The sequence below is a fragment of the Phasianus colchicus genome, chromosome 1 (genome assembly GCF_987193195.1).
Source record: "Phasianus colchicus chromosome 1, bPhaCol1.hap1.1, whole genome shotgun sequence".
Classification (NCBI taxonomy): Eukaryota; Metazoa; Chordata; class Aves; order Galliformes; family Phasianidae; genus Phasianus; species Phasianus colchicus.
Window position 1 is genome coordinate 162,894,087 of NC_143436.1, and position 72,089 is coordinate 162,966,175.

General features: G+C 38.3%; 1 protein-coding gene across 1 annotated transcript; it reads right to left on the bottom strand.

Moving 5' to 3' along the window:
• Window positions 1-10,173: 10,173 nt before the first annotated feature.
• Window positions 10,174-19,607, bottom strand: LOC149920212 (uncharacterized). The gene is made up of 4 exons (XM_090145864.1): window positions 19,233-19,607; window positions 17,880-18,857; window positions 17,528-17,763; window positions 10,174-10,497 (listed from the first exon to the last, which is right to left on the bottom strand). The coding sequence occupies exons 1-4, from the start codon at window positions 19,270-19,272 to the stop codon at window positions 10,174-10,176; spliced, it is 1,578 nt and encodes a 525-aa protein (XP_090001990.1). The 5' UTR covers window positions 19,273-19,607.
• Between the last annotated feature and the right edge of the window lie 52,482 nt (window positions 19,608-72,089).

Below are 72,089 nucleotides of genomic sequence, written 5' to 3' on the forward strand. Positions count from 1 at the left end.
GCGTAGATGAAACACGCTTGCTTATCTGTACAGACAACTCCTGGTCATTTCTGTATGTGTTAGTCCTGTTGGCCCTCCTGTTAGGCCTTCACCAAATTGGCTTAGTATGAGCCAGGAGAACTGGCAAATCCTGGTTGTTTCAATATGGTGCCAGAAAAAGGCAGAAAATCCATTTGTAGACACCAGCTGGTCTATCCACATGGCCCATAACTTCTCTGCATGGATTTTGCAGCTCAATGAAGATTAGCTCAGGGATCTGTGTGCTCCACAGGCATATCAGTGTTAGTGACTCCTCCGTTTTACCTTTTCTACACTTCATTACAGAAATAAAATTCAACTGCTCTGTATTTTATTCAAGTACTCATATTTGCTGTTGCCTTACCTAATTGACATTGTATTTAATGTGGTCACATTGCACATCAGTGTAACCTACTACTGTTTCAAACCTGTCAAAACAGTCCTAAGAGTACATGCTGGATTTATGTGGCAAAGTTTTGGTTCTGGAGAGGGCTGCAGGACTCCTCTGTGAGGAGAGGCAGTGCTGCCCCACGGCACACAAAGCCAATTCCAGCTGGCTATAATGACCCCACTGCAAGGCATTGCAGCCTAGATGGTGATGCTTTTGGGAAACATATTTGCAAAAAAGCTAAAAAAAAAAATGCTGTGCAGCAGCTGTGGTAGACAGGAATGAGTAAAAATTTATGAAAAGCAATCCTGTAGAAATCAAGGTCAGTGAACGACAGGGAGAAGGTACTCCAGGCACCCAAGTGAGGGCAGCCCATAAAGAAGACCATAGTGAAACAGGCTGTCTCAGTACAGCTCACTAAGGACAGTGCTGGAACAGATATCCTTGCTGCAGGTCATGAAGGACCCCCCACTCCAGGAGGTGGACATAACATCTAGGAGGCTGCAGCCCCTGCAGATCTCATGCAGAAGCAAGCTGCTGACAGGAACTGTGGCCTTTGTTGATGACCCCACAGTAAGTGGTGTGTAGTGACAGAGCAAGGGGCAATGGGCACAAACTGTAAGACAGAAAGTTTCAGACATACATGAGGAAGAACTTCTTTACAGGAACAGGAGATATATTTTCTCTGGAGATATTCAAAACCCACCTGCTTTCCTGTGTGACCTGCTACAGGGAACCTGCTTTGGCAGGGCACTGTATTCAATCATCTCTAGAAGTCCCTTCAATCCCCTACATTTCTGTGATTTTGTGATCAGTCTGCTCCTGAATGACTGTAACACCATGGAAAGGGTCCATGGTTCATGAAAAAGTTTGTTAATTTTGGGATTGTATCCCATGGGAGGGATCCCACATTGAATTAAGGGAGAAGTGAAAGGAAAAAAGAGTGTCAAAGTGTTTCAGACTGACTGCAGTTCCCAATTACATAAGTCCCCTGAATCTCTTGGGGTGGGAAGCAGAGATGGTAGAGGGGTTGGGAATGAAGGAGTGAAGTTGAGCATGGGAATAGAGGAAATGGAGGGAGATGGAGTGGGGGAGGTGTGTGTTTTATCTATTAGTTCCCCACTTTCCTTCTTTATTTGTATTTGACAATAAATTAAATTATCTTTTCCCAAGTCATATCTGATTTACTCATGGTGGTAATTGGTGTGTGATCTCTCTGTTCTTATCTCAAGCCATAGTATCTTTCATCTTTAATGTTCTCCTTTTCTTACTGAGGAGAGTATGTGAGAGTAGCTTGCTGTTTAACCTGACAGTCACTCAAGGTTAATCCACCAAAGGACAACATGAATGCAATTCACGTTATGTCTAATTTATATTAAACACACCATATTCTGCAATATTACTAAATAAGCTGTCATACTCTTTAGTAGAGAACTCTGAATTACTGACAAATTCAAAGTTATGATAAGCAATTCTGAGTCACACAAGTAAGTTCACAAATCTTCAGAGAAAATACATAATAACAAGTTGCCATGTGTATAAAATTACTTGTTTGTTTTACTAACTGATCATGCTTAGGAAAACAAGCAGCCAAAAAATAAGAGCAACAATACTGTTCTTAGCTCATAGTATTATTAACATGTTAACTTTTTTTTTTATTATTATTATTCAGCTGAGTAACTAAACTTCTTTTGTATAAATTTGTTTAAACTTATTGTTTTTATTTCTATTAATACCATTAGACTCTAGTACAAATAATTGCAGTCATAAAACAGAATTGCCAAAGTGATAAGACTCACTGACTGCTGTGAAACAAGCAGGCTCTGGCTATTATGAACAATCATTGCAGTATGATTAGTGTGTAGTGCTCCAGCACCAGTATTGCTTGCTGCGAGATAATATTTTACTATAATGATGAATCATATTTGCAAATACAGTGATAATATGCACAGGACTGTGTCTACTGGTACTCGCTTAGAAACATTCATTTGCTGATATTTATATCTTTGCCAGTTTATCCATCGCAGAACATTATAAAAATCTTGGAAGCTTTTCCAAGACTGTAAAAAAATATTGTTCATAAACAATAAATGTGACCTGAAAAATGCCTCATTTGCAAAGCAACAATGGTGTTTTATTCAGTTTAGCACAGTGCAGTACTACACTGACAATTTGCCAGTGGTTTTGTGCTGAATTCTAATTGATTGCTTCAGCTTACAAAATTGCATCCTTCATTAATCTAGAATTATGGAAGAATGCAGTCACCTAACTTAACTGGCAATCCTCACAATTGCAGGCATTTCTGAATTTGTTCTGAGACTACTATAAATTGTCTCTACATTACTGCTTTGGTCATTTCCAGTATCCATGAAAATTTCCAGTGGAAGTAAATAGTTATGTCATCTATAAGTCAGCAGGTACATAATTAGAAAAATGAAAGTTGAGTTTCATCCAGCTCTGAACATTGCAATTTAGAATCATCTATTCTGGTCATACTATACTTTCCTGCAGTTTAGTAAATACTTTAAAATTTTCATTCTGTTTCTAGAGATAAGATTCTCTAGATTCTAGAGATATAAGCTACTGCTTATCTCTCTGTACTTCTGACTCAGATTTCACTTTACTACTTAATTGCTCATATTCCTCAAATCTCAAAAAGTTAGGGAAAGAAGGTGAGAATTAGAGAAAATAAAGAAAGAAAAAAAAAAAAAAAGGAAAATATAACAATTCTGAACTAAACCAAAATTCATTTAGGACTTTACAAGCTAACTTCATATGAGCAATTGAAAATTGTTCTTTGGTCTTTGAGAGCTGTGAATGAAGTTTTCTTCTGGTCTTGCTATCCCAGGAAAGAACAAGTATGCCTGTACTTGATCATAAAATATAGATATTTAAAAAACTTTCTATTTACAGTAGCAAGAATTCCAATTCAGGGGCACACAGTGTAAGTGTTGCACAGGAAGAAATGATATATGATTTGCAAGCAAACAAAAAAAGTCTCCACTAAACACAGAACAGAAATTTTCACAATAAAGGTAATCAAATGTTGAGACAGATTGCCCAGGATGTCTGAGAATATCTCTCCTTGGAGCTACTTAAATTTGACAATGCAGTGCTTTGAGAAACCTACTGGAACAATGTAAGTGACATCCCTCAAGGGTGCATGCAGGTACCAATATTAACAATTATCTTCATCAATGCCCACATAGATAGTGGGATTAATTGCATTGTCAACAACTTTGCAGATGACACCAAGGTAATTGGTGTAGTTGATGTATTGCAAATAAGAGATACAATCCAGAAGGACTTTGGTAGTCTTGAGAGGTGGACCTACATAAACCACATAAAGTTCAACAAGGCCATATGCAAGGTCCTGAACATGCTTCCAGGAAAAAGTGCTGGACTACTATGTATTACCCATAGAAGAAAGGGATGGGTAAGAAAAGCACACTTTCAAGGCCTTTAGATTCTGTCTGCTCAATTGAAACAAGCATTGCACAGACAAGCTTGCTCTTCTGCCTGCATTTGCTGTGCACTGGGCTTTGATTTATCCAGAGAATTTAAGATCCTTAAAGGAACTTCTAAAGTCTGTGCAAATTAAGTGTTTAATGTACTGTGGTTGTGATTCCCCGTAGTAGCAAGTACTGATTTCATAATGCCATGTACTTAATTTCAATTTGGTTCATGGATAAGGAAATATCTTGCACTGATAGATTTGGATTTTATCCACACCAATTACTTCAGTGCAGTTATTAATAAGGTATATTTTAAAAATGTTGATAACATCCAACAGAACCAATATTTTAAGTTGGCTGTTTGCTTGTTGGAAAACTTTTTTTTTTTTTTTCCCCAAGCTAGACTTTTGGAGTTTAAACTGGTAGGCTTTGCATCCTGTTTTAGAAGACAGTAAATTAACAATGTAAAATAATAATGTAAAATAGCCTTCCATACATATGTCTAACACATAATTTTGTAATTGAAAGGATTATAATCTTAAAAGATCAGAATATTTTCTAGTATCATACTACCAACATTTACAGTTATTTCCAGAATTGACAAGTTTCATTGTATATGAGTAATTAAATTTCTCTATGCAATCTTTGTTTTTAAATATTATTGGAAGAGAGTTCTGAGGAATACAATAGCACAATGCATAGCTGATGATAACTTTATATGCATTTGCTCCTGTTTAAATAAGGTTACAGTTATACAATGTCATAACACACTGTATACGTTTGTGAAATGTCATAATGACTGTCTTATACTCTCACATTAATCTGCCAAGATTTGCTTTCCCACTAAGGCAAGAAGCATTCTACAGTAACTGCACCGGTAAGCTCAAAAAAAAAAAAAAAAAAAAAAAAAAAAAAAGTTCAGCAATGAGAGAAAAGAAGATTAAAACTAAAGAATAGACAAAACATAGAGTTCAGCAGATTCAACAACCTCTCTGTTGACTCTATTTGCACTGTATCAATGACCCAAATTCTAAGGTTTATAGAAATATATAAAAGAAGTGACTTCATTGAGGAATATTAGAAACTGATCATATCTTTCTGTATTACTATTCTGTAGTTTTCTGTAGTTTTTTTTTTCTCCCTTTGCCGTTGACTTCTAGCTCTTCTGTGTTTTTTCATAAACTCTACTTCAGCCCATTAACAAATCATACCATGCTTATTTCATTCCTTACTTCCTCTCCTTTTTCACCTCTCAAAATACTACTATCACACAGTACTTTCTAAAAGTTTGTGGCTTTGTTGTTTTTTTTCCTTTTTTTTTTTCCTTTTTTTTTTTTTTTTTTTTTTGGTAGTACCATGACTCAAAGTGTTAGTATTGTGTAATGCAATGACTCTAGCAGCAGTGCCTTAGGGCATGGAATAAGTACTGGTATAATCACAGTCTATACAAAACTGAAAAGAGAAAGGGCATAAAAATAAAGCAGATTTTTTAATCATTATATTTCACAAGGTGTATGTTCAAAATGTGAACATGATTGTTATAAAAAAGGAAGTGAGAAAATGCTTCAAAGGTTATTTTCCTCTTACACTGTCACGGAATTAACTAGATCAATCTATGTCTATGATAGGGGGGCAGTAGGCCCCTGGCCTCCCCCCCGCCAACCCCACAAAATGGGAAGGATAAAGGAAAAGGGATAGGTAGATGGGAGCTGGGCTAATGGAAAGAAAACAAACAAACAAATATTAAAAAAAAAAAAAAAAGAGGCAACAATCTATGGAGGAAAACTTATTTTACTAACTACAATATCGGAATGCAATATAACACAATATAATACAATGTAGTTGAAATTGAGACTAATAAATCAAATAAAATAGGAGAGAGAGAGAAAGTTCCTGAGACCAAGTCAAACCTGAAAAGCTTGGTATGCCTAGGAAAGCACCCTCCAACGCCCACTGCAAAGCAGTAAGTCTGCCCAGCCAGGAAGGGCCAGATCCCATGACTTCCATAAATGTATAGGGGAATAGGTACTCAGAATTGGAGCATTAACACTTTAACTCCCAGTGTGCTACATGATGTTATGATGTGGAATACTGAAAACCAAAAATCACTAAACCATGACATACACTCAAATGCTGAAAAAGAGTAGCAGAAGTCATCAGATAAGTTAGGAGGTTAAGAAAATAAGGAACAAGGAAAATGTAAATGCAGGTTTGTTGTCAGATGGTTTGGTTGGTCAGTTTGTGTAGCTTTTTTGTTTGTTTGCTTTTTTCTGTTGTTGCTTCTGATTTTATTTTTATTTTTATTTTATTTTTAGTATAGAATTTTAATGGTGGAAAATTAATAAAGAAAACAAAAACCCTTACTTTAAAAACTATCTTAAGAGCTGAGATATTTTTATAAAATGACATTGATACTCATCTCTAAAAATACCAGTAATACTAACATCATCATAAAATCACTGATGCCTCAGTGTAAGTTAAATTCTCCTTAGCAATAAATTTCTCCTTCTTACCTTTTCTCAAAGATGCACATAAAGGAAATACACAGCAATAAATTAAGTATGGATAATAACTAGAACAAAACTGAGAAGCGATTAAAATTCCAATTGATGATTTCATCAGTCTAATTAGTGAAAGACTGTACAAATCTTTATAGCCAGCGTTCCAAGTGGAATGAGATGCATTACAATTTCACTTACCCATGTTTTCTGAAATTATCAGAACACTAGACAAATGTCTAAAACACTGAATGTTTACAAGAGTTCTGTAAGATTCAACATCTTCTATAAATACAGGTTATTGGTTAAAAGTAATAGCTATCAGAGAATCAATGAACGGATGGTAGAAGGGACGTGTGGACAATGCCCAGTCCAACTCTACTGCTCAAAGCAAGGTTTGGTAGAGAAGGTTGCTCACAACCATGTCCAGTCATATCTTGAATATCTCCATGGATGAAAACATCACAGCTTCTCTGGGCAATCTCTCAGTATTCAACCACCCTCACAGTAAAAAATATATTTTCTTAGATTTTACCATGTTTCAGTTTGTGGCACTTGTTTCTTGCATTGTCACTGTGTGCAATTGAGAAGGTTGTCTTCATACACTGGGCAACAGTATCACTTGGGAGCAACTGACTTTTACAGAACAATGCACTTTCTGTCAGGGGCTATTCTCCATTAGTACTCACTAAATATGAAGCTCTTTAGAAGACAACAGATCTTAATTCTCAGTTTCCCTAGAATGAATTTGCCGCTTCACAGTTGGAGTTGACTTTTCCCAGACAGAAAAACACCCATAGAGGGACTAAGCCGGCATCTTGCTTTTGCTCAACAGAGACCGCCTTCAAAACCATAACTTGTCTCATAAATACACACATATTTCTTTCTCTTCTTGTAACATGAAGGTAAGTCTACCTTTTATACTATAAAACTAATGGAAAATATTATATACTGTGAGACTTAATAGTAGGGAATGTGTAGGTTCTTTTCTTCAATGGGTGAAGGCCCATCAGGACATAGAGATTCAGAGCTGGACCATTTCATCCCTTCTACATACGAAAAATGTGTGAGGATAGAGTTACTCAAAACCTGCAAGAAGCACCTAAGTATTTTACTGGGAGAGAAAAAAAAAAAGAAAAAAGAAAAAAGTTTTTATAACAGATAAAAAGAATCTATACATGTTCACAGTTGACATGAATGAAGCTATATAGATAGATTTTTGAACTAATATAGATAAATTCACAGAAAAAATATTTACACAATCTAAATATTTGTATTTTGCCACAAACACTGTCCATGTTTAAGATGTTTATTTCCAAAAATATCACTTGGTAACAGTGAAAATTATCAGATGTATCAGCACAGAAGAGCTCTTAAGCATGTAGTTGAGCCTTCAAAATATCTACAGTTAAGGAATCAGTATATTTTCATGGTCTAATTCTACATTTCTATTACCAGAAAGCATCGCTGTGAATCCACTGTATTATCAAGACAAGAAAGTGGTGAAAAAGAATCATGATAAAAACTTCTGACAAAAACACATTACAAAACACCTTCCTTAAAAGCATTCTCTGCATTTATATCCATAAAACAAAATGAGAAGTGGGTTGGTCAAGCTCTCCTTGTTTTCCTCTATGAAATATTTATTATCCTGTTCTACTTGCTGAATATGACAATATTTAGTTACTCTTTGTAAGTACCAGCTTCTATAAATGAAATAAAAATTTCTTCTGGTTTGGAAAGCAAATGTATATAGCGTTATTCTGGATCTTCAAAATGATGAGAGAAATTTAATATCTTTAACTTGCAGAAAGCAGAATTGTTACAAGAACCACCTTTAGTCAGTTTCAAGAAAAAAAGCACCGAAGGAGTTGGCATAGTAATCCTGAAATAGTGAACAAGCCACTGTTAAATCTATCTAATTTTAGTCACTATACTTCCAATAGCTTTATATTTTTATATTTTTATAGCAAGGGATGCCACCCAGAAGGACCTGTGCAGGCCCAAAAAGTGAGCCCCTAATGAGGTTCAATAAGGGTAGGTGCGAGGTGTTGATCTCAGGTCAGAGCAATCCCAGATATATGTACTGATAGGGAGAACAACTCATTAAGGACTTGTGAGTCCTGTCAGATGAAAAGCTGGACATGAGCCAGCAGTGTGTGTTGGCAGCCTTGTAGACTAACAGTATCCTAGGCTGCATCAGAACAGGAGTGACAGGGAGAGGAGGTGATTGTCCTTGTCTACTCTGCCTTTGTGAGGCTCCATCTGGAGTGCTGCATACAGACCAGAGACCCCCAGCACAAGGATGTGTAGCTTTTGAACTGGGTCCAGAGGAGCACCACTAAGATGATCAAAGGGCTGGAGCACCACTCCTAAGACACTGGAACTGGACAGTCTTTAACATCTCTTCCAACGTAAGCCAATTTATTATTCTTTTAAATGACTGTAGTTTGCAGAGTATTGATAAAAGACAGACATCCTGAAATTTTACTGGGATGAGATCTGTATATGCACTATCCTTCATATTATAGTACTCAGTCCAGAGCACACTGAGCATACTCAAGTGCTACTAGTGATACTAAACTTCATCCAATATGTATGGATTTCATGTTTCCTTAAACACAAGCACTGCTGTTACGTTGTGGGTTTTTTTGTGGTTTTTTTTTCCTTCTTTTCTCAACAAAACACCCATTAGGTTAAAACAAAGTAAAAGAAATACGACTCATATAAACATTCCATTGTGCAGCTAAGAACAACAGAAAACAAAGCAGTGTGAAAAGGTCTCTAACCCACAGTGAGATGTTTTTTCTGAAAATAACTGCTGTTCATAGAATAGAGATAAGTATTTCAAACCCTATAAGGAAATCAAGGCACGGAAACAAGTATTTGCTGCAGAGACTACTTTCAGAGCAGGTAAGACTGCACTAGGTAAGAGATCTAGAGTAAAAAAAAAAAAAAAAAAAAGCTCTTTTTAAGGCTTTTTTTTTGAAGCTAGCAACAGTGCTACACTGTGCTGGGGAGTTGGCAGCTTATGGGCAGGCTTCTGAGTCAACATGGGTGAAGCTGGCACATTAGGGGCACAACTTAAACACCTACCCTTAATGTTCACACCTGACAGTAAGCTTTAATAGCTTCTGGAAGCTACTCACAGAGTGTACCAGATGAGTGATCATTATCACTGCCCACTGGGAAGGGGGAATGGGAGGCTTAATGAGTGAACACAGCCTGCTCTGCCCATACAGTGCTGCAGCTGTGGGTGTGGGAAGTGAGTCAAGTGATGAAGACAGTAAGTTTTGTTCCTCCTTGCTCAGGAGACCAGCTTTCCTCTTGGCAGTATCTGAGTCTTCAGACCTAAACATGGTATCTACTAGACAGTGGGCTTATTCAAGACCCAGTGACCCAGATGGAGGGCCTGCCCAGAAATGTAGCTGTTCGGATCTCAGACTGCAGGGAGTTCCTGGGCCTGCTGCTGTCTGGGGAGGGTGGCAGGGATTCCACGTGTGTGAGATGTGAGCAGGTGGATGAGCTGCTCAGCCTGGTGGTGGAGCTCAAGGAGAAAATCGAGTGACTAAGGACTATCAGGGAGTGTGAGCGGGAGATTGACTGGTGGAGTGACTCACTGGTGTGCCAGAGGGAAGGGTGCCAGAGAGGTACCCCCAGAAGAGTGGTGGACACCCTGCCCTGTCAAAGTCAGACAGACCTGACTGATGAGAAGAGTTGGAAGAGAGTCCTGACTCAGTGTCATGGGAGGCCCCCTGTCTGCCTACCCCGCTTCCCCAGGTCACTCTTAGCAATAGACTGGGCGGGCTCCAGCCTAGGGTGCTGATGGAGATGGCGGGGGTGATTGCTGAGCTGCTCTCAGCCATCTACCAGCGCTCCTGGTTATCTGGAGAGGTCCCAGAGGATTGGAGGCTTGCCGATGTGACTCCAATCTGCAAGAAAGGCCATAAGGAGGATCCGGGGAACTACAGGCCCATTGGACTGACTTCAGTACCAGAAATTTATAGAGCAAATCATCTCGGGTGAGATCACACGACACGTGCACAGCATCCAGGGGATCACGCCCAGCCAGCACAGGTTCATGAAAAGCAGGTCGTGCTCGACCAACCTCATCTCCTTCTATGACTGGGTGATCAGACTGGTAGACGAGGGAAAGGCTGTTGATGTAGTCTACCTAGACTTCAGCAAAGCCTTTGACACGGTCTCTCACAGTATTCTCCTGGGGCTGCCTGTGGCCTGGACAGATATGCACTTCTTTGGGTAAGGAACTGGATAGAGGACTGTGCCTAAGGGGTATTGGTTAATGGAGTTAAGTCCAACTGGTGACACATTTCAAGTGGTGTCCCCCAGGGGTTGGTACTGGAGCCCATCTTGTTTAATATCTTCACTGATGACCTAGGTGAGGGGATTGAGTGTACTCTCAGTAAGTTTGCAGATGACACCAACTTGGGAGGTGGTGTCGATCTGCGTGAGGGTAGGGAGGCCCTTCAAAGGGGTCTAGGTAAGCTGGTTCGCTGGGCAGAGGTGAATGGGATGAGGTTCAACACGCCCAAGTATTGGCTACAATAACCCCATGCAGTGCTATAGGCTTGAGGATGAGTGGCTGGATGACTGTGAAGAGGAAAAGGACCTGGGGATGTTGATTGATGATGTGCTGAACATGAGCTGACAGTGTGCCCAGGTGGCCAAGAGGGCCAACAGCATCCTGGCCTGCCTTAGAAATAGTGTGGCCAGCAGGAGCAGGGAGGTAATCATCTCCCTGTCCTCAGCACTGGTGAGGCTGCACCTTGAGTATTGTGTTCAGTTTTGGGCCCCTCACTACAAGAAAGACATTGAGGCCCTTGAGCGTGTCCAGAGAAGGGCAACAAAACTGGTGAGGGGTCTGGAGCACAGGTCTTATGAAGAGCGGCTGAGGGAGCTGGGATTGTTTAGTGTGGAGAAGAGGAGGCTCGGAAGAGGCCTCATTGCACTCTACAACTTCCTGAAGGGAGGTTGTGATGAGGAGGGGTTTGGCCTCTTCTCCAAGATAACAAATATACACAAGGAAATGGCTGCAAGCTGTATCAGTTGTATCAGGTTTAGATTAGACATAAGAAGAAACTTTTTCTCTCAGAGAGTGGTTGGGCACTGGAATGGCCTTCCTAGAGAGGTGGTGGTCACCATTCCTGTCAGTGTTCAAGAGGCATCTGGATGAGGAGCTACGAGATAATGGTTTAGTGGCTTGTGGTAGCAATGGTAATGGGAGGACGGTTGGACCTAATGGTCTTGTAGTTTGTTTCCAACCTTGCAGTTCTATGATTCCAAGTATGGTGATTCAGTACCCACAAGTAGTGACTGAAAACACCAGTTTTCAGTCAAAATTCTCTTTTAATGCTGCACCCACTACCATTCTCTCTGGCCTTGAGATTTGCAGCATTTTCTCCATAGTTGTGAAAATAGAGCATAAATCATATTCCTGAAACCACAAGGCATTTAGCGGTTATAGACTGCCTCTTAATCCTGTAATACAGTCCTCAGTCCCTTGGTAATAATGTCTTCATCTGAATGATTACTGATGAGAAACTGTGAGTGGGAAATTGTGATCTGTCAGCTGTGACCACCAGACAAAGCCAACAGATATCAGAATGATAGTAAAATAACAATCACACTGTGACAAATGGAAGCCATCATGAAGACAGTGTTTGTTCATTACAAATTATATAGCTGTATAGGTTGAGAAATCCAAATTTTGAAGTGTTTGTGGACTTGCATTGGTATTTTTATGTGGTAGTTTCCATCTAGCATTAATCTAATTCATGACTGTAGTGTTTTGAGAATCCAGTCAATGATTTTTTCCCAATTTTATAGTTTTGTTTGCATTGTTTTGGCTTACTCAAAGTTAGGGGAAAAACAATCCCTCTTAGAAAAATATGTCTCAGCCAATTCAGAAGATAAATTGTAATACTTATCTAAAAAATGATCTCAAATAGTTTATTTTTGATTGATATATCTTGGAAGTTGAACTGTAATTTTTTAAGCTAAAAATATTTTGTATACAAGTATAACACTGAAGAAAAAAACAAAACAAAACAAAACAAAAAAACCTTTAAAGAACAAAAATATAAAGAATCATTTCCAGATCTTATGCAATTTATTTCTTTTTCATGCTTCAAACACTGCAAATTTTGAGATGGAGTCAAAGCTGTGAAACTTTATTTGTCTATTGTAAACTATATTAATTCAATACTTATTTCAAAGTTATTAAATAAAATTGTTCAAGCAATGAAAACAAAATAATAGAGTACAGAACAGTGATATACCCTTTATATATTATGTTTAAAACATCACTGATAAATGCAGATCATAGTAAATATTTTCCCTGTAACAAAGTCAAGGACTGGCAGTTTTAAATGCTGTCAAATACGCAATTTCTTGTTTGAAGCCTAATTTGGAATATTTGGAGTAGTTTTGTTACTTCAAAAAATATCAATTATATATTTTTTTTTCTCTGAAGTGTCTGCTTGTTTTTCAGCTAATATTTTGTTAGCATGTGAACTCACAGTTTGGCATACACACATGAACCTGTAGATAGATTTTGCAATGCCAACTGATAAATTGGGTTTTGAAGAGGGATTGGAACGAACAGTTGCTTATGTTGCCAAAAGGAGAAAATAGACCATGCCAAGTGTGGTGTGACACTTGAGTAAACAGTTTGAATAGCAACTATGAGAACATAGTTGGATTAATAAACAATTCTTTATGGGGTGTACTTAGCAGGTGTATTTAGGGTGTATAGCATTTACTGCTTTATGTAACAGTAGACATTTTATTTAACAAATCTTTAAATTCAAAATAGACTATGAGCAAGTTGTCTAATGTGTCTGTGTAAAAATAAATAATCCCTGTGTTCAGTTTTTTTTTTTGTGCAAGAACAGGGATGGAGAGTGTTTCTTTGTCATAAATAACTATTCCTACTATTTATGCATGAAAACATACAGATTTAGTGAGTTCATTAGTTTTGACCAGAAATTAAACTCATAGAATCAGAGAATAATTTATTTAAAGAAAAACTTATGTAAGCTGTCTAAACCACTCCCTGCTCAAAATATATTTAATTAAAGTAGGTTACACCAAACTGTGCAAGTTGACTCTTGAATTCAAGGACAGAAATCCTACAATCTTTCTGAACAATCTATTCTGGTATTTGAGTATACTCATGACATTTTTTTTTTTTTCCTTAAAACCTATTCAGAATTTAGAATCCATTTTTTATTCATCCTACCACACTGCATGATTACAATAGAACAAATCCCAGAAGTTGGCAGCATCCAAGAATATCACTGTAGTATAGTAACACATAGAGTGAAGGGACTGGGAAATTGTGTTTAAGATAAGACATAGGCTTTCCATGGAAGGGTTTGAGTTTGACAAATGAATATTTTCTAGGAAAAAAAAAAAAAAGAAAGAAAGAAAGAAAGAAAGAAAGAAAGAAAGAAAGAAAGAAAGAAAGAAAGAAAGAAAGAAAGAAAGAAAGAAAGAAAGAAAGAAAGAGAGAAAGAGAGAAAGAAAGAGAGAAAGAAAGAGAAAGAAAGAAAGAAAGAAAGAAAGAAAGAAAAGAAAGAAAGAAAGAAAGAAAGAAAGAAAGAAAGAAAGAAAGAAAGAAAGAAAGAAAGAAAAAAAATAGATCAATGTGAATATTTTCAGCAGCATAGATGAAAAGAAACAAGTATCAGTGCATAATCTTTTAATTTTTCCATAGCATCTGAATAGGTTAGTGTGAATTTGCAAATTGATTTGGATTCCACAAAATTTAGGCCTCTTGTGGTCTGAGGAAATTAGAACTATAAATAAATATGTCCAAAGAATATTGAAGGGAAATTATATAATGCAATAGCAACTACATAGTGTATTTATTTGCAAATCTAAGTATTTCATGATGGAAGAACAAAATTATTTATTTATTTTCTTTTAAAGTGTTGACAACACGTGGGAAGTATTTTATAATACGTTCCCAAACATCAGGGGACTTTTATTCAATTGCTTTGTGAGAAGAAGCCAATATTAACTCTCATTCTCAGCCTTCCAGTGTCATTTGGGGATTTTGAAGAAGTTATATGACCGAGATCTATAACATGGAGGAGTTTGGTATCTCGCTGTTTTTAAAACTGAGTATTTTGTTAAGTTTGAAGGTTTTCTGTATTAAATATTTAAAATGAAACCATGATTTTCCGAAATTGTTACTAAAATTCATATCACCTAGACCGTTTTTCTTTGCTTAGAATACCTTTTGATTTCTAAATGCAATCAACGTAGTTTGATGGTACTTATAGTTTTGAACAGCCTGGTGTATAGGTTTCAGATTCACTACAGTACTGCATTTCAGATGTGTTTAGATCAAAGCATCAGGGGTTAGGTTTTCAGGCGGAGACTGGCAGAAACTTTTAATTCAAACATGCTACTTATAGAACTCAATTTTCTGTATTGTCTGAAGGCATACCTGCAGCAGTCGTTCAGTATTAATTTTGTACACTGCTGTATCTTAGTACAGCAGTAATACATATTATTGTCACTGAATTACAAAGACAAATAGCTAACCTGAGAAAAGTTCTTTTCATCCATAATCAGCTGTCAGGAAGCAGCAAGGGCCAGCTGTTTCCTAAGAGCATTCTCAGCCTCAAGCTGAAGTTGTTTCACAAAAGATATGGAGGAGTAACCTTGTCAGCCAGAGCTGCATCTAGCAAGGGAAGAAGACAGATCTTTAGATAATTGCCAGGACCAAACAGATTTCTGAATACATACAATATGAGGTAGGGTTAAGGTCAAGTCCATAAATCAGGCTTGGGCTTAAGTCCAACCTGGGCTTGACACCCAGCACCAAGCCAAGATCATTTCAGAAATTCAGGCTGTAAGCTGATGTCCACATCAAAGTACTCTACAGCCAACAGCGCATGTGGCTGATCTGGAGACCAATGATCAATGCTTCTCAGCTAGGGAAGGAACTGAAATTGAGCCTTTCAGGCCATAGGTGTGTTTGGAGGCCTCGGGACCCTGATATCAACTTGGAAATGCTATGCATTATGATGACAAATTTGATGCTATAAATCAGATGCTATTCTGAGTATGAGAGACTCTGAAAGCAGGAGACCTCTGAATTAGCCAAGAAAATCAAGTGTCATTGCTGTTCACAAGCCAAGCATAAAACTGTTATGAGTCCCCTTATTATGTTGCAAAGAAGGTTAAAAATGCATCTTATGCAATGCTTATTGAATGATAATTAAATTCAATAAAAATATAGAAATAGATTTTAGGCAAACTGGCAAATAGAATATATTCCAGGATTTCCCTTAAAAGAAAGCATGCAGGAAATTCTAAATAAAATATGAAGTAGATACTTGCTTTAAGTTCTCTTTTCTCTTCCTGCTTGTAATAACAATGTCCAAGATTCAGGATAAAGCACAATATATTTATATTTAGTATAAATATATATATTTAGTATAGAGAAAGACTATATTCTTATAAAGTATCTTAGAAAATTCAGGGGGGATTGAGTTAATTTATCTCTTTTAACAGAGAGTAAAAAGTGAAAGCATTTTTGAACCACGTGTGCTTTTCCTTTTCCATAATTCTCATTATTTCGACTAGAATCTAAACTTAATCCTCATAAGCCTTCATAAAAATGAATAGAAAAATGAAAAAAACAAAGGTGGATTTCTATCAGTATTAATTTTAATTTGAGGCAGGAATCACTTTTCTTTACTACATGATATGCAACTAACATAAATATCTTAGATCAATACCTTAGAAAAATTTGAATGTATCGATGCAAAGCAGATGAAGACATGGAAGAACCCCAAGCCTACCTGCCTGTAGCCTTGTATGGTGAACTGCTTTCATTTTCCCAAAAGTGTATATAACAAAATGGTCTTGTATATAATTTTTGATAAAATGAATTTTTCCAGGTACCATAGTTTGGGGAAAAGTTAGTTAAATGAGGTGTTGGGTAAAGGGAATTGTAGTACTTTTGCTGATGTTTATTTGTTTGCTACTTTTTTGTTTTCACAGAAAGTATATCTACATTTAGTGACAGTATTGCAAATAGGACAAGGGGGAGGAAAGAGCTGACAAGAATAATTGAATTTACTGGTAGTTGCAAGGAGATGGGCTTTAAGCAATTTTGTATGCATTGAAAATGGGAATGTGTTCAGAAGAAAAAGGAAGAAAGAAGGAATGGCTTGAAATAGGGACTATTTCCATTATGGTAGACAAAGTGATATCTTGCAGGATGTAGGTTAATAGTGACAGCTTGTCGGACTTATCAAAAATGATTTGGAAGATTTTTGAACCGAAAGGATTTCTAAGAAGATGGCACTAATGAAATAATCTTGCTGAATTTGTTAAAGAGAGAAAATCAGTAACAGATGTTTTAGTTGTTATTTTCTGGGGTTCATTTTCTCCCCTTACACTGTGGCATGTAACAGCTTCTTAAAATTTTCTGTGTTAGTGTATCAAACCTTTATATTATAAATAATTAGGAAATTAATCACTAATAGTAATGATGATAGTTACACAGCAACCAGACTAGTAAAGTCGGGAGCCTAAGGAGCATTAACATTTCCAGCAGGAACTTCTAGATGAAAGGTTACTTTCTTGGACCTTAAAGAAAAGGGCACTGAGTCATGGAGTATTGCCTATCGTAGGCGTGGCGACCTGGTTCGGGAACGGCACGGCGACCAATCCCAGGTCGCTCGGTCCATCGGCTCGCTGACACCAATGTGGTGGACGGCAAATGGCGTTTATTGGCGGTAAAAACAGCCTTATATAACCTGGGCACTGAACGCTATTGGCTATCGGGAGGGGGACCCTGTCTTCCCGTACAACGTGATATCTTCCGGGCGCCAGACCCTCACTACCACATATCCCCCCTCCCTATGCACAATTAAATTAGAAGAATATATAACAATCTTCAATAGAAAACTTGAATAGAACAATCTTCAATAGAAAACTCAAATAGAAAACATAAGGTGCTCTGAACAAGAACATTCTTATAACAGTTGTTGGTGCTCTACCAACATGATGTTAATCGGAAGAAAAAAGGGGATGGGCTGTGGCCTCAGGTGCACTCCCCATGGATGCGCCAGGTGAGCTGGATGTCCTCGAAGAGCCCCACCAGGTAGGCCTCGCTCGCCTACACCTGGGCTCTGGAAGTGCAGGTCGGTCTTGAAGTCCTGCGTGATCTCGCACACCAGGCGCTGGAAGGGCAGCTTGCGGATCAGCAGCTCCATGGACTTCCGGTAGCGGCGGATCTTGTGCAGCACCACCGTGCCGGGCTGGTCACGCCGCCTGTGGCCGGCGCGCTCTTGTGGGCCGCCTTGGTGGCAACCGGGCCTTTCGCTTCCGCAGGCAGGGTTGAGAAGTCGACTGCTGCCTGGAGGCAATTTACAAATTGTGTAAAGCTCTCACTTCCATTTTGTCTTATGGTGGACCATGGCAATGTCTTAACAATAACTTTAGAGGCTGTGCAAATAGCATCCCTGGCCGCACAAGTAGTTGTCATAACTTCATGGGCCCGCAGGCCCAGGGCCTGCGCTTGGGGGGTAATCATTGTTGGGTCTGTACCCATCAGCCGCTGCAGGCTGGAACCATGTAGTGGGTGATCTGCCCCAGTTACTTGAGCTAGTTGTCTTGCACAGTTATCTTCCCATTCTTGTTTAAAAACAATCATCCCTGCTCCGTCAAAAATTAGTCTACAGGTTTGTTTTATGTCAAATGGGAGCATATCGTCTCCCCCAAGAACACCATCTATAAGGGTGGAGACCATAGCTGAGTTAAGCCCTTTATCTGCAATTGCCTTAACAATTGCTTGTATATCCCTAGGGTTTATCGGCGAGTGGACCCTCTGTCCCTCATCCATCACCCAGACTGGGAACACTAGTGTGGCCGATGGGGCCCAGTCAGCACATGCAATCTTTATTTTTCTCCAGTCTGTAAGAGGGATTTCTCCCCCTCGCAGTTTCTCTTTAATTTGGATGGGAATATTTCGGCTCTTGACTCTGTTCGTATTCATTCCCTCCTCCTCCGAGTTTAAGTCAATTGCGAACCACTCGTCGCAGCTAGTGTCTGATCCGGAGTCAGAGCCCGACTGATCGGCCACTTCCGGTTTCTCGTACCTTTTTGTTAGGCTCCGGCCCCGCCCGCCTCCCTTGCGGGCAGGCCGTTCCCTCCCTCTTGGTTCGTCCTGCCCTCTGCCCAGCGGGATGTTCGCCCCACAGTGGCTTTTCTTCAGACGGCCGCTCTGATTGGCTTTCCACCCTTCACTCACGCTCCCCTCACCTTCCCGGTCGCTCCCACCGCCTTTATCTAACACCTCCTCGATGTTCCCGCCAAGGGCGTCCTCCCCCTGCCCTCCCTCTCCTGGCTCGGCGCCATCTTGGGGCGCATAGGGGGGCGGTCGAGCCCAAATTTCCTTGGGCTCCGATTTCTCTGCGGCAGCCCTGGCCTCCTCGATTAACCCACCCCAGAAGGATTTAGCACGTTTCGGTCCCTCCGTGGGCGGGTCGGGGTTCGATTGAGAGGACATGTAATCGTCATCGTCAGAGGGGTGCAAAGTCCGCGTGGCCGCCCCGACTCCCAGTCCCGGGGCGGCCAACAAACGGCTCTCTGCCGCCCTCCAGCTCTCCCGCTCCCGCATGGCCCTGCGCAGGGCCCGCACGACTCTCCCCCACTACTCTAGGCTTCTTCCACAACCCGAGGACATCGTCTCCTCAGTTAACGCTTTAGTGCACTTATCCCACACTTCGGGGTGGAGAATATCCACCGGCTGGTCAATGACCCTAATTTGCAAAAGCCTCGCAATACCGAGAGTAAAATCTCTGGGCTTAAAATCGATACCCCACTGCTTATCTAACTGCGATACGACCTTCACAAGGACTTCCATCCTCCTTGTTGGTCCGGGAGCGTCCTCCACGCCGGGCTGGTCCTGCCGCTCCAGCCGCCGTTCACCCGTCCAGGCGACAGTCCCGGGTTTCGGCACCACTTGTTGCCTATCGTAGGCGTGGCGACCTGGTTCGGGAACGGCACGGCGACCAATCCCAGGTCGCTCGGTCCATCGGCTCGCTGACACCAATGTGGTGGACGGCAAATGGCGTTTATTGGCGGTAAAAACAGCCTTATATAACCTGGGCACTGAACGCTATTGGCTATCGGGAGGGGGACCCTGTCTTCCCGTACAACGCGATATCTTCCGGGCGCCAGACCCTCACTACCACAATGGAGAAAGTAAAATTAGGATCTTTTCAATCAAAGCTTATCTGTGTTAATAATAAATGGGATAATGAATGTATCTCCAGATGGTGATATCATCTTTGCTATCTTCGATAGCTCAAGAAGAAGAGAATTAACTTTGGAATTACCTATACGTTGCAAATGATTAAGCAATTGTCAAGCATAAGGTATTTAATATTAAATGAAGTCTGGTATTCAGTGATTTTTACCTGCTGTTTTTTAGCTTTCTAGAATGAATCTCTCTCTGCTCTCGGAGAGTTTCTTTGGGAAAGTTTATCTTTTTCACAGGTGCTCACTGAAAACTTGACCTTGAAAGTCCAAGCGGACTGCCAATATTCTGGTATATTTGTAAACTTTGAGCACTGCTATCTTGCTTTTGTAAAGAGAGAAAAAAAAAAAAAAAAAAAAAAAAAAGATTCTGCTTTCTCTTTTAAACCTGTTTGCAGAGGGAGTTGTGAATTTTACAGAATTTGGGATTTTTAAACAGGCTCCCAGTCTTTCCTTTGAATCCTTTAAGCATTTTTTGAATGCTCATCTGATCACATTGTTAATCTCCCTGAATGTACTGCTCATCATTTCACTCAGTATTTGTATTTGTCATATTTTGAGGAAGCCTTCCCAAAACCAGAGAATATTGAGTGACAGGGAGGTGGAGAAGCTTGGGAGAGACTTTATAGAGATGGACATCTTCGGTGTCATGCAACTTTACTCCTGAACACCTGAAAGACCCTGAGAGCTTAAACACATATTTGAGACAGGAATGTTGCGGCTCAGGCAGATCTGAGGAGGCACAAATGATTTGGGGCCTCACTAATGCTTATCGGGCCTTATTCAATAGCATCCCAGAGAGGGAGAGAGTTTGTGAAATTGAGAGAGAGTGTCTGAGAGCTGAAAGGGAGAATCTCAGAGAAAAAGTACAAAATGAGCAAGAGAGTCTCCTGGTCGAGAGAAAAGATCTCCAATCTGAGAGAGATGCCTTTCGGACATTCTCTCTCTCATTATATTTGATTTATTAGCTTCAATTCTAATTATATTGTATTATAGTGTGTTATTTTGCATTCCGATACCATATTTTGTAAATTAGTTTGTTTCTCCTCAGATCGTTGCCGCTGTTTTTAATTATTTTGGGGTCCCTTGTTTCCCTTTTCTGGAGGCGCGGATTTTGTGAAATCCCTCTGCCCCGCTAGTCATGGAACCGAGCTGGACCAGCCCGTAAACCATTGACAAGTGTGGAAGCAATTAGAGAGTTAGCCAAAAACACAGACATTGCTACTGGCTAGGTTTAGTTAGACTGACAAAATACATATATGTGTATATACATATATTTGTTCTTCAAAATGAAAAAAAGCGACCTCCTTTTTAGAATTTATGTCTCAAAATCAATCATAGAATCATAAAATCACCAAGGTTGGAAAAGACCCACAGGATCACCCACTCCAACTATCCACCCACCCATCACCAATTGTTTTCACTAAGCCATGTCCCTCAGCACAACGTCCAAACGTTCCTTGAAAAGCTCCAGGGTCGGTGACGCCACCACCTCTTTGGGAAGCCCATTCCAGTGCCTGACCACTCTTTCAGAGAAGTAGTATTTCCTAACGTCCAGCCTGAATCTCCCCTGGCACAGCTTGAAGTCATTCCCTCTAGTCCTATCGCTAGCAATGAGAGAAGAGGCCGACCCCCAACTCACTACAACCTCCCTTCAGGTAGTTATAGAGAGCAATAAGGTCTCCCCCAAGCCTCCTCTTCTCCAGACTGAACAATCCCAGCTCCCCCAGCTGCTCCTCATAGGCCTGTGCTCACTAGCTTTGTTGCCCTTCTTTGAACATGTTCCAGGGCCTCAATGTCTTTCTTGCAGTGAGGGGCTCAAAATTGGGCACAGTACTTGAGGTGCGACCTCACCAGGACCCAGCCTTTGGTCTTGTTGAACCTCATCACATTGGCTTCAGCCTGGCTATCCAGCCTGTCCAGATTCCTCTACAGGGCCTCGCTACCCCCAGGCAGATTGACAGTTCCAGCCCACTTGGTGTCATCTGCAAACTTACTGAGGGTGCACTCAATGCCCTCATCCGGGTCATCAATAAAGATATTGAAGAGGACAATCCCCAGCACCGACCCCTGTGGAACATCGCCCGTGACAGGTCGCCAGGTGGATTTGGCTCCATTCACCATCACACTGTGGGCCCGACCTTCCAGCCAGTTCCTTATCCAGCCAAGAGTGTACCTGTCCAAGCTGTGGGCTGCCAGCTTCTATCAAATAACAACTTTGAATAATCTTTCATCTTGAAAAGCCATCACAAATATCTCTCATGTTGTAGAAGCAGTTCAGAAGTTCAGAAGATGGCTGTTTTTTTTTTTCTATATCCTATATCAATATATTTTGTTCCATAACTTCTATCAATTGTTATATTTCTTTCTCACTTTTGTTCATAATTAAAAGACACCTCATGATCAACTTTCATACAGAAAATATTTACATGTTAATAACTGATTGCTTTTGGATTCAATTACTCCTTTATTCAATTAGATAAATATGCTAATTCATTAAATGTTTATGAAATCTTTACTTTCTCAAAATAAGTGGCAAGCCTGAAATCCTTAAGAGATAACATATCTTGAGAATTACTTTAAGTATGCTATTTTAACTTACACTTAGTTTGAAAGTTATACTTCAAATTATAATTCTTTTATTTTGTAATTTTTTCAGTAATTTAAATTGCTCTTAACATTTTTTTGAATGTGTATGAAACAAGTGACAGTAGTTTCCATTGTGAGCTGCTATAATCTTCAGATCAGTTTGCTAGGAAAGCAAACAACTTGTAGAAATATATTCTAGTATAGAATATGTATAAATCATAATTCCAGAATTTTATGAATACTGTGTGCTGGCATAGTGGGGCCAAAAAGACTTACGGCTTGATTTGTATCCTTAATTTTAAATAAATTATCAAGATACCCAGGATTCCGTTGGCTTCCTAAAAAATAATGCAAAGGTATATGTACTCTGGAAAATGGTGAAAAACAAATGGGATCTTAGTCTTTTTCTGAATTGACTTAATCTATTACCAGTGGTAATTTATGACTGTTTACTCATTTCTAATGATTGAGCTATTATTGAGATCTTGTCATAAACTTGATGATTTTAGATACAGATATGGAATCTAAAGATTTTCATTAGTTAGTAATACAATAATTCATCTGAATGTTAAACAAGGAATTAATTAAGTTTCTCGGAAATCAGACGAAGTAATTTCAGCATGATAAAGAAACACTTTTAAGAAAAAATTCTTATTCATTCACCAAGAAAAGGTCAATGTATCAATGTATCATATTTTGTATCATCCAAGCTTTAACAATTTTCTTGATTTATGCAAAATAATATTTTTACTTTACAAAGATTTCTTATGGCAGAAAATGTATCCTGAAAAGGTAACAAAATGTAACACTAAGTATGACTTATCAGATCAAAAGTCAAGGTCTTGATCTACTTTAGACATAGGAGTTCTCATTTATGATTTTTCTCAATTCTTTGTGAATGTCTTTGCTGATTTCCTGGTTTCAGCCGAGACAGTGTTAATATGCTAATATGTTAATTGATAATTATGTTACATTAATAGCATTTGGTTGTTGCTGAGAGATGGGAGCATGCCATGAGCTGGGCCAGGCTGCTTGGCAGGGAAGATAGTGGCAGAGCCAGGAGAGTTGACCTGAATTGGCCAAAGGGTTATTTCATACCATGTGACATCATAGGGAAGGCTACAAATCTGTAGGGATTTTGCCAGCGAAGGTTGCTGTTGTTTGGTTTTTGCTGAGCATCAGTCAGCAGGTGTTGCTGTGTTGCTAGTGGTACATCGGTTGGCAAACAGTTCTGTTAGCTGGGCATCAGTTGACATAAGGCATGTAATTGTGTTGTGGGTATATACATAGATAATTATTACCTCATTTTTGTTTCCTTTTCTGTCTTAGTGAATATATTTTATCTTAAATCACAAGTTCTATTTTTTTTTCCCAATTTTCTCCCTCATGGCATGTGGTGGGGGATTGACGGAATGGCTGTGTGGCATTGAGCTGCCTGCTGAGTTAAGCCACAACAGTTTAGTTCTGGACAAAAGACAAATACAAATCTTCCAGCTACCAGCTAGTTGAGATGTTCAGAAACAGGAACTCAGTCTTGTGTTATGCACACTGCATATAGTCAGAACAACCTTCTTCCTGTCAAATGATTAATCTGCTTGTAAATACAAGACCTGCTCCAAAAGTCTATGACTCCTATTTTATTATGTTAGCCCACAACTTCAGAGGCAGATATTGCTGGTATGGGAGTAGGTTCAGAAGGCTGAACCTTCCCACCAGTATTCCATTACATTTTATGACCACGTGACAGATGACAGCAGAGGAGCAGTATGACTAAATGATGTCTGACATAGAAATGCAAATGACGCAAAGGTGTGGAAAAAAATGCACCCATTGGCATTCATCAATGCTTGATGAATGTTTATGGAAACCGAACAGTGGATGTGATGACAGTGAGATGGTGGTTGGTGCATTTCAGCAGCAGTGACAGGGATGATGGGTTACTTCTGCTGGTGGAGATGTTTATGAGCATGGCATGAAGGCTCTTTAATGATGGTGACTATTTTGAAAAGGAGTGTTTTGTAACAGAATTTTTCTGCGAAATACTCTTATTGTTTCCTTTGTATCTGTTGTAGTTTCCATGGAAATCAATAGGAGATATTACTTTCAGAGCAATCTGTGTAGCTAGAATGCATATTTACACTAATAGCTATCATCTATTTGCAAAAATATATACTTTTCCAGCTATATGCCTAGGTGTATATCAATTAGAAGGGATACTCCAACACATTTTACTGGAGAATACTATAACTAGTAGCAGTTTTTCTGAAAGCTTATGAAATCTCTGAGAATAGGCACAGATCACTTTTTTCATTTCCCCATGTTTTCAAGGTAATTTTGTAAAAAGTAGTATTAGCAAATACTGGAAGGAAAGTTTAACTGTGCTGATTTTTGTCTTGCCTAAAAGGACTGCTTCCTTAAAGTGATGTGTAGATATCTTAATGAGTAACCCATACTATTACTATACTAAGCAGAGTATTTTGCTTCCTTTTATCTAGGCAAATGGGAAAATAAGGAACTCAGTCCCTTAGTCCTGTAGTGATAAAGTAATACTGTGTTTTGAGAAATGTTAAAATGCCTGTGCTGTATTCTGATACTGCAGAAGAGCGTGCAATTTGCTTATTCCTGTACTATGTGAGGTTTGTGGGGATGATAGTTTGGACAGTAGAGGGCATCTCAGATGGTACAAGGCAATGTGTGCGGCTCATCCGAACTCAAAATATCTGTCCTGGTACAACAGCCTATTGTGGAAGAAATGACCATTGTCGGTCTAGATATATACTTCTGGTCAATCTGTTTGGTAAATCTTTATTTACCAAAAACTAATAAAAATCTTCATACACAGCCTTTCATATGTCTAAGTAAAGGTGTAAAAGTTAAATTGATCTGTGCTTATCCAGCTATCACTTATTCCACAGTTCAGGCACCTAAGTTGTTCATAAACTTCTATTTGAGTAAGAATTCATTTTTCATACAGAGAATAAACCATTTTGGTCTTCATGAACCTGAAAAGAATATAAGAAGTTACAACAGCTTCAAATTCAAACACGGAAAAGGGAGAAGCAGGTACATCCTCTGAACACAATAGATAAGAAAACAGTAAGCTGAATCCACAGCAAGGATAACTGTCTTGTATTGACACCTGCCATCAGATTACTCTTCCATTTCCTTGCGGCTCTGACTGTCTCATCATTTGCTTTCCTGCTGCCTGAAAATTCTCACCACATCTGCAACATGATGTAGCCTTTCTTCTAAAATTGGTTATTCCATCCTGAGCCACTTTCATGATACATCAGCTCTGTTTCTTCACCATGCTGAATATAACTGGTGGCATCCATTCTGTTGTAAAAGAAGAAATACTGTAGCTGAACACATAGTCCAGTGCGCTCTGCAGCACTTTTTCTGTCCAAGAAACTGAAAAAAATACACAAATAGCTAAACTGTCTCAGTGGGTACCCTAAGTGATTAAATTTATTCTACTGATTTCCTGCCAATGGATTGCCCCTGCTCAGTGAGGAACAGACAAGGATAGAGCCCTGGCTAAAGAGACTGAGAGATGGAGGACATGAATGATGACATAGTTATTCTGAAAGTAACCTGCAAAAGAGTAAGAATTCCTGATCTAAAAATCAACAAATGACTTTTATGTGGTATTGGCTCACTCAACACTGATGTGGCATTGAGAAACCATTATTGAAGTCAGTGTTTCATTTCTTGTTTCTCTGGAATATGAATTTTGATTAATATTGTGCACAGAATTATTGTTCCTCAACATTAAATATACCTGATTCTTTTCCACTGCAATAATTGTTCAAAGAATCTAAAAAAAATCCCCTTTTCCCAAATGAGGATACATTTATTAATATATATATAAGATGCCCAGAATCTACAGAGATTGAAATAATAAAAATATCTTGTCGAGAAACAGTGTTTGTTATACTTTTCTTCTTTGCTAGTTTGATTGTAAAGATTATGGCTCTTATTCCATCACACTTATTTGCTTGTAAATCAGGCCCATCTTCACAGCCATGCTGTTACTAGTAAAAATGAAGATGAAAATTATGTGTTACCAAAGTTACTAACTACTGTAAATTATTGTGGATCAGTTCCATACTTTAGGCATAAATGAGACACAGCAGTTAATGTCAAATTAAAATCTGACCATATTCATATTTTAATCTAAATCTTAAACGGTAAAAACTTCTACTAATGCACTCCTTTACCACTTTACTCCTTTACTTACCATGAGCTTTACTGCCCTACAATGCACAGTTTGTGGGAAGAGGCAGTGCCACCATAGTGTTTTCCATTCCATATTACCAGTGTGATCACATACATGGATAAAAACAGTCTCTTTGACAGAATCTTCTTATCAACTTAATATGAAAAGAAAATCATTGCTTTCTTTAATCTGCTATTAGAATACTAGATCTTTATTGATTACTTTCTTGTTGCTTAATAACAAACTCAACACTTAAACATGAAAATTATAGTCAATTGATTTTAGAAAAGTATCACAATGCTTTACCTTAATTTTCTTACTCTACAACATCATAGGCAATCACTTGTAAAAACTATAATTTGCATTGTCTGTAATCCTCGTAGGTATTACTTTCTGTGACACTGTTTATTCTGTGGTTGGACACTGTTCTCTGTAAAGAGCACTTTGTTAGTACTTCAGAAATAAAAATAAATAAATAAATCATTGAACTAACACCAACCTGCCAATGGGAAGGAATGCTTATAAACTCAGAATGCTTGCAATATTGCTGTGCAATGACGCCAAGTATTTCATGCTTCCATCTCTATCTGTGTTAAGCATATTATAATTTTTGGTTTGTTCTGTTTCGCTTTAGTTTTTTGACAGTACACACTGTGAGTGCACAACATATTTCATTTTACTACATTGTGCAAACAATATTAATGTTAAGTACATTAAGATGAAATGCCTTTGACTTACAAAGTGTTTGAGTTCAGGATGGCAAAGAAGCTAAGGTTCACTATATTAATGACATTTTCTTAGCAGTTATTTTCCTTTAAATGTCTGCTTGGTCAAAGTGCAGTATATACGGAATGAACTAGAATACTGGCCTGCCAATGAAATTATTCTTGAAGTTTCTGTCTGTCCAATGTATGGAAAAAATTAGATTACACTTCCCTTTTCCGTATTTCATTCCTTACATTTTTCTCCATAACAAGCATATATATATATGTATCCCTCAAGATTTCATATACCACTAGAAATTGAGGTAATGAGATTGAGCTCTTTCAAACAAAGGAGGAAATTGAATCCACATCTATATGTAAAATAGAAGAGAGAAAAGTGTGCTGTGTTCACTAGAACATTTTATAACAATAAAGCTTGTCTTTCATCTGTGTTTTGAAAGTGAGGCTTTTTCAGATTTGTGAAAACTGCTAGTAGTTCTGTTTTTAACTTGAGTTGCCTTTGTCCCCATCAATTAACACGGAAAATGAGTAGGTAAAAACAAAATTACTGTTCTACCATCATCTCTCACAGAGAATGTCAAGATTATAAAAAGGCAAAAAGTGATGAAAAGGAAGTATTCAACAGCAACATTTAATAGAAAAAATACATTACAGATGATTTGAGAAAGCAAGAAATTTCAAAAAATACAGTCCTAAAATTGTATGCATCTGATAGGGGGAAATTTTGTGTACAGGCTGTTAGTTCCTACCAAGATTATTCATTTATATTTTTGAAATGTAAATCATGAAAACAGACATATTCAGATAAGTTAGAAGTACTGTGCAAAGTCAACACTTTGGTGCCTCCAAATCTTTACTTGTCCATTCTATCAGAAGAAAAACAAAAAGGTGAAAATCATAGAAAATCCTCTAGCTCTCTTGGAAAGTGTCCCAGAAAATTTAAACTGAATTACAAAATACAGAGCTGAAATTAGTATGCTTCTCAAACAAGAAAAGCAGTGATTGTTTAGTGATCTTTTGAATTCATAAAGGGTAAAACATCTTTTCAAGTGTTTTTTAAGAACAAGTTGGAATGAAACCATTTGGGAAAAACAGAGGCTTATAAGCAATGTGTGGCTGTTCCCCGTCTGATTTTCACTGTTTGTTCCATTCACAAAAGAAGCGAGCCCTGAGGCATCTAAGTGCTTTGCAGTAATTATCCCCAAATGTTCAGTATTTATGAAAAATGGAATTTACTGTAGGGGATACTTCGCGATCATCACTACAAAGGCATGTCACAGCAGTACATTCTAACATTGCTATAATTATCAGACTATCACTGCCTGCTTTTCCATGGTCAAATCTTTTCTTATAAAACTTGCTCAAGGCTGAAATTGAGCACCAGGACAAAAATTTTCTCCATAGATAAGAAAACCAATGCAATTTGGAAGTCCAAGAATCAGACCAGAATTGCCTTTTTGAATAGAAACTGTAAATCCAATCTGTGCTGTCTTATAGCTACATCTCTTTAATATGCCAACTCTGAAACAATGTCCAACAGTAAGAATCAAAGTGCTAGTGTAGCTACTTCATAAAATGACACTGAAAATGGCTTTCATCATTTCATAATACAAGTCTAGACAGTGGGCAGTCTTCTCATGGAAAGAGGCCTGAAGCTTGCTCAAGAATTACATAAGCTGCAGCTGCTGCTACAAACATGCAAATGTGAACATACCCACAGATGCATGCCCACAGATTTACCAGCTTTGGCATGAGCCTGTGTGTGCCTTTGGGTATTCTCCAGGATCTTCTGAGGAGCTCCATGGACATAAAAAGCTATCACACACCCCTGTGGGGAGACCTCAGTATAAAGCTACAGATACATCCCAGGTTCATTAATATTATGCCTGAAAGTTTTTTTTTTTTTACTAATTGAGATAAATTTAAATAACTGAAGATTAAATGCCCATAGGGCACAGAAAGATCTAATTTGGATGACAAAATATAATATTGTAGATAAGAAACTTGGTTTGGAAAAAAAAAAGTTGAATCAAATTTCTGAATTCTTCTCTGTAAGCACAGGACTTAAGTGAGGAAAATGATTTGGGGTTTGTGGGGGTTTTTTTTTGTGTTTTTTTTTTTGTGTTTTTTTTTTTTTTTTCCCTCCTTTGTCTGTCACTACTAACTCACTAGATGATACTGATTGAGAGACTTAGATTTAATACAAAAAAAGAAAACAGTTGATGGCTACACTGCATCATGTTTGGATATAAACATTTCAGAGTACACACCAGAACAGAAGTAATAAAAATGCAATAAATTGACTTTAAAAACTTACTAAACACTTCAATTTAAGTTGCGCAGGATACATAGTAATAAATCTGACCAACCGTTAGCTATGTAATTTTAGTAATAGTGAAAATTCTTTGGGGTTTTCAATCCATTTCTAACACAGTGATAAATACTTCAGTCACAGATATGCAAGGGCTGCTTCAAAATTAATGCCTCCTATTTTATTATGTTGGCTTCTGACTTCAGAGGCAGATGTTAGTGGCATGAGAGTAGAAGCTGAACCTTCCAGCCAATATTCTCTTAAATTTTGTTGCCATGTGTCAGATGGCAGCAGAGGGGCAGTCTGATAAAATGATGTCTGACATTGAAGCGTGTATGATCAAAAGGTGTGGAACTACAGTCCTCCTTGAGAAAAAATTGTACCCGTTGACATTAATTGATGCTTGCTAAGTGTTTATGGAGACCAAACAGTGGATGTGAGTCCACTGAGGCAGTGGGTGGTTTGCTTCATCAGTGCAGCAACAGTGAATCACCTCTGTTTAAGCAGATTTTTAGGAATGAGGCCTGCATGCTTTTATTTATCAGTGGTCTTTGTATCTGTTGTAGTTTGCTTAGAAATAAATAGAAGACATCACTTTCAGAGAGACCTACATATTGTGATGCTCAACATTTTAATAGTTAAAAGGTCTTTTGTCCTTGAATAGAAACTATTTCAGAAGCATGATTTTTTATAGACATCCAAAACAGAGATGTGAAAGAAGTCCATGTTAACTTTGCTTTTAGCCTTCCTACAAGAACTGAACTCCTTCCTCCTAGATGCTGTTACAGTTCTGCTGTGTCAATTGGGTGAATTAAGGACAGACCATGAACTTAGTCTTTCAGATGTAATTCTGGTTGTTTACTTTCTTTCGACTTCATTCAAGCCCTGTGGGGGCTATTTGCTAGGCAGCCATGCACAGAATTTTAGACAGCCAGTACATACTGGTTTTATTAGATGTGGTCTCCTTTTGCACAAAGCTTTTAAATCTCCTGTTTGCAGTCACCTGTTGTAAGTTCAAAAGTAAAACATTATTATATTTTTTTGTCAAACACTGTCAATAACAATAATAATAATAATAATAATTACAAGCATGTAAGTCTGATGCAACTATTTCCTCTTGTAGTGGTGTAAATACTGTCTATTATTTAAATAGAGCTATGAACATATAGAAGCTGCTATAGTAGAATTAGTATTAATTTATGATTATTGTTATTACTATTATTATTATTATTTTATTTCTTAATGTGTTATCAATATTTGACAGTTTCCTTCAGTTACTGTAGTGGACCTGATAGGGTTGTTAATTTTCTTCAGAGTAGCCTGCATATAGCTGAGTTTTGGATTTGTGACTAAAACATTGTTCATAACACATCAGTGTTTTGATGACTGCTATACAGTGCACTCTGTTCCTGCAGCAAGCATTCTGTGTATGTGGACACAGTTTGAACAGCTGACTCCAAGTGGTCAAAAGGATATTCCAAATCATACAACATTGTATTTAATAAGAGAAATCCGGTCTTTCATATGTTTTATAGGTGTCTGAAAATTCTCAAATCCTTCAGTATTGTTCTTAGACAGCCTTTGTGATTTAGCATGATAAAATAGCATGATATTTATAACAATAGCAGATGTGGGCAGGAAAAGTTATTCTACACATAAATGATGTTCTTTCACTAATTTAGAAGTTTGAAGTCTGATTTTGTCGTTGTTGTTGTTCAAAATAGGAGACGATGAAATTAGCCCTTTTTCTTCTCCCTTTTGTGTTCCTGTTCCTTTCCCCCTCCCTCAAATAAATAAATAAATAAATAAATAATTTCCAGCAGAAATAAGATGTGTGAAAAACTCTCTGTGCAACATTCCTCTTTGCTCAGGGCTCAGTAGTGGTGAATACTTTCAGTACTGGTGAATATTTTACATGCACTTATTTAGAAACATGAACTTTTTTACATACCCCTTATGTATAGTCCCTTAGCTGAGGTGAGTGAATGATAAACTGGCATGTGGTTAAGGTAGTAAGTTTTTAACCGATTAACTGCTAATTTGTGTATTCCTCTTTGTATATATGATTATCCAAATGGCAGACTGATCTGACATTTTTGACTTTGGTGTCACAAGTGCCTAAAGAGTTTACAAAATAATTGCTTTTCCTTTGACATTATAAACTTAATAATCTTGAACCTGCTGTTGTATTTAATAAACACAATCACAGAATTTTAAAGGTTGGAGGGGACCTCTAGTGATCAATGAGTCCAAGTCCCCTGCCAAAGAAGGTTCCTTACAACAAATTGCACAGGTAGGCATCCAGATGGGTCTTGAATATCTCCAGAGAAAGAGAAGAACATCTTCGGGCAGCCTGTTCCAGTGTTCCATCACTCTGATGGAAAATAAGTTCTTCTTGTGTTAATATGAAACTTCCTGTGACAGTTTCTGCCCCTTGCCTCTTGCACGCCCCTAAAGCATAAACCCACCCCCCATCAACCTGACTTTTTCACTTTAGATATTTATAAACAGTTATGAGATCACTTAGTCTGTGCTTCTCAAGACTAAAGAGTTTCAGATCTCTCAGACTTTCCTCATATGGTAGATGCTCCAGGACTTTAATCATCTTTTTTCGCTCTGTTGCCTTTTCTAGAAGATCCCTGTCTATGGAAATGAGGAGCCCAGAACTGGGCCCAGACACATGAGATAAATGGCATTCATCTTTTGCCCAAAACTTTTATTATTGCTTCCAAGCTGTACTGAAGCATTGCCAGTGATCTCAAGCTGTCTCAGTTGTCTTAGCATCATGCACTACACCATACCTAAAACCCTTGTGGATTGGGATGCTGTATAACAGGAAAACAACTTCAGACTCAGTCTGGATCCTTCCATTGGACAACACAGGATATTTTGTGAGCCAAATGAGCTGTATGGGGCTGATCCTGAGCAAGTTAACTCAGTATGGAAAGCATACCTTACCTTATGTTTTCTAATCTCTGCCAAGCTCCAATAAGCATTAGTAATAGAGAGTTGACTACTGTGATTATACTCCTAGAATGATTAAACTCATGCTGAACTCCATGCTGTTATGACTTTACTGCTTCTGGCAGGTATGCTGGTTCAGCTGTCTTTTCACTTCACTGTCGGTCACGCTGTTAACAGACTCAGTGGGAGTATAGGCATTAGTGAATCAAAAGACAAGGTGAGAAATTGTTCTCCAAACTCCAGGTGAAAAGCATATGAAATGCAATATTTAGTCCTCACTTTAATCTCATGCTGCTATGAGATAGTTTTCTTCTTTGCAGATAACCTGAAATCATCTTAAATAGAAAGAAAATGGTTAGCTTATCGAAAGAGGAGATATATCTGTTCATCAGCAGCTTTTTAACAACCTGATGCATATCAGGTTGCATGTTGCAGGTTGATGCCATCCTGGCCTTCATTAGAAATAGTGTGGCCAGCAGGAGCAGGGAGGTGATCATCTCCCTGTACTCAGCACTGGTGAGGCCGCACCTCAAGTATTGTGTTCAGTTTTGGGCCCCTCACTACAAAAAAGACATTGAGGCCCTGGAGCGTGTCCAGAGAAGGGCAACGAAACTGGTGAGGGGTCTGGAGCACAAGTCTTATGAGGTGCGGCTGAGGGAACTGGGATTGTTCAGTTTGGAGAAGAGGAGGCTCAGGGGAGATCTCATTGCACTCTACAACTTCCTGAAGGGAGGTTGTGGTGGAGAGGGGTTTGGCCTCTTCTCCCAGGCAATGAACAGGACCCAGGGAAATGGCCGCAAGTTGTACCAGAGGAGGTTTAGGTTAGACTTAAGGAAGAACTTTTTCTCTCAGAGAGTGGTCAGGCACTGGAATGGCTGCCCAGGGAGGCGGTGGAGTCACCGTCCCTGGCAGTGTTCAAGAGGCGTCTGGACGAGGAGCTGCGAGATATGGTTTAGTAGCCTGTCGTAGCAGTGGTAGTGTGAAGATGGTTGGACTAGATGATCTTGCAGGTCATTTCCAAACTTGTGATTCTGTGATTCTATGATTCTACGATTAAACCAATGACTCTTTAATAAGCTTTTTTTTTTTTTTTTTCATTTTTTCTCACTTTACAGCTGATATACTCTAAGAGAAGGTATATATATATATATATTTTTTTTTTGCATCCCTCATTGAGCCCTAGTTATTTTTTATTTTTTTTTCAGTCAGACAATGCATGTTATCACAAAAATAAGAAATATTCTTAAAAATATGAGTGCTTATGAAAGCAACCATTTTAGTGAGTCATAGATTCAGAAATGTAAATGGAACTCAATTCACAAAGAAAAAATCAAAAATTTATACAGGTGTTCTATTCTCACTAGATAGTTTGAATTTTTCGTTTTCTTTTATATTTTGTTTTTATATTCTTATTTACATCAGAATATAAAACAGGTTATATAGAAAAGACAAGCAAAATTCTGAATTAGTATTTAAGATCTTACAATAATCCTTCCTTCAAGATATTACAAAATTAGCTATAAAATAAACAAAAATACTGGGTCCTCCTAGAGAGGAAAAATAAATAGATGAAAAGAATGACTTTCAGAATATATAAAATAAATAAATAAATATAAAAATGAAATCATAAATAATTATTTTAATAATAAAATTATATATATATTTTAATAGATAAGTAAATATATAAAGCCAGGCAAATTCAAAAATGATAATCCAAACTCAAAACTTGCATATATATCTTCTAATAAAATAGTTAATATATTGAAAATCTATTGTATTACAGTTAATTTTTACTAGAAAACTATATTATATCTCTCTAAAAAGGCAGGATTTTGCAAGTAGGGCAAATAAACTCTTTTAAAGCTAGCAAAAATAAAAATAACATTAATGGGTTCAGAAAAAAAAAAAAAGGGTTCAGAGAAAAAAATAGAAACTGGAAAAATGTGTACAATCTTCTTAAATATAGCACTGTATACAACAACATAATTTTTTATCATTGGATTCTATACTTTAAGGACAGAATTTCAAATTGAAATGTCATAAACGGTTTTCTGTCTTTTGTATTATTGCATACAATCTATATCTTTCTAAGATAGGTCTTTAAAAATGGCTTGAACAAATAACAAATTGCAGCTAGCTCTTGAATAGGCATAAACTTTATCTTTTTTTATTAGTACCTCTGAGAAAATTCTACTCTGATTGACCGTCTGTAAGATGCGCTTATGTACACATATAAGATGTACTCTTGAAGGAGTCATATCATCCCCAAAAGCAAGATTTTTGTGTGTGTTTCCCAAGGCTTTCTTCAAGAAGTTTGCTAATGACAATGAAAAAAACAATCTAGTTCTTTGCACCTCTTCACTACTTTTTTTATAAAGTCTTTTCATAATAGGAACTAAGTTTTGGCAAAGACCTCTTACCTGGAAATTCTGGCCCTTTGTAATACAGTACCACCTAGTCTTTTGAAGTGTGTTACACAGCTGCCCAACTGGCAGGGTTCTGCAAAATATGGCAATATGTTAGACAGACCAATGGACCAGAACTGTATAATGTGTATTTGTTTTAATGAGAATCTTATACAAAAAAGCTTTTATGTGCTTTCTAAGCTCAGACTAGCACTTGGAGGACAGTATGGACTTCTGCAAAGCATTTGACACTATCCCACAATATTATTGTCTCTAACTTGTAGAGATGTGGATTTAATGGATGGACCAGTGTGGAAAAATACTGATCGTGGCCTGAATGGGCGTGATCATGAGAAAGAATTTATTAGCTTGGAAATGCAAGTCCATAGCTTCTGCATGTACATTGAAGAAACTTGTTTGTAGGAAACTGTTTTGTAGCTGTAACCAAGTTTCCTTGCTTTCTGTGAATGACATTGCTTTTCCTAATGTGGAATGCTTTACTGTCTCACACTGTTGCATATGTGACTATTGTGCGAAGGGGTTGCATGTTTCTGTAAGAAAAAATGTCTCTTCTTCTATGAAGGGAATTTTTCTCGGTTTTAAAATACCTCTTTATCTGGTATAACCAAAATGATCTGGAAAAAAAAAAAAAAAAGCACTACTGGCATGTACATCTAATCCTAAATTGAAGAATATTGTCAAAACTTTTTTGAAGCCTGAGAGGTAATGCAGAGATACATGAATGTTTGAATAAGTAAACTCACATTCAGGAATGATTCCATCTGTAGTACTGTGAATCATCTTGATGAGATAAACTTGCCTGTTTTCTGCTGTGGATATGCTACTGCTAATATCCTTGTTGTTTTAGTTAACAGGGATATCTTACACAGTACTTTAAACTAGAGAAATACAGAATTTTTAGCTTCAGTTCCAGCATCCTCCTTGAAAATGGCAAATACAATCAGATACTCTGAAAAAAAGAAACTGACCCTCATTTGAAGTTAAACCTAAATCAAGGATTGTTTTGATGTTTCAAAAATATTTACAAATGTTATTTTTCAACATTTTTTTCCTCTCTTTATATGCACTTCTGAAGGTTTTGACTCTGCTGGGAAAAGAACTGGAAGTTCTGAAATATCAAAGCAAAATCTGTTCATACAAGATTTTCATCAGAGAGAGGATTAACAGTCAACAAATGAACATCAGTGCAGTATCTTTTGAAGTTTCTCCATCTCTGCTGGTGATGCTATAGTAACTCTGTTGTTCCTGGTCTTTCTAAATTCCATTTGCTTTTCTTTTTTTGGGCGGGGGAGATTTAATGTAAGTTATTGCATTTGAATTTCTGACTCATCCTCTCTTGTCTGGTTCTGAGTACTGAAAAGTATTATTATATTCAAAGAGAATTGGTAACTGAAATGATATAGGCCATCAATGTTCTCATTCAGACTTCTCTTCAGCATTAGAATTCTGTGCAGTCTTGCATGCTGTTAGTTGAAGATTTATTCTTGAACTATTTATTTTCATGAGTCTTGTTATATAATAACTATGCAGAAATGTTAATAATCTTATGACTAAACAGGTCAATATTCATAAGAATATATGTTTGTACTTGTTTAACCTCAATGAAATAGCCTAGTGGAAATTTAACACATTTAAAAAATTCAAATAAAAGCTTTTTTACTCAATTAGAACAACAACAAGTCTAATGCTCTTTTTTGCACTGAAAAAAATCATCATTACAATAACTTACAGTGATAAATCTCAAAAGACTTATATTCTTCAACTCAAGTTTGGACCTTCTGCTTATTATTCAGGTTCACTAGCCCAAATCTTCTTCATTCTGCATTAGAGAACTTATCCTGATATTTTCTTCTCCCTTCTCCCAGATATCACATAAGGTTATTTTTGTATTTTATAAATATTCAATTAGCTACACAAAGTGAAACTATTCCAACATGGATGACAAATTCACACTTACAGTAGTTTGCAATTGAAAACCTTTGTATGTACTGTAAAATAAAAATTCTGAACTTATTTTTTATTTTCTTTGAAGAAAGATCTTTGACATTTGACTACTTAACTATTAAGAGGAAATCTGTGCTTTGTGTAGTCTGCACATTGTTTCCCAGAAAAATCAGAAAAGTCCTATTCATGTCCAGTGTTTAATGAACACTACTTGCCCATTTCTTGCTCCTTACTGTCTCATACAGCCACTAGGAATTTGATTTAGCAGATGATATAAGCATGCTGGATCACACAGAGCAGTTCAAAATCATGTGATGAACCTGTTTGTTCACTTTTACCTCATTCAGATTTATGTGGAAACTGGTGAGAGAAGCCCAGGATGCTATCATCTGACAATTAATCTTGAGTCTTACAGTATATCTTATAATGTGACTCTAGGATAAACCCCTCCCAAAATTGGCTTTATAATTTGAAATATTTCCTTATATGGCTTACTTTCATTATACGAAATTCCTCTTTTTGGTTCATGCATATAAGTAATTGCAGTGGACTTCACTGAATGAAGATAGATAGCATAGGCTTGAGTATATTCACAGTAAGTGGTTCTAAGCTAATCAACATCATACGCCTAGCAAATTTGTTTATTGCAAACATTTGCCTTAAAGTAATCATGATAGATTGCCTAATACTCTAATATATGAAGGAAGATTAATTAAGTATTTTTATGCAGTAGCTGAATATTTATCAGACAGGTGATACATAATGAAAAGACATGATTATTCCCATAGTTTTTTTTTTTTTCTTTTCTCTAATAATGAATGCAGATATTACCTGTAGGGGTTGAGGTTGTTTTATTTTTTTCAAGTAGCAGTTACGCATAAATTGTCATCACTACTTTGGCACCCTGACAGGTGTAATAAATATTTTATACAGATGATTCACTGATTCCAAGAAGTAAATATGCCTGTTCTACTCTACACCACAAAATGATTCTATGATGCTATGATTCTATGATGATTCAATGATTCTATGAAGAGTTCTTTTTCCAATCCATGGAGGTATAGTGTTCCCCAATATATTCATTACTTAGATTCACACTTATTCAGATAACTTCTAGAAAGTATCTGCATTAAAGTATTTATAAATATATGCTGTTGTAATTGAGATTCAAAAAAAGAACTATGTCTACAGCTACATTTGCACAAAAAAATGACTGTGTAATATACACTGTTAGGTATCCAACCTAGGACAGTAAATGTCAATTATACTCCATATTTTAGTAATAACAGAATTACAGAATCACAGAATGGCCAGGGTTGGAAGGGACCTCAAGGATCATGAATCTCCAACCACCCTGCCACAAGCAGGACCACCAACCTCCACATTTAATACTAGACCAGGCTGCCCAGGGCCCAATCCAATCTGGCCTTGAACACCTCCAGGGACGGGGCATCCACAACCTCTCTGGGCAGCCTGTTCCAGCACCTCACCACTCTCTCTGTAAAGAACTTCTCCCTGACATCCAACCTAAATCCTCCCTCTCTCAACTTAAAACCATTTCCTCTTCTCCTGCTGTTATCTACCCTTCCAAAGAGTTGATTCCCCTCCTGTTTGTAGGCTCCCTTTAGGTACTGAAAGGCTACAATGAGGTCACACAGCAGCTTTCTTTTCTCCAGGCTGAACAAGCCCAGCTCCTTCAGCCTGTCTTCACAGGGGAGGTGCTCCAGTTCCCTGATCATCTATGTGGTGTGGTTTCAGCAGGCATGGCTTTTTTTCGTGTTTTTCTGAGATTACATATTTTTTCATTATAAAAATTTCTTTTTTTTCCTTATAATAGTCTGTGTAGCTTATGCTTACAGTGGTTACATTTAACATTATTTATTAAAATTACACAATATGTATTCAAGTGCACACACACTGCTTTGAAAATTTATTACATAAAAAATATTTTCAACATTTAAAGCTCTGAATTTTTTTTTTTAACTGTTATTAATAGACTTTCAGTAATATTTAAATCCTTTTGCACACAACAGAAACATAGGCTGATTCCAAGGCTGTAAAAATCCAAATGGACTGGAGAATTGGATAGGTGAAAATGCATTGTATTTCTCCTTCTCAGCGTTCTTTATAAAGTTATATCTTCTTAATTTTGAAAGGAGGATAATCTGAAGTACTGAGGCAAAATATTAGAATCTGCCATCCTGGGAAAAAAATAAGAAATCATCTACTGTCAAGTTTTTGTACATAATAAGTGAAGTATGGAGTACTGCATTTTCCAGAATTGATATCTGTTCTATTTAAGAGTTGATGTCTGCGGTGCCAAAGTAGACAAAGCAATAAACGACCTTTGAGGAGCTCAAGCATTAATCAACTGCAGATGTTTGCTGCAAGTATATGCCTTTGCCATACACACTACTGCTATCAACAAGACACTTTCAGAGTACATCTTACAGAAACTGCAATTGTTCCTCCTTTTTAGAGAGTTTGGAAGAAATATGAAGTGTTTTTGTCACTGTCTTCCTGAAATTCTGAAATGATGCTGACATCACAAATGGATCTTACTTTGGGTAAATGAGAAGCTTCACAGTCTGTAAATAGAAGTGATGATAGCTGTCTAATATCAGGATAGTAATTGTTACAGTGGTACATCCAGAGAATCGACACTGAGATAGATAAGGGTAAATATGTAATGATCCTTGAGTGTTTACTACTCTTTTTAAATCTGAGTTATTGTGTGACCCAAAGCTTAGCTAGAAATATTTCTTTTTTTCCTACTTCTACTCTCCTACTATTTGTTCTCTTTGAGCTATAAAACCTTATATGTCTTATTATGCTACTGAATATCTATGAAAATTATATTCATAGGAGTGAAACTCTCTAGAGAGGTCAAAGTTGAACTTCTTTGTACAGAAGATCTTTTGAAGGTTAAAATTGGTATCTGTAAAACATGACATCGGAGAACAAAAGCCTGTCCGCTCATTGTAACTAAAACACGATATTATCCTTTTATTCTGTAGCGAATTATGTACCACTTTCTAGAGTGTTTGCTTTCATTTTTTAAATATCTTTCAGTAGAAGTCCCAGTTAATATATATGAAGTTATTCCTAAAATATATATTGAGAAAAGACCTTTAGCCTGTGTTATTCCATGCTGTACAATTTGTTCAAGAATCTTAAGAGACTATCTCTCTGTTTTATCTAGGTCTCTCTTAAAATCACTCATGTTTCAAATGCATCTAGCCTTTGACAGAAAACAGGAAAGGAAGTCCTGAGACAAAGAACCTACAGGGCAAATAACTTCCATACATTTAAATAAAGCTTAAATATCTCTCCTGCAGCATAATACTTTTGAAATAAAAATATTTTCTCAGTTTTAAGTAAATGATATGATGAATGCTACTCAAAGCAAAGAACAAGCATTGTATCTGTCTCATCTTATGTGTTTAACTGTGTCAAAAGCCAACTTGAGTAATTCACGCACAAATTGTAAATGCAGAAAAAGGTCATCAGAGCAAAAGTAAAAAGACAATAGACATGATAGGCTCAAGTACTTATTGAATTACCTAATTAAGCAGACAAGTGACTCACAAGTGACTTAGAAAGAGTCTATGTACTGACATGACACAGAAATAAACTCTTAAGTCTCCCTTAGGGAGCTAAGTGAAACTATTAGAAATACCTGATTAAAGCCTAGATGCTAAAAAGACTAGAAAATGCTGAATATATAACTAAATGAAATGCTGAATATATAACTAAATATATTACTAATGAATCATAGAATCATAGAATCACCAAGGTTGGAAAAGACCCACAGGATCACCCAGTCCAACCATCACAATAGTTCTCACTAAGCCATGTCCCTCAGCACAACGTCCAAACGTTCCTTGAACACTTCCAGGGTCGGTGACTCCACCACCTCCATGGGCAGCCCATTCCAGTACCTAACCACTCTTTCAGAGAAGTAGTATTTCCTAATGTCCAGCCTGAATCTCCTTTGGCACAGCTTGAAGCCATTCCCTCTAGTCCTATCACTGGTTACATGAGAGAAGAGGCCAACCCCCAACTCACTACAACCTCCCTTCAGGTAGTTATAGAGAGCAATAAGGTCTCCCCCAAGCCTCCTGTCTCCATGAGAAAAGACAAAGACAGTATTTCAGATTTTTTCAAGTTATCTCTAATTTTACTCCTCATCATCCTTATCAGGTCAAGGATTTAATTTAACCCCTAAAACTCAAGTTAGAAAATTTCCCTACATCTTTGAAGTATTTCTTATACACTGTGAGATTATGACTATGGTACTGAATGAAAGAATAACTGGATTAGAGTTCAAGTGACATAGGATGATTTGAGCAAATGCTGCTTATGTTTAACCCATTTTACATGACTTGTACAGTTGTTCAGGATATTTTAAAACTGAGCCAAAAAGAGATGAAAATTGTATAATAAATGTATAAGACCTTAGTCCAGGGGTCAAGTTCAATGCTGACCCTTTTATTTAACATATATATAAACATCCCAAGAACCACAGGAAATTTTCATTAATATTAATACTTTAAAAATAACTTTTTTTATTATTATTATTATTTTTATTTCCTATCTCAATCTATTCGGGAAAACTGAGTTTGGGGAAATATTTCACCCAGGATCTTCCTTAGAAAACAGGAACAATGTTGTACGAGGTTTGGCTGCCTCCATTCTACTGAGCCTTACAACACATCCTAGAATTATCATCCTAGAATTGTGTGGATCTTGATATAGTTCAAAAAAGTCCTAGAATAAGTTTGCTTGGAAATGCAAAATATCTTTTGTAGATTTATTTCAATAAATGTCTTCACAGCAAGTTTCTTATTCTCAGTTAGTGATCCTCTAAACCTGTTATTGTCAATAGACATAAATAAGCAGTTCAATTTATCTGAAAAGGTGTAGATATGGATGCCATGAATCACCTCTGAAAGGAGCCTTTTTTTTTCTCTAGCAATCATAAAGAGATCTGACAGAGACTTGACTTTTACCTAAGAAGATACTAACTCATTGTAAGCAATTATTCTTTTATGCCATTGCCTCAAAGCTTGCTGATGAACAAATCCAAGCAAGTCCTTGACCAAGATTGAGAAATCCATTGTCTGGAGAACACTTATGGACAAGTCCTGGGCAAGGCTTGCAAAATCCTTTGTCTGAGGGACACAGATGGACAAGCCTGGAGGAAACGAGAGAGAGATAAGTTGCAGATTCATGGCCAGGAAGCAGTCTTTTGTGTGGGCTTATCTTGAGGAAGATGGTTATCTCAAGAGATGCTGCACATGACTCTTACCCAAGCACCCAAGAATGCCATGATGGCAGAAGAAGAAGGATGAAAAAAGGGACAACCATGAGATTAGGTTTTCTGGCAACAGACTCCTTGTGAGGTTGAGGGTATTTTTTTGACATGAGAAGTCTCACGACCAGCCTCTCTCCCTCCCGGACTTGCTCTGCACTCTACCTTCTTGCTGCCTAAGGCCAGTCATGCTGCTGCTGCTCTCCCCCAAGAGGTTTCTGAAATGAGAAGCCTCACAACATGAGACCTGCATGCTGAAGAAGAACAAGAAAGTGTCTGCCATCAGATCCCTCAATACCAGAATGCCTGCATGCTGATGGACCCCCTCCTGGGCCAGCTACCCGAGTCCTGCTGCTTCCTCCTGGACCTACCCTGTGGCTTCTTCCTGCTACCTGCCTGCTGCCCAAGGCAGGCCATGCTGCTGCTGCTCTATTCCTGTGCTTTTGCCTCGGACCATTGGAATGGTGTGAAAGGGGACTGCTGCTGGATCCTGGTGGTGACTATCCCTGCTTTATGCAATTCTTGCCACTTTCCTATCTTTTCTATCGCCCGCCTTCCCTTCCCCATCACCCTAATTCATAATAGTGCCCATCCTCTCCTTCTCCCTGATTAAGATTTGTAATAAACTGGTCAGACCAACATTTGAACCATTGCTTCTTAATCTCACCCTGGGTATACATATATCAAAGAACCTCCTCTCCTATAAATTGGAGCGAGACACTCATGTGGTGAAAATACAATAGAGCTATGCACTGCTGTCAAGCATTTGAGGGCAACATGGATTTTTCTCCTGCATTATAGGTTGTTGGATTTTTTTAAATGTAATTCAGCTTAATTTATTTTTATTTCATCATTTTCCTAAGGTTAGTTAAATTTGCATCCCACAACATTGTCTATAAACTGAATACAGTAAACTTTGGATACAGTATGAATGCAATAAGTTTGTTCAATTTACACCTTGGGTATTCTTTCCTATTATTTTCAGTATTGTTAAATTCAGCTTTTTATTAATACTATATATATTTGCTTTCTTTTACATTTCAAGTTATCTTCAAAGATTATGTTTTGCTCTTCATAGTGAATGTTCTACTTCAGGGGATTTTTCTTAATCTCAAGAGTCTTTTGAATGGGAAATTTGTTTATATGTTTGTTTGCCTGTTTACTGGGTAACCATTTTAATAATCAATATGTGGAGATGGAGGTTATTATTAATGTGAATCAACACATATGTTTTCATTTATTTTTAACTTTGCTGATATTTATTCTTTGTACTGAAATTTTCCATGCCAAGTATTTGCCTTAGGCTGAGTTATTTTGGAACATTTGCACAAAAGAGATCAGAAAATGAGAAGAAATTTTTTTAAAAAAGTATATATATATATATATCTTACGTCCATTTCACTGGGAAGCTTCTAGTCAAAAAATCTGATGTAAGGAGGACCGTGCTGTAAAACACAGCACTCAGAGGGAGAACTTAGGTCTGAATAAGCCAAAACTTTAACACTGACATTGTAATTTTGGGACCAAGGAATGTAAGACTCATAGCTTGATTCTTTAAATATGTTTTCAGATTTATTTTCAATTTATTTCAATTTGTTTGTTCCTTTCATTTTAGTGTGTTTTCTAAAAATAGATGGAGAATTGTAATTACAGCAATATGAAATTGTTTGAGAGAAGATTGGTCATTTAAATATACTCTTCTGATAAAATGCTTCACTTTGTCAAAGAATTCAAAAGTAAAACTAATTTGACATTTCATACACTTGCATGAATTCACAATCTTAAAACAGAATAACTGAATCTGGAGCATCAATGATTACTGTGGGTCGAGCAAATTATAGTTGGTTTATATGGAAGATGGTTTTAGCTAAACACATTATATGTGACTATTCTGATGTCATTACAGTGTGTTAGATATTTATTGTTACTTACTACAACTCTGAAGGAGCCCTGAAAATGTTTTTACATTCAGTAAAGGTGAAAGTAATTGCAAATTATATATTTAATTTACCAAGATATGTTTCTAGGATAATTTTCTATGGATCATGAACATACGTTATGTTCCAGAAGCAGTGAAGTCTGTTTAAATTAATTACTAGACCACAGGAAGCTTAAGGAACACAAAATAATCCTTATCTGATAAAATGGAGTGGATAAAGTGGTTTCTTAAAACCACAATACCGAGAGCACAATCAAAGCTGGATAGTGCAGCTGGATCTCAGTAAATGAAGCTATAATACATTCTCAGGATAACACTATGATTCAAATATATTTTTAGAATATTTTCACTGTTAGTGATAGTGCCTCAGTATAGGTAATTGATTACACTGCAGTATGAAGATTTGTCATACACTGGATGCCAACTAAATATAAAAATAATATATAATTCATATCAAATACAGTACTTAATTTAAAATCTCTCTTTCATACTTTCACTGAGGTTCATTACTAAAGATGAAATCATTCACTACCATTCAGTAGTAGAATTGCTTGTACTTTGAAATTAATGAGCTGAAATTAAGCTCAGATCTTACAAGGTTAAGTTACTCTTTTCCTATCCTGCGTTTTCCTGGAGTTTTACATTACAAAAATTACAGGTGATAATGTGAAGCTGAAGGAAAACCCACAAGTCATGAATCCAGGTCACAGCTCTGGAACAGAAACTAGAATAGCAGATGATCAGAAGAAATGACCCTACCTTGTCTTTCTCACTAACTCATGCAACTTTTCTTCCCTCTAATGTAGACTTTCGCGGAGCTATTTTATCTCTTCAATGAGATTATTTGAGACATAAGCTCCTTAGAGTTGAAAAGAAAGAAAAAAAATATCTCGAGGGTTAAGATTTTTCTCCAGAAAGAGGGGGAAAGAAAAGGAGAAAGAAAAAGAGAAAAGAGGAGACTTTGTAGTGCTTTAAACTCTCAATTGGATTCCTACCAACTGAAGTGAATGGCTTTAATATATTTTATTCTTTGTATAGATGATTCATTGCACAATCACACTCCATTTGAAAAGAATGTATTTTAACAGTAATTATTCTGTCATTTTGCATTATCCCTAACTTCACAGACTGAAGACCTGTGGGAAAAATGCAACATAGGTTTCATGGATTAACAGTTCAGGTGGAAGTCCTCTCATTTCACTAGAACTGCTCCTATTTAGACCAGTGAAGAATTGACCTTCTATTCCCAGTGCACTTGCCATTTATTTCAAAGCATCTTGAAAACATATTTACCTCATCATGTACATAGTTTATAGATACAACACATTACATTTTGTTTGATTTTGAAAGAATATGTATCATGTTTTAACCGGACTGTATAACTCAGTGGCATTTTATACTTAAATGTTAAATGCATAGAAGTAGCTATAAATTCAAAATATTCAGTGACATATTAAATATAAAGTATTATTCCATCTTGATTGTTTATCATTTTTGGACACTTAATAACATTCATAAACAAGAGCAAGAAAAGTGAACAAAAGCTGGCACTGTTTAAGATAATAAACCATTCAGAGTATAATAATGCTGGTTTAACTGCATGTGTCTTCATTAAACATTACTTTCAATTCAAATGCATTTGTGTGAAAAAATGCTATAGATTAAGGAAGATGTTGATTAACCTTTTTTGTACCTCATGGCAAAATGTCTTTATCCAAATCTGCTCCTCTTACTCCTTACAGCCTCTATGCCACATCCTTATCTTGTAGCTTTTTCTTTGAACTCTTCCTGTAGCCAAACGCTTCTTGCTGAATAGTGTGAGTAGCAGAAGCTTTACAGCAGCCAAAAGAGAGCAGATATCTCAAGCACTACTTCCACACCATTTGAAACAGCAGTACATGTCACGGGTTCACCATCCTGTGATCAGTTCTAGAAAATTTCTTCCACTGCAGGTCTGAAATCCCTAAGGCCCTGCCTTCTGTTTTGCAGACACATAATCCCTTTCTTTCATCAGCATGGAACAAATGGTTATCCCTACTGTGCTACTTTAATTCCCCAGGCCAACCCAGGGTATGAATGATGATTTCAAAGTCCTCACAGCATGATGCTGCTGGATGTAGTGATGAGTAGAAGTGGCCAAGCTCTTAGTTTATCTATATGAAAGACGAAATTTCCTTGTGTATGCTTCCACTCCTACAAGCATATTTAAATAAGAGCTTTGTGAACAATTCTCATACTATCACGTAAAGGTGGGAATACTGAAATGAAAATGAAACGAGAAGCCAAAACTGTATCATGTATACATGCCCCCAGAAGTGCATCTTGCTCTTGGGACTGCCTATTTCTGTACCTTCATTACTCACTTTTGTGTTTTCTTTTTGTAATATGGTATTTCGTTCAATACATGCCAGTACTGTGTAATATATTCCACAGCCGATCTCTGTAGCAGGAGTGGCCAGCTCTCTGTTTTGCACTGATCATTTCCCTGCATAAGCCAGGATGTTTTTATAAGACTAGCTCTAAAATCTAAATCCCTTGTCCCTTTCCTGGCTGCTCCACTCAGACTGGAAATTCTGATCATCAGTATGATGCAAGGGACTAGAATCCTATTATTAGTTACTAGTTACTGAAGCATAAGACTAGAAGAAGTTTTGTCTCACTTTCTCTATCTTTCCTACTGGAATTCCTTGACTGAGCTGCGTAACATGTCATAAGCTCACAAGAGCTCCACTAGATTTTTTTGCCACAGGAAAGTGAAGAGAGACCCACAGATCAGCAGAGAGGGAAGAGCAGACCTGCCACATGGCCTCTTTGTGCAGTCACTGTGGATTTGCTGTGAGTGTATTTGTGTCCCATGCTGCATATGGGGGTTGATTTTACGAACCAGGCAGTATATCTTTTATAGCTACATACTGGAAGACTCTGTGTCACGTAACCAGTCCATAATTATTGTTTGGAGTTTATTTTATTTTATTTTCTATGAACTCTTAATTTTTTTCAATACCTGTCAAGGTGAGAGGAACTTGTGAAAATGGTCTCCTGAAGGCCTGGTAGCTCTGCAACACTTGTTCATTAGGAAGCATATTGCTATATGCTTTTTAGTTTTTAAAATCTGTTTGGTTTCATTACTCCCAGAATAACTGTAGAGACATCCCTTTATGTTAGTGTCATGGTTTTGGTTTTTGCTTATTTGATTTTCAGTATTCAACATCAAAACATCATGTACTGGAAGTGTTAATGTTCTAACTCTACGTACCTATCCCTATACATTGCGGAAGTCACGGGATCTGACCCTTCCGGGGGGGGCGGTCTCTTACTGCCTGGCAGTGGGTGCTGGAGGTGCTTTCCTAGCCGTTCCAAGCTTTTTCAGGTTTGACTCGGTCTCTGGAACTCTCTCTCATATCTTATTTGATTCATTAGTCTCAATTTCAATTAGATTGTATTATATTGTATTATTTTGTATTCCAATATCATAGTTAGTAAAATAAGTTTACCTCCATAGATTGTTGCCGCTGTTTCTTTCCTTTTCCCCCTTCCTTCCCATTTTGTGGGCCCAGGTGGGGGGTGGGGAGGGCAGGGGCCTACTGCCCCCTGTCACGGGCATAAACTGATCCAGTTAATTCCGTGACAGTTAGTCATATTGTTTCATAATGAGAACACAGCATTTCCATATCTATAAAGATTTCCTATAATCAAGACACAGCTTAGTGCACCAATTTGTGTTTTGACATGGTGCTTGATATTCCTTGTGCACATTAAATAATAATAATAATAATAATAATAATAATAATAATAATAATAATAATAAATCTTACATATCTCTCTGTGCAAAAGATTTGAGTGTTCTCTTTTGCTGTTGTTCTGGTTTTAATGCAGATTTTTCATTTATTTATTTATTCATTCATTCATTTTAAAGATATCCCATGAAGATCAAATTGATAAATTTATGCCAAAAGACATTACTTTTTGTCTAAACAATTATGGAAGCAATAAAATTAAAGACAAATAGTTTTGAGAGTTCAGAAAAAGTCATGTGGCAGGGAGGTTGCCTTTTAAAGCAGAAAAATGAACTGCTATTTATTCTACTAGTATATGATAGATGAGCTTAATTAAAGTCAAAATGGAAAAAAGTATATATAAATTAACATATTTGGATTAGACACAGTACATTCTGTGAACTGTAATGAGTGTATGAAGTGTGTGAATGCCCTGGAATGCCCCTTCTGTTGCAGAAATTAATTGCTAAGCTTATACATGTGCAAATTCTGGCCTTAGAGATATCTTCTACCATTTAAGGAAAAATACAGACCACATATTAATTTACATCCATTTTTTCCAGGTATATATGAAAAGAAATAAGCGTTATAATGTTTGTTTACTTAATCTGAAACCTTAGATCTGTGTTGTTGTTTTTTCTTATGTCTATTTCTTCTTGTTGTTTGTTTGTTTCACCATTCTTCACATATTTCTCCTTGGTAGTATCATACTCATGTATTACAGAAACCTACATCCTAAATGGGGAGCTACATGTTCTCCTTTGTTGTCAGGAATAGATTTCACAGCTTTTCCCATTTCTAAGATTTCACTTGAAATTCTGCATCTTCACATACTCATTTGGACTCTATCTCCATCTAATTTCTCTTTCTCAATCTTAGTGACTTTCCTTATGGAGTCTACATGTTGACTGCCTCTGAATCTGAGGTCTGCCTACCTGTCTTCATTACGTATTTCTATATTACTTGATGTACTTTGAGAAACAGTGGGTGAAACAGTGAAATATGTAGAATCCCTCTTCACATGTTACCATATCAACCCACTAATAAATATCTTTACCTTCATATTTAAAATCATTTGTTAAATGTCACAGATTAACTTTCCTAAAACTCTCTATTTCACTGAGATCAGCCTAGAGAAATTAGAATTAAATAAGAACTCCTAATTAAGATTTTTTTTTTCCCCCCCATCTTTGAGGCATAAAGAAACACACTTCACTGAAATCTAGTCAAGGACATGGTATATCATGGAAGTTAAAAAAAAAAAAAAAAAGAAAAGAAAAGGAAAAAAAAGAAAAAAAAGAAAAAAAAAAAAAGGAGAAAAAAAAAAGAAATCTTTTCTTTGCAACGCTTACCTCTAAATTTGTCATAGTAAATAACCATTACTGGTTGCTAACTTGGTGGTTGGTTTGTTTGTTTGTTTGTTTTTACCCTCAATTATGAACCACACTGGACAATAATTTACTGTATTCAATCAGCTTTATCAGTGTGTATTCTTCTTCAACCAGCAAGTCCCACTAATCAGAAAAAAACATCACTTTATGTCATATTCTTTCTTCAAACTGAATTACAGTCACAGTCTTATATCTGTTAAAACTACATACATTATTACATACATTAAGTTTGTGATATTTTAACTGATTAGTGTGAGGATTCTTCTACTGAATGAAGAGCATAGATAAGGAAGAAGCTGAATGATCTTACTGATTTGGCAAAATGACTTAGCTTCATAAATAAATACTTGAAAGACAGATTTAAATAGTTAAGCCAAATACTATGTATGCCTTAATCAGTAAATATAAGAATTAAAACATTAGTAATTTCCGTAATTTCTAACACCCAATTATGTTGGCATCAGCCATATCAATTTTTGGTGAACAACATTTGATACGCCTTCTGTGCAAGAACAATTTAGAGAATATCATCAGCTGACTGCAGCACTGTGACTGCAGTTCCCTAGGAAAGAAGCAGATGTATAAAAGTACACACTGTGCATTTTTTATTATTCCTACTTGGGAAAAGATCAGGTTCAAGAGTAGGAGGCATGCTATTTTTCTAGATTAAAGGCACTATAAAAAAACATTCACATTCTCTGCACTGATTTTGCAAGATACTCCAAATTCTAAATCTAATTCTGTTTTTAAAACCAATTTTTCAAAGTTAGCAAATTATTCTCATAACTTTTGCAGGTATAAATGTTTATGCCAAAGGCTAAGTACAGAAGAATGAAGATGCTAAATTCATTAAGTTAGCATAGCAGGCTGTGAGTGAATGAAGCTTGTTGCCGTTTTCTTTCTGCTTTCACAAGTTGAAGCAAAATTGGCTTTAAACCAATATACCCTCATAGAATCACAGAATCATAGAATTGCTCAAGTTGGAAAAGACCTTAAAGATCGAGTCCAACCACATACTAACCACACTACCCTAACCAACATCTCCCTGCTAAATTATGTCCCTGAGCACCACATCCAAATGGTTTTTAAACACATTCAGGGCTGGTGACTCAACCACTTCTCTGGGGAGCCTATTCCAGTGCTTAACCACCCTTTCTGTAAAGAAGTATTTCCTGACATCAAACCTAAACTTACCCTGGTGCAACTTCAGGCCATTTCCCCTCGTCCTGTCACCTGTAACCAGTGAGAAGAGACCAGCCCTGATCTCACTGTAAGCACATATCAGATACCAGAAGAGAGCAATAAGGTCTCCCCTCAGTCTCCTCTCCCCTAGACTAAACAGCCTCCATTCCTTCAGTGTCTCCTGATAGGGCATATTCTCCAAGCCCTACACAAGCCTTGCTGCCCTTCTTTGGACTGCTCCAGCACCTCAGCGTTCTTTCTGTACTGAAGTGCCCAAAACTGAACACAGTACTCGAGGTGAGGCTTCACCAGCGCCTAGTACAGGGGCAGGATTACTTCCCTAGTCTTGCTCACCACACCATTCCTGATTCAAGCTAGGATGCAATTGGCCTTCTTGGCCACCTGGGAACACTGCTGGCTCATATTCAACTGACTGTCCCTTAGTACACCAAGGTCCCTTTCCATCAGGCAGCTTTCCAACCACTCCTCTCCAAGCCCAGGGGTTGTTGCCTGTGGTTGTTGTCACCAAAATACAGGACCTGGCACTTGGCCCTATTAAAACTCATACAGTTAACTTTGGCCCATTGCACCAGTCAATCCCGGTCCCTCTGTAGTGCCCAAGTGTAGTGCTTGATCGCCGAGGTTAGCTGCTTCGAAGCTGTTCCAGCCAGAACCACAGTGACTGACCGCGAGGTACAGCGGGGTTTCAGTCATTTCCCTCATTCAGGGATCCCTGAGAAAACACAATGGCCAGGCAGCTCTTGGCTGGGCAATTCTCGCAAGAGTGACTGATGCAGAGGGGTCGTTGCCAGGGTAGTGACTCTGCATTCCACACCCTAGTCTAGAAAAAGTCTCCAGGAGGGTAGTGAGATGGAGAGGAGGAGTCAGGGTGTGAGCATCACATGGACTGTTTTAACGAGGAGAAACACTAAACCACCCATACATGGGACTACACAGCAAGGAAGGTTGTTACCACTTCAAGTGAGTGATAAGTTAACAGGATAATTAACAGGAGCACGGGCTCCTATTAACCACCCAGCAACTGGTTGAGAGCAGAGCCAGCACTACCAGCAGCAGGGCAGCAGGGTGGGGCTGATCAGTCACACCTCATTAAGGCTATCTAGTAATGTTAGTGTGCCTGCTGGTTTGCAGTGGCTGCACCCCAGTGGAAGGCTACCACCACAAAAATTGTGGAGACTCAGACAGAAGTCCCATGCTCGCATAGAAGGAAGACTGCAGCCAAAAAGAATATGGAGACTCAGATGGAGGTCCTGTGAATGCATGAAAGTATAGCTGATGTTAAGACAAGTGTGAAGACTCAGACTGAGGCCCAAACACAAGATGCTAAAACACAAGTCACTGGCTGTCATGAGTGCCAGAGCCTGGCCTTTGTAATGCCACGTGATGGAGGCAGCACTTGTATAAGATGTGACCAGCTAAATGACTTACTCAGCTTTGTGGTTGACCTGAAGGAGGAGGTGGAGAGGCTGAGGACCATAAAGGAATGTGAGAGGGAGACTGGTGTAGCCAGTCCCTATCAGCCCCAAGATCTTAGCACATATCTGAGGCTCCACATAGAGCACGTCACTCCCTGCTGCCTTGCAAACAGGTGGGAGAGGTGAACCAGCAGGCAGACAGTGCTGCAGTGAGCCCCTGTCCTCTCTGCCCCCAGCAACAGTTTGAGAAAGGAGGAGGAGTGGAAACGGATACTGGCTCAGCGAAGTGGTTATCCCCAATCCCGACCATCCTTGGCTCCTCAGATGCCTCTGCGCAATAGGTTTGAGGCCCTGGAACTCGAGGGAGAGGTGAGTAAGGGTGTGGAGGGAGGTCCACCTGTGAGGTTGCCTCAGGTGAAGCAGTCAACCCCACACCTTAAGACTGCCTCCACCCAGAAGGACAGAAGGGTCATAGGCGACTCCCTGCTGAGAGGAATGGAAGGCCCTATATGTCAGCCTGACCGTACCCATAGGGAGGTGTGCTGCCTCCCTGGGGCATGGGTCAGGGACATTTCTAGGAAATTTCCTGGTTTGATGCACCCTTCTGATAGTTCAGGCTGGCAGTAACAGAGCCACTGAGAAAAGCCTCAGGACTATCAAGAAAGACTTCAGGGGACTGGGGCGGGTAGTTGATGGAGCGGGCATGCAGGTGGTGTTTTCTTCTATACCTTCAGTGGCAGGGCAGGATGACTGAGAGGATCCAAAAAACCACCTCATAAATAAATGGCTTAGAAGTTGGTACAAACACAGGAATTTTGGTTTTTTTTGACCACGGGGCAATTTACTAGGCACCTGGCATGATGGGTGCAGATGGAAGTAGCCTGTCTCTGAGGGGTAAGAGGATCTTAGCCAAGGAACTGGCGGGACTCATTGAAAGGTCTTTAAACTAGGTATGAAGGGGGAAGGGGACAAAATGAGGGCCACTGGGGTTGAACAGGTTGTTCGAGGGCTCTTACCAAACTTGATGGGTGAAGACAGTGGAATACAAAGGGATGGACTGGGACAGGGGAATGCTGGGAATGCTGCGGTTCTAGGGGATCCTAGATCCTCTATAAAGGTGGTGAGACAGAAAGCCCAGGTGAAGTGTCTTTATACCAATGCACACAGCCTGGGAAATAAGCAGGACAAGTTGGAAACCGTGATGTTCTTGGAAAGTTATGACCTTGTTGCTATCACGGAAACATGGTGGGATGATTCCCATAGCTGGAATACCACCACTGAGGGGTATTGGGTTTTTAGAAGGGATAGGCGAGTTAGAAAGGGTGGGGGAGTTGCCCTCTATGTCAAGGAGTGGATAGACTGTGAGGAGCTGCCTCTGAGAAACAGTCAGGAACAGGTTGAGAGCCTGTGGGTTAGAATTAGGCACAGGACTAATAGAGGTCAACTGGTGATAGGCATATACTACAGGCAACCTGATCAAGGGGAGACTGCTGACGAGGCTTTCTTGCTTCAGATGCAGGAGGCATTGTGCTCACAGGCTCTCATCTTGATGGGGGACTTCAACCATCCAGATAGCTGTTGGAAAGATCACATGGAGAGCTGCAAGAAGTCCAGGAGGCTCCTGGAATGTGTTGATGATAACTTTCTGGTCTAGGTATTGGACAGACCGACCGGAGGTGAAGCGCTGCTGGGCCTGCTGCTCACCAGTGCGGAAGAGATTATTAAAGGCGTTAAGGTTGGAGGCAGCCTGGGCTGCAGTGACCACGCCCTGGTTGAATTTGTGATCTCAAGGGATGTGGGCCTGGCAAAGAGTGGCATCAGGACCCTGAACTTTGGAAGAGCGAACTTGAAGCTGTTCAATGGACTGTTGGCCAAGATCCCCTGGGATGCTGCCTTTAAAAACAAAGATGTTGAGGAGAGCTTGCTATTCTTCAAGGATGCCTTCCTGAGAGCACAAGAACTCTCTGTCCCTCTGAATAAGAAAGTGGGCAGAGGAAGTAGGAAACTGGAATGGCTCCACAAGGACCTTCTGGGGTGAAGAAAGGTGCGTACAAGCTCTGGAAACAAGGGTGTCACCTGGGAAGAATACAGGGATGCTGTCCAGACTTGCAGACCAGATCAGGAAAGCCAAGGTGCAGGCAGAACTGAACTTGGCGAGGGACGTGAAAAACAATAGGAAGACATTCTACAGGTACGTTAGCCAGAAGAGACAGATCAAAGCGAGTATACCTCCTTTGGTAAATGTAAAAGGAGAACTGGCTTCAATGGATGTAGGGAAGGCTGAGGTACTGAATGAGTTCTTTCCTTCGGTCTTCACTGGCAGCCAGGATTCCAGTATTTCTCACATACCTGAGCCCTGCATCCCTAAACCTCTAGGTAGGACGGGGTGGTAAATCCCCCCTCACAGTGAGGGCAGAGCAATTCCGAGACCGCCTCATGAGACAGAATGTGTACAAGTCTACGGGGCTGGATGGCGTGCATCCCAGGGTTCTGAAGGAGCTGGCTGAGGTGGCTGATGAGCTGCTCTCCATCATATTTAAAAAGTCATGGCTGTCAGGTGAGGTCCTGGATGACTGTAGGAAGGGTTACGTCACTCTCATTTACGAGAAAGGGAACAAGGAGGAGCTGGGGAACTACAGGCTGGTGAGTCTCACCTCTGTGCCTGGGAAGATCATGGAACAGATCCTCCTAGATGAAATTCTTGATCACATGAGGAATGAGCATGTGATCCAAGACAGCCAGCATGGCTTCACCAGGGGAAGGTCATGCTTCATGCAATCTGGTGGCCTTCTATGATGGAGTGACGGCATTGGTGGACAAGAGAAAGGCGACTAATGTCGTTTACCTGGTCTGAGCAAGGCCTTTAACATGGCTCCCCACCATGTCCTTATCTCCAAATTGGAGGGATGTGGATTTGATGGGTGGACCACTCAATGGATGAGAAATTGGTTAAAAGGCTGCAGACAGAGGGTGGTCATCAATGGCTCTATGTCCAGGTGGAGGCTGGTAATGAGCGTCATCCCCAAGGGGTCTGTCTTGGGACCGGTGCTTTTTAATATCCTCATCAGTGACATCGATGACAGAATCGAGCGCACCCTCAGCAAGTTTGCTGATGACACCAAGCTGAGTGGTGCGCTTGACATGGTAGAAGGAAGGGATGCCATTCAGAGGGGCCTCAACAGGCTTGAAAGGTGGGCCCGGGTGAATCTAATGAGGTTCAACACAGCAAAGTGCAGAGTTTTGCACTTGGGCTGGAGGAATCCCAGGCATCCATACAGACTGGAAGGAGTGGTCCTTGAGAGCAGCCCTGCAGAGAAGGACCTGAGGGTTTTGATGGATGAAAAGCTTAACATGAGCCAGCAGTGTGCCCTTGCAGCTCGGAAAGCAAATAGTATCCTGGGCTTCATCAGAAGAGGGATGGGCTGCAGGGTCAGGGAGGTGATCGTCCCCCCTCTACTCTGCTCTTGTGAGGCCCCATCTGGAACACTGTGTCCAGGTCTGGATCCACCAGTACAAGAAAGACAGAGAGCTGTTGGAGAGGATCCAGAGGAGAGCCACAAAGATGATCAGGGGACTGGAGCACCTTCCCTAAGAAGACAGGCTGAGGGAGATGGGCTTGTTCAGCCTGGAGAAAAGAATGCTGTGGGGTGACCTCATTGCAGCCTTTCAGTACCTAAAGGGAGCCTACAAACAGGAGGGGAATCAACTCTTTACAAGGTGGATAACAGCAGGACAAGGGGAAATGATTTCAAGTTGAGGGAGGAAAGATTTAGGTTGGATGTCAGAGAGAAGTTCTTTAGTATGGGAGTGGTAAGGTGCTGGAACAGGCTGCCCAGAGAGATTGTGGATGCCCCGTCCCTGGAGGTGTTCAAGGCCAGACTGGATGGGGCCCTGGGCAGCCTGGTCTAGTGTTAAATGTGGAGACTGGTGATCCTGCATGTGGCAGGGGGGTTGGAGATTCATGATCCTTTAGGTCCCTTCCACTTCTGGCCATTCTGTGATTCTGTGATTCTGCCTTTCTCCCCTCAGGCAGAATAACGCTCCCTCCCAAAGTCTGCAAGCTTTCTGAGGGTGGGCACAATCACCTCATCAAGATCAATAATAACGATGTTAAATAAAAGCTGCCCCAGTACCGCGCCCTGGGGGACACTGTGACCAGTTGCTAACTGGATTATTGGCCACAGTCCTTTGGGCACAGCCATCCAGCCAATGTTTCAGCTACCAGAAAGTACACCCATCCAAACTGTGGGCAGCCAGCTTCTCCATGAGGATGTTGTGAGGGACAGTGTCAAAGGTTTCACTGAAGTCCACATAGACCACATCAATAGCCTTACCTTCATCCACTAGGCAGGTCACATTGTTGTAGAATGAAATCAGGTTTGTCAAAGTGGTTCTAGCATTTATAATCCCATGCTGACTGGGCCTGATCCTCTGGTTGACCTTTAACTGGTCCATGATGGCTCCCGAGATTATCCATTTCATAACCTTCTCAGGCACCAAGGTGAGACTGATAGGTCAGTAGCTACCAGGATCATCTTTCTGGCCTTTTTTGAAGATGGGTGTCACATTTGCTAGTCTCCATTCTGCCAGGATATCCCTTGTAGACATTAGATTTTATAAATACAGCAACTTGTACAGCTTGTTCTGGCTCTGTCAGTTACCTAGTGCACAGTTCTACTGTACTGGAGACAGCAGTGCAACCTTAATATATGAATTTTGGACAGTACATTCTAAATTGAACAGTTGCTAACTGCATTGTAAGTTGCCCTGTTTTTATCAAGCGGTTCTTCATAACTTTGAAGTTAGTTATCATCTCAGGTCCTAGACATATAAATGTATATGAAAATATCTCTTTTTGTTTAAAATAAAAATGTTAAGATTTTTCCAGATGCATATTTGTAAGTACATTGGAAAATGAGAACCAAATGCATCTCAATTGTTTGTGCAACAGAAGGAGAACAGAATAAATACCATATATTCTCAATGTGAAATGTAATGAATTTCACTCAATATGATGACTAATCTTTGTTTACTTATTTTATATGTGTAGGAATATGAAACATTTTAAACTTTGTTTGAAATATATGAAGTACCAAAAGATAAATTTTTTAACACTGAGTCTTCCCTTTCTCCTTTCAGTATCATGGGCACTTGTGAATCTCTTGGCCAACAGAGGTAAGTTTTTGTGGATTTGTGAAGTATTGGCAAAAGCTTAAATTTAGGTTTTGAAATATGCATGATTCTGATCTCTGAAAATTGAAGAGAAGGACAAAAAAGATTTAAATTGCAATATGAAATATATGTAATTTTAAATGACATTAACCTCAGTCACTAATGTTAGCCTAGTAAAAATAAGGAGGCAGATAGAATCTCATCTATTTAAAGTGCGTAAGGCTGGAGGAAGAAAAAGATGGAGGAAAATTGTACCTTCTAGACAATTTGCACTGTGAAATTATCATAACAGAGGAGCTGATAACTGGGGAAAAAAAAATAAAATAAATTAAAAAAATCATAAGAAGCACTGAGTTCTTAAATTGACATTTTTTTTTTAACTGATTTTTTTTTTTTTTTTCCCCTGAAATCCAATGTACACATTTGGCACATAGAAAACTAGCTCCCAATAACTTAAGGAAGAAAAAAAAACAACACAGTGCTTTGAATCAACTTCTATGTCTTTATATATCTATATATGTCTATATATCTACTTTAAGTAAAGTTCTATTCGTTTACTTTGCAATGTCAGATCTGCTTCACAAACAGTATAATAGCAAGATAGCCACCACAGTTCTTAATAATTAGTGGAGATTATAAAGTAGATTGTGTCTGAAATTGAATAAATCTCTATTGTTCACCTAAACTTAAATATTGACTTAGTTTACACAAGAGTATTGGGAAGCCTCCACCTATCCAACAGTTTACAATGAAAAATTATAACTCTCTTCTGCTTCAATAAGAATTGTAAAAATTATTATATTTATTACAGTGGGCCAGCAAGATTCAGGAAATATCAGGATCCAATTATGTGAATTCTCTGTTTTGAGTGAAGGAGGCAACCTAATCTGAAGTGCTTATATTAGGAAGGTATAGAACTCATGGAAATAAATATATATTTTAAAATCTTCAACTAAGGATGACTGCAAAGCAAAAGATCAGAGAGCAGAAGATGTCTTGAAGAATGAGTAGTATATATTTCAGTTCAAAATGCATTTTTAAGCTTGCTTAAATTGTAATAGCAAATGACATCTTCTTGAACTGAAAAAATCAACCAAGTTTATTCCTGACATCATTCTAGTATGTCAGTTCATATAATGACACACTGAATGTGGGCTAATCCCACATGTTTTTTTTCTCTGATCCATGGTGGTGAAAGAATTGGAAGCAAGGGCCAACTGCCTGTGGCTGTGAATGTCAGAGGAGATTGTACTCATTCAGTGAGTTTCATATGCACATCTGAGTGCAGCATTTGTCCTTAAAGAAATAGATGTTGTCACAATTGCACTTCCATAAAATGTTTAATTTTAGGTTAATAAATCTGAAAGGAGAGAAAGAGGATATGTTTGTAACTGAAGATAAATAAATAAATAAACATAATAAGGCACTTAGCACTTTTTTTTTTTCTTCACTTCTCTAGTGAGGCAAAAAATGACTTGAAAATTTTAGAGATCAGTTGGAAAATACAAGATTTTTTCTTTGCCAGATGAAAGGAGTTTTCTCAATAAAAGCTATTTCTGACTGTGACTAGCTTCTGAGTGTTGTATGTCATAGTTTCCATTACTCTGAGACTAAGAAAATCATTCCATCAGTGGCATCAGAAAAAAACCTAGCCTCACAATGTTCCTCTTTACTTTCATATTTCTGTTTACTTTTTCACTTTCCTTAAGTTGTAAAAGATATGTTAAAGCCTGACTGTTCTGATTTTCCGTGATGTTTGGATTAAAAAATAAATAAATTCCAGGCAAAAGGGAACCAAATCCTTCGCTCCATAGTGCTTGTAATTAACAAAGACTGTATTAAGAACTGTCATTATCCGTAATTTTTTAAGTTCATACAGTATCTATAAGCTCTGCAGATCTGTGGAACTCAAGAAGCTTAGACCATAGACTTGATCTCTGTAACACTACGTTTAAATCTACTAATCCCTTCCTACAAAACTCTGACAAGTTGCATGGAGAATGCTAATTTGATAAAACACTGGGATCAATCCAGATTACAGACAGAATGTATTTTACTCTTAAAAAAAAAAAAAAAACAACAACAAAAAACAAAAAAAACTGTAGTATAAAAATTGCTGCAAGGTCAGATTTGCTTCGAGATGTTGTCCCTTCTGCTCCATTTCATGTTGCATATGCATGATCAAACATACAGAGTACTGCTCATTCATTAGAATGACTCTACCCATCATCAGAAAGCTAACAAATACACCGTATCTGAATACTCACTAAGATAAAACTTTCCAGGACAAATTTGATAGTATCATTTATAGTTACCTGATCTTTCAATACAATTATAAAGCCTGATAAATATATTTCCTTTTTATGAAGTCTGTTCCCTCAGTTTGAGAAATTCTCTGGCTAGCACAACTATTTCAAGAATAAAGTACGCCCTTTCATAGTGCTCTGCTTCTTTTCAAAAACCACTGCCTACATACTAAAGCAAGGCTCTTACTGTTTTCAAAACCATAAAGATTTTATTCTTCCCTTGGTATTATAATGAAGCTGCTCCATGCTGTTTGGCTGATGCTGTGTTTTTCACAGACACTATCAGATATAAATTTAAACTTTGCATTATGCAGACAAATGAGTTTTGTTAAAAAAAAAAAAAAAGAGAAAAAGAAAAGAAAAAGAAAAAGAAAAAGAAAAAGAAAAAGAAAAGAAAAAGAAAAAGAAAAAGAAAAAGAAAAAGAAAAAGAAAAAGAAAAAGAAAAAGAAAAAGAAAAAGAAAAAGAAAAAGAAAAAGAAAAAGAAAAAGAAAAAGAAAAAGAAAAAGAAAAGAAAAAGAAGAAAAAAAAAGAGTTCTATTACTTTCTGGAATTGAGGAGTTTGGGGTTGCCTTTTGTGGATTAAGGTTTCTTAAGAACACAATTCCCTTCTGTAAAATCATATATTTTTTGGTAATGAGAAATATATTTTTAATTTTATTTATTTATTTATTTATACAAGATTAACAAAATAGAACCTACCATCTACAGAGCTCCTTCAGCAAACAGACTCTTCTAACAAATAGAGAGCCTGGTCACTATGACATAAGTAGATTCACTATTCAGTGTAAAATTATTGCAGTAAACACCAAATAAACAATATCCAAGGATATTGTTTGGCTACTTATGGCTCCATACAGTTTTTTCCTTTTTTTTTTTTTTTCTTTTCAATGCAATCTTCCATCCCCTATTACAAATCTTTTTGAATTCAGAGACATTTATTTTTTTGTTGGTACACCAATTACACAGAAATATCCTTTAAAAACACATGGAAAATGATTCACTGTTCCAAAGCTACTGAGTTATCAACCAGTCAATTTTCTTGAAGTAACCTTTAAGATCACCTAGTTCCTACCTCCCTCTAGACCAGGTTGTGCAAAGCCCCATCCAGCCTGGTCTTGAATGCATCCAGGGACAGGGGCATTTGCAACCTCTCTGGACAAGCTGTTGCAAAGTCTCACCATCCTCACAATAAAGAGTTTCTTCCTAATATCTAGTCTAAACCTACCCAATTCCAGTTTAAAGCCATTTTCCCTTATCGTGTCACTACATGCCCTTCTAAAAAGTCCCTCCCCAGCTTTCTTATAGATTCTTTTCAGGTACTGGAAGGCTGCTAACAGATCTCCTCAGAGCCTCCTCTTCTCTAGGCTGAGAAGCCTGTCCTCCTAGGGGAGATGCTCCAGTCCCCTGATGATCTTTGTGTCCCTTCTCTGGACCTGCTCCAAAAAAGCCATGCCATCTTGTCATTATGTAAGTTTTTAATATATTCATTTTAAACATTTTATTACAAAATTGTTAAAACAAATTTGTTAATCATCTTCAATATATTTGCTTACTGAATCCCATAATAAATGCAAGCATTTTCAAATAAAGAAAATTATGAAAAACACAGTAAATGTTATTAAGTGATAAATGAACTGTTCTTATTGAATAAAAAGGAAGGCATATTTCATTTACATGATGCTGAATCTTATGTTTTAATTACCCGAACATATGTCTGTCAGTTTTTAGACAATTCAATTGCATGTCATATGCATATGGATATGTGTATAAACAGTAAGAAAAAGAGCAAGAGATAGATAAGATAGAAAACACTGAATAAAGGCTATTTTTCTGTCGTGCCCAAAATCTAAGAAATTACATAGTTAATTTGTATTGCTGATACCATTAAAAACTTCTACATAGTAGAACTTTGTCAAATCAAAAATTTGAAAGAACATAGCTAACAATCCCTTGTGAAAAATTTATTTGAAGTTAATAGCAAGCATTATGTATGGATATGCGGCCAAGGATAAGAAGGAATCCAGTTTGGTAAAGCAGTAATCAAATGCAGGAAGAATGTGACCACATTCTTTTCCTGCTGTGTTCTGTCATTTTGTTCACTGTAAAACACATAAAGAAGCAATCCTACAGAATTGCTAAAAATAGAACACTGATTCATAGTCAAAACAGTTTTATCATCTGAACATTTTTAGATGTCTTGTAAGTGTGAAACAAATTTTCACATATATGAAGTCTGCCTCACTCATGCCTGAATCTTCAACTGGCAATAACTCATTGCTAGCATTTGTTAGCAACAGTCATTCAGTGTTAACAAAATCAAAAACAGATTTTCAGGATAAGACCCAAAAGAGAGAATGTTAAAAGTGAATTGGCAAAGGTCCAAATACTGAGTTGTATTACTAGGAGTCAAATCAGGAGGTTAAGGCAAGTTATTCAGGCTTTCTGTTCAGCACTTTTGAGAGGCCATTTTGGAGTACTATGTCCATGTTTGGACTTCCTACAGGAAAAAAAAAAAAAAAAAAAAAAAAAAGCTAGAGCAACCACTGTGAAAAGATACTTAAAAGTGGTCGAAGTAGATGAAATATGAAGACTGAGTGAACTGGGTTTTTTGTTCATTCTTAGAAAGAGAGGACAAACAGAAATTTATACTGCTCTCTTTAGTTAACAGGAGGCTATAAAAAAAAACAAAGCTAGAGTCTTTTGGACATGCATAAGAGGCATCACAGAATCACAGAATCACAGAATCACAGAATCGTAGGGGTTGGAAGGGACCTCCAGAGATCATCGAGTCCAACCCCCCTGCCAAAGCAGGATCCCTACACCAGGTCGCACAGGTAGGCGTCCAGGCGGGTCTTGAATATCTCCAGAGAAGGAGACTCCACAACCTCCCTGGGCAGCCTGTTCCAGTGCTCCGTCACCCTCACTGTAAAGAAGTTCTTGCGCACATTGGTGCGGAACTTCCTATGCTCCAGCTTCTGGCCATTTCCCCTTGTCCTGTCTCCACACACTGCTGAAAAGAGTCTGGCCTCGCCACTTTGCCCCCCACACCTTAGATATTTATAGACCTGGATCAGGTCCCCTCTCAGTCTTCTCTTCTCAAGGCTAAACAGACCCAGCTCACTTAGCCTTTCCTCATAGGGGAGATGCTCCAGGCCCTTCACCATCTTTGTGGCTCTCCGCTGGACTCTTTCCAAGAGATCCCTGTCTTTTTTGTACTGGGGAGCCCAGAACTGGACACAGTACTCCAGATGAGGCCTTACCAGGGCAGAGTAGAGGGGGAGGATCACCTCCCTCGACCTGCTGGCCACGCTCCTTTTAATGCACCCCAGAATGCCATTGGCCTTTTTGGCCACAAGGGCACACTGCTGGCTCATGGCCAACCTGTCGTCCACCAGGACACCCAGGTCCCTCTCTGCAGAGCTCCTCTCCAGCAGGTCATCCCCCAACCTGTACCGGTGCATGGAATTATTCCTCCCTAGGTGCAAGACTCTACACTTGCTTTTGTTAAACTTCATCTGGTTCCTTACTGCCCAGCTCTCCAGCCTGTCCAGGTCTCGCTGAATGGCAGCACAGCCTTCGGGCGTGTCAGCCAATCCTCCCAACTTCGTATCATCAGCAAACTTGCTGAGGGTGGCCACTACCCCCTCATCAAGGTCATTGATGAAGATGTTGAACAGGACCGGTCCCAGCACCGACCCCTGGGGAACACCGCTGGTTACAGGTCTCCAACCAGACTCTGCACCGCCAATGACAACCCTCTGTGCTCTGCCAAGCAGCAACAGATGCATGCAGCAGCAGTTCAAATCAGGTGTAAGGAAGAATATTATTCATAATGAGGCATTCAAACACCAGAGCAGGTTGCAATTTTCCTTCTATGAAAATATTCAGATTTTGATGTAACAACACCCTGAGAAGCCTCCTTTATCTTGCTCCTTTTTGACTATGACATTGTACCACATTATTTCTAAAACTCTTTTCTGACTCTAAGTTTTTCTGTGATTTTGACTTTCTAATTTAAAGTATGCTTTATAGGTTTATAGATGTATAGGTGGCATCAAGAATTGTTAAACTACATTTAGTACTGTCAACAGAACATTCCGTGGAGCTGGCTTTTTTCTTTTTCTTGTTTACCAGATATAGGTCTATGGTACCAGATACCACACTGAAGAAGAATAAGGAACATCTTTTTCAGATAGTAGTGATAAACTTTTATAACTTGTAACTACACGAGGTCATCAATCCCCAAGCAAGAACTTTTTTTTTTTTTTTTTTCCCCCCTAAAATAAATGTGAAAGAAAGGAAATGGGGGGGGGGGGGGGGGGCGGAAGCGGGGAGGGGGAAGGGTGGTGGGGAGGATGGGGGAGAACCAAACAAACATAGTTCCCCAGAAAGAATCTAAATTATCTTTGTGGCTGTAAATTCTCTGTGAGAACTAATTGCCTACTTTCAACACAGAGTGAAGTTCCAACATCTTTCTGAGGAACAAGATACGGATATCACTGGCATTTTCTATTGATTCGTTTTTACATTAGAAAGTCAATTCCCACATTTAATGTAGATTCTATGATTCTATTATTCTATTAGAGAATGATGTTTGGAGCATTGATTCCAAACCTGTATTTACAATGGAAAGTGAACAATGGTAGAGAATTTTCTGTAGATTATTCACTTACTTTAAGAGTTAGAGTTTTCTGTTGATGCTCACTTAATTGATGTTCAAATTAAAAATCTTAGCAAGTGAATGTCATTATACGTATTTGAAGATCACATCTAAGTCTCTTCTAAAAAGACCTTTTAGAAAAAGAAGAAATTCTTCCTCATTTGATACATCTAATATAAATCAAGATTGCAATTGAAAAGAAAGGTATACTATGCCCAGCTTGTATAAATGACCAGAACTGAAATTCACTCTCCTAGTGGCATGCATATGTGCACCAGTTCAAAAATGATGGTACTGTATAGGGAAGAAGAGGAAGAGAATAACAATTTGTTCGGTTTGATTTGGTTTGTTTAGTTTTCCTAATGAAATGGTGTCTCATGCTGGCATAGAATGATGAATAAAGTACATATCATTCCAAAGAAGATGGAAGAAGAGGTGGTAATGTTTTTCAAAGGATCCTGGATATAAGCAACATGTAGTAAACTTAAGGACTGACATCTCTTTTCAGCAAACTGACTTGTTTTCCATTCACCAGTGAAGACAAAATTGGTGTACAGAAGAGCAGATTTCTCCATTAACTTGTCTTCTACCTGGAGAAAAGAAGACAACACCTTTCTGAGAGAGGTTTGCTGACTTCAGTGAAATCTAAAGGGTCAAGTATGAAAATGAGTGTAAAAGAACAAGCCATAACAAAGGAAGACCAGGAGACTGGGAGCTCAGATTTGAACCAGTAGAAGGAGATTGTCCTGCAAAGTTGGCAAAATTGCTTAAAATTTGCTACAGACCAGAAAGCCACAGATCAAAACCTAGAGGAAGATGCTTACTAGATTAGAAATACATGGGAAGGAAAGTACTTGCTTGGAAAGCAGTGGCTGGGAACAGGGAAAAGTAATCTGCTTCTTTCTCCTCTGAGTGGCTTGGTCTACTTAAGACACCCCAGTATATGTTTTGTGATCTGTTGCAATGTAGTTTTACAGCTTTTTCAGTCTTCTGACATTCACATTTCAGTAAAGAGAAAAAGGGATAAGAATTCCATCATAAGGATTCAATGAGTTCAGTGTCTTGCTCCAATTTATGGAAAGAGAGTGACAGGAGAAAAGAAAGGAATAAAATATACACACAGCATTTTTTCCTCTTTCTGTGTATCCTCTTTCTGTGTATGTTTACTCTGTGTGAGAACTAACTTAAGGCATTTTGCGTTTAAAAAATGCTCAAAGTATTCATTATTCACACATTATTCTCTCTAGTATGGACCACTTTAGCATATACCTAATTTATCTTCAGAAAGAAACTGTATTCAATTGGATTTTAAGCAATAGATAGCTATCCAAAATTTCACTCTTCCTCAAATATAAAAAGACTCATGTATGTAAATTTATATTAAAAGAGTCATTTTTCCATGTTCTCCTCGTTTATGATCAAAAAATTATTATTAGTGGTAGTAATAGTATTATTAAAAGATCTCTGGAGTGTATAGAGGATAACTTTCTGATGCAGCTGGTGAGAGAGCCTATGAGAGGATCTGCCCCGCTAGACCTGCTATTCGCAAACAGAGAAAGTCTGGTGGGAGATGTAGAGGTTGGGGGCTGTCTTGGACAGAGTGACCATGAAATGGTAGAATTATCGATTCTTGGTGGAACCAGGAAGGGGAACATCAAAACTGCTACCTTCGACTTCTGGAGGGCAGACATTGAATTATTCAGAAGACTAGTAGGGGGAATCCCCTCGGTCTCAGTCTTAGAGACTAAAGGGGTCCAAGATGGCTAGTCACTCTTCAAGAAGGAAGTCTTAAAGGCGCAGGAGCGGGCTGTCCCCCAGAGCCACAAAATGAGCCAGGGGGAAGAAGACCAGCGTGGATGAATAGGGAGCTATTCTTGAATCTCTGGGAGAAAAAAAAGAATCTACCTCTTGTGGAAGAAGGGACAGGTGCCTCAGAAAGAGTACAGAGAAGTTGTTAAGATGTGTAGAGAGAAAATCAGAAAGGCAAAAGCCCAGATTGAACTCAACCTGGCCACTGATTTTAAAAGGAACAAGAAACTCTTTTACAAATGCATCAATGGTAAGAGGAGGACCAATGAGAATCTTCATTCTTTACTGGATGAGGCTGGGAATGTAACCACTGAGGAGGAGGAAAAGGCAGAGATTCTGGATACCTTCTTTACATCTGTCTTTAAAGGTCAGACCAGGTATCCTCAGGGAACTCCACTCTCTGACCTGGTAGTCTCGGCTGGGGTGCAGACTGAACCCCCCATGATTCAGGAGGACACAGTCAGAGACCTACTACGCCAGCTGGACTGTCATAGGTCCATGGGGCCGGATGGGATTCACCCAAGAGTGCTGAGGGAACTGGTGAAGGTGATAGCCAAGCTGCTCGCCATTATCTATCAGCGTTCCTTGTTGACTGGTGAGGTCCCAGAAGACTGGAGGCTTGCCAATGTGACTCCCATCTACAAGAAGGGTTGTAAGGAGGATCCAGAGAACTACAGGCCTGTTAGACTGACCTCGGTGCCAGGAAAGATTATGGAACAGATTGTCTTGAGGGAGATCAAGCTGCATGTGCGGGACAACCGGAGGATCAGGCCTAGCCAGCATGGGTTCACAAAGGGCAGATCCTGCTTGATCAACCTGATGTCCTTCTATGATCTAGTGACCTGCCTGGTAGACAAGTGAAAGGCTGTTGATGATGTGGTCTACCTAGACTTCAGCAAGGAATTTGACACTGTCTCCCACAGTACTCTCTTGAAGAAGCTGGCAGCCCACAGCCTGGACAGGTACACTCTTAACTGGATAAGGAACTGGCTGGAAGGCTGGGCCCAGAGAGTGGTAGTGAATGGAGCCAAATCCAGCTGGTGATCTGTCACGAGTGGTGTTTCCTAGGGGTTGGTGCTTGGGCCTGTCCTCTTCAATATCTTTATTGATAACCTGGATGAGGCCATTGAGTGCACCCTCAGTAAGTTTGCAGATGACACCAAGTTGGCTGGAAGTGTCGATCTGCCTGGGGGTAGCGAGGTCCTAGAGAGGGATCTGGACAGGTTGGATGGCTGGGCTGAAGTCAATGGGATGAGTTTCAACAAGGCCAAATGCTGGGTCCTGCACTTTGGCCACAACAACCCCAGACAATGCTACAGGCTTGGGGTGCAGCGTCTGGAAGACCGCATAGAGGAAAGGGACCTGGAGGTATTGATTGATGCTCAGCTGAACATGAGCCAGCAGTGTGCCCAGGTGGCCAAGAAGGCCAGTGGCATCCCCGCTTGCATAGGAAACAGTGTTGGTAGCAGGGACAGGGAAGTGATTGTCCCCCTGTACTCAGCTCTGGTGAGGCCGCATCTCAAGTACTGTGTCCAGTTTTGGGCCCCTCACTGCAAGGAAGACATTGAGGCCCTGGAGCGGGTTCAAAGAAGGGCAACAAAGCTAGTGAAGGATCTGGAGCAAAGGCCTTATGAGGAGCAGCTGAAGGAGCTGGGATTGTTTAGTGTGGAGAAGAGGAGGCTCAGGGGACACCTTATTGCTCTCTATAACTAACTGAAAGGAGGTTGTAGCAAGCTGGGGGTCAGCCTCTTCTCTCGTGTATCTAGTGATAGAATTAGAGGGAATGGCTTCAAGCTGCACCAGGGGAGATTTAGGCTGGACGTTAGGAAATACTACTTCTCTGAAAGAGTGGTCAGGTACTGGAATGGGCTGCCAGGGAGGTGGTGGAGTCACCAACCCTGGAGGTGTTCAAGGAACGTTTGGATTTTGTGTTGAGGAACATGGTTTAGTGAGTACTATTGGTGATAGGTGGATGGTTGGACTGGATGATCTTGAAGGTCTTTTCCAACCTTGGTGATTCTGTGATTCTGTATGATTCTGTGATGTTTTTATCATTTATTAAAATAAACATACCTCTGATAAACTTTTTTTTTTTTTTAAACTTACTTTGTAAAAGGATACATTTGGATTCAAAAAAAATGTTAACATTGAACACTCATAGGAAAAAGGAGAGAAAAAAAAACAAATATCATAGCTTTGATGGAAGATTGTCAATCAGCTTTATTCACAGCTCACTGATGATGGCTGCTGTCCCTGCTTATTTTCAAAGGAAAGAAATTAAGAAGAAAGAGAATATCATCTACAATTCAGTTAGTTTGTGGGAGGCATACAGGGTTTGGAGTTTTTCCAGAGATGCATGGATGTAGCAGTTATATATTTTGAATTTTTTTCTCAAATTTTTAGATTTTCATTCTACATATTAACTGTATTAAAGTCAGCTTTGAAATACTCTTTCCGCAATGTCTTTTGAAAGAAAACAGTATTTATCAAGAACAGGCTGCAATGTAGGATAAGAGGTAATGGATTTAAATTGCAGGAAGAAGATTCAGTCTTAACATTAGGAAAGCCTACTAATAAAAATAGTGAAGTTCTGAAACAGATTGACTCTAGAATTTGTGAAAAATATATCTTTCTAGGTTTTTAAGAATAGATTATAGGAAGAGAATGTCATGAATGAAGATTCTGTCTATGCTACTTTTGCTATAAGGGTGACAGAGCTGGGGATCAGCCATTTGTTCAGTATGAGAGATCAAGATATAGTTCCTGCCTGTGGTTTAATTAGAAGAATTTTTGTGCCTTGGCCTTGAAATTCCATTGATAAAATGGTCATAGGAAAATTATCATATGTGTACTATAGAAAAGTGTTTTAAATGTTGCTTTGTTAGTTACTGTGTACATGAAAAAGTGTTGTGTATGTTGATAGTGATTAAAAAAGTGATTAAATTTCTACACATAATTAATCATTTTTGATTAAATCTTAAATCAAGATATACAATGGGATATCCAGAGGTATGAAAAAGTTTAAAAATTAATGAGCAAAAGGTCATTAAACTTGCGTTTTAGTAAAAAGATGGATTCTAGAAAAGATGACAGTTTCTTTTTCACCAAGGACAGAAAGATCTAGGCAGAAAGAACAAGGACAGAAACAATCAAAGTGATAGCTGATAGCATGATAAACTGGCTAATTATGCCCAAATTGCTTGCATGTTTTGTTAAAGAGCCTTTGTTTTAGCAGGCAACCGTTGTTTGTTTTCTAATGTACTGCATCAGGACTCCTATTTAGAGTTTTAAAGAGGTTCAGCTTGTGAGCTCAATGCCTATTTCTTTCCATAGGTAGTATATGAGTAATGATAATTTTTCTTTGCTTGTTATTTGTGACTGCATGTATTTTGAACAGGAAAAAAAAAAAAAAAAAAAAAAAAAAAGCCAATGGTTTTGGTTACTAAGGCAGAGACAGAAAAGGATGACAGCCTCATAGAAATAATCCTCCTTTTCTCCCAGAAGGTTGCTATCAGTTTTTATATCGCACAACACATGTGTCATCTCTAAAACTGCAATTCACTTACTTTTCTCTCAAAAACGAATATACTGTAGCAGAAAGTGTGTAAGAAAAATTTGAAGGGAAAGTAAATCAATCTTTTCTTTAGCCAACAAGCAATTTTGTACTCTAGCAGGGGGCATACAGGACTTGTCCAACGTTATTGCTGGCTAAAGAGAGAAATATTGATTTGTGTTTGCCTTTTTACATCAACAATAAAGAGTCTATAGCACTTTTACACATCATAGAATAAGGCCTGAGGGTATCAAAAAGCAATATAAAGACCTCAAATGACTTGTGGCTCTGATTTAAATAACATTTGAATGCTTATTTAATTTTGTTCTGCATCATCCGTCTTTCTTCAAACCAAAATAACTTTTTGTGTGTTACTGACCTTCTAATAATCTCTTCAACAGATACATTTTTGCTATCTATCCATTTATACAGTCCCATTCACCCTTGAATTTAGGTTACGCTGAAAATGATCTCACATATAACCTTTTTTTTATACAAACAATTTTATGTTTGATGTCCTTAAGCATAAAGAAATTTGCTTCATTTTGTCAAATAAAGTATAAAAATATCAAGATTTTTTACTACAGGAAAGAATGGTGTATTTTGCTATAAACTTCTAGGGTATAACAAGATAATGGAATTCTTTACTGTATGGTATAAATATGAACTGACTTAGCACATCCTAATATCCTTACTCACCAGCAGAATTCACATGAATGTAGGCAGTTGACAGTATGCTCAATAAGAGCCAGCAGTGTGCCCTGACAGTCAGGAGGACAAACAGTTATAAACATCATAGAAGTCAGGGGAAACCCAACTCACATTCTGCAGCAGCTGAGTGCCAGATGGCATACTGAAAATCACATAAAATGATGTAGACATATCTACATACAAGAGCTGACCCCTACTTTAGATGACTAATTAAGGGTGAGCTGAATCATTCTCTGAGCTTGAGGCAAAATTAATTTGTTGCATATCCTAGGGGTATGTCATTGTAGGCACTGTGAGGTGTCCCACCTGGTCTCTAGTGGCCACTACAGAAAACTGAAGATTTCCTCTAAGTCTTGCATCACATTTGGTAGCCTACGCAGATATCTCTCTCCTGATGTCATGTTTCCACATAGTATATAACCCCAGTCACCTACACTAAGATAAATTAATTGCCCTTACTGTTCTCAACTGGCAGCTTAACGTCAGACATATTCTTCAGGGTGTCCCAAGAAGCAATAAATTCCAACTGAATTGAACTTCTGTATAATCTCTACATGCTAAATTAGTATTATTTGAACATATGTTTTTGGTGTTCTGTTTCCAGAACACTTCAAGTAATTCTGTTGTTATTGAAACAATAATGTGTGGTGCTAGGGCTGACGGGAATAGAAATGACAACATCGAATCTTCACCTTCACATTCAGAGTCATACAGTTTGTCAGCATTGATGACACCAAATAATTGATTATGCCTTTTTAGCAGACTTCTACAATACCTATCTTACCAGAAAGAAATATCACTGCACAATCACGTCTTATTCATCTCACCGCTTATTTGTGAACAGCTATTTTTAAGGATGAAGCATGGAAATAGTAAAATTTCATCTAAAATCTCTGAAAAGAACCTTAAAAACTCTCTAAAAATTGCAACCATTTCTTTCACAAAAACATGTTCAAATATCCTACTAGTTCTATGAGTTTTTTGCTCTCTTTTTTATGTTTTCATAAATAATGTTAAAAAAATAAAAAGCTTTATTGATTATATATATTAACTATATTATATATTTTATATGTGGTCTAAGACAGTTCCTCTTCATTTACTGTGGATCAGGCAAGCCAAAAGGTTGGATACCCATGATCTAAGCATATGCAAACATTTTCTAGTATGTTGTATGATAAAAGAGGTCTATATTTCTTCATTCACTTATAGAATTCATACCACTTATTAAACATAATCCTTTGCAAACTGTGAGGTACAATGCACTCCACCATATTCTCCAGGCTGTGAAATTGCGTACTTCAAATTAACAATTACTGCTTTACTTTGTATTTCTAAATAGATGGCTGGCAAAAGACATTTTAATCTTACAATTTCTGTAAAGTGAACTGATCTACTGTCTGACTGATACTGCACTTAAAAGTACTGATGTTAGGTTTCTAAACATCAAATGAAGGACAAAGCTGTCATTATCCCTATTTTACAAATTTGTAAACTGCAGCAAATATTGATGCAGTGACTTGCAACATGTAGGGTAAGTTCTCTCAATAGTACCTCTGTAATCCATTTTGAGGGGCTTCCTATGTTGAAGTTGCCTACAAATACGATGCATGTAAATTGTTCACTAATTACAGTTTTTACCACATTGAAACAACCAACATTATCCTTCTGACATTGTTCTGAAAGCAATTTAGTAGGTAACTTTTCATTGCAGTCACAAAACTCCCCTGGCAGAGTTCTCTTTTCATTATTTCCTGAAGTAATGCAAATACAAGTAACCAAAATAAGGTCAAGGAGCATTAACAATGGCTTAGAAAGTGTCTTCTCGTAGGTGTCACTAGCAGGCTTTATCGTTATTCAATTCCTACTGTAAAACACAACTCTAAGCATGTTAGAGGAAATCCACTGTATTAAATCTAAAACGCATACTCTTCTAGTATGACTGTTTGGTACTTCCTCGGAATGTTAACTTGGTATTATAATACTGTACCACTTG

Excerpts from the sequence above, each read along its gene's own strand:
- LOC149920212 (XM_090145864.1), bottom strand. The coding sequence starts at position 19,272 with ATGGAAGTCCTTGTGAAGGTCGTATCGCAGTTAGATAAGC. Across the intron at positions 18,858-19,232 it reads CGTATCGCAGTTAGATAAGC|TCTGGGGTGGGTTAATCGAG; the intron begins AGTGGGGTATCG and ends GTGCTAAATCCT. Across the intron at positions 10,498-17,527 it reads TGCACTTCCAGAGCCCAGGT|TCTGATCACCCAGTCATAGA; the intron begins GTAGGCGAGCGA and ends CTCGTCTACCAG.